Source organism: Cynocephalus volans, chromosome 12 (assembly GCF_027409185.1).
Source record: "Cynocephalus volans isolate mCynVol1 chromosome 12, mCynVol1.pri, whole genome shotgun sequence".
In the NCBI taxonomy this organism is placed as follows: domain Eukaryota; kingdom Metazoa; phylum Chordata; class Mammalia; order Dermoptera; family Cynocephalidae; genus Cynocephalus; species Cynocephalus volans.
In genome coordinates, this window is record NC_084471.1 from 44675571 (window position 1) to 44747659 (window position 72089).

The 72089-nt window shown below is 39.1% G+C and overlaps 1 protein-coding gene across 1 annotated transcript; it reads left to right on the forward strand.

The window, feature by feature from the left end:
* Positions 1 to 3409: 3409 nt before the first annotated feature.
* Positions 3410 to 38506, forward strand: E2F7 (E2F transcription factor 7). Its single transcript, XM_063076394.1, has 12 exons — positions 3410 to 3502; positions 10864 to 11139; positions 15597 to 15765; positions 19786 to 20073; positions 21282 to 21440; positions 22996 to 23130; positions 29846 to 30031; positions 30548 to 30620; positions 32794 to 33301; positions 34420 to 34675; positions 36504 to 36925; positions 38336 to 38506. Exons 1-12 carry the CDS (start codon positions 3410 to 3412, stop codon positions 38504 to 38506), a joined length of 2736 nt encoding a protein of 911 aa, XP_062932464.1.
* The last annotated feature ends 33583 nt before the right edge of the window (positions 38507 to 72089 follow it).

Here is a 72089-nt window from a genome sequence, read left to right on the forward strand (position 1 = left end):
TGCAACAATCTCCAAGGTTCTGTATTGTGCTACCCCTGTGGTTCTCAACCTTGTCTATGCTTTAGAATCACCTGGGGAGATTTTAAAAAATACCTATATCTGAACCAACCCCACACTCAGAGATTTCTGATTTACTTGATCTGGAATTGGACTTGGGTATCAAGTATTTTTCTAAATGCTTAGTGTCTTATTCCTCAGCATCATATTAGTTGTAAAACGGACTACCTAAAACAGAACACCTAAAACTGGGTAATTTATAAAGCAATAGAATTGATTTCTTACAGTTTTGGAGGATGGGAAATCCAAGGTCCAGGGGCCACATCGGATGAGGAACTTCTTGGTGCAGTCCCAAGGAGACACAGGGTATCACATAACAAGGGTTGACCGATACTACACCAACGTGCTCACTTGCTCTCCTTATAAAGCCCCTAGTGATGCCACTCCCGTAATAACCATTCATCCATTCACCCATTAATCCATGAATGAATTAATACATTCGAGAGGGCAAAGTCTTCACCATCCAATACCTCTTAAAGGCACCACCTTTCAAATACCACAGTGAGATTAAGTTCCAACATGAGTTTTGGAGCAGACAAACATTCAACCCATAGCAATTGCTGACAGCCAACAGAAGCCGGAAGAGGCAAAGGATGGATTCTCCTCCAGATCCCCAGAGTGGGGCCCTGTCAACACCTTGATTTCAGACTTCTGGAGTCCTGAACTGTGAGAAAATAAACCTCTGTTCTCTTAAGCCAATCAGTTTGTGGTAATTTGTTACAGCAGCCATAGAAAATAAATACAGCTGGAAAAAAATATTTCCCCATCTAAATTTTCTGCTTCCACATAGCTGCAAAATTTAATAAATCGCAATTCTACTCTTTATACTTCTGTCTTTATGCTTCTACTTGCAAGATAGATTTCAGTTCAAAATGTTATTTCTATTATTAAAATGTCAAACTTTTATTACTATTGTTACTTTTAAGTGTAATGTTTTATATGCTCTTTGTCTTTTTAACATATGTCCTAGAGGTGAGCTTTAGGCTGGGTTTACCAGCAATCTAGAGTACAAAGTGAAGGACTTGGTTGAGCTTTCATAATTCTGCTAAGCGTTGATTTAAAATATATAAATGTGGGGAGATTAAAATATGTATATTTGGGAGGTAAGGGTTGGAGAAAGGAGCCTTGGTACAGAAAGAATAAGAATAATACCCTTGCTGTAAAGTCTATGGTTTGTAGGGAAATGTCTGTAGACATGATTTAAAGAAGGCTGTCTCAAATTCCAGAAGAAGGATATGCTACTAAATACCTGACCAGTATTCCTCAAAACTGTCCATGTCATCAAAAACAAGGAAAGTGTGAGAAGTTGTCACAGCCACGAGGAGCCCAAGGAGACATTTAGACTAAAAGTAATGTGGTATCCTATAACAGAAAAAAGACATTAGGTAAAAATTAAGTTAATTTGAATAAAGTAATACATTTAGTTAAGAATAATATACCATTATTGGTTCATTAATTTTAACAAATGTACTGTACTAATATAGGATGTTAATAGCGGCTGAAATTGGGTGCTGGATATATGGAAATTCTTCGTAGTTTTTCAATTTTTCTGTAAATCCAAAACTGTTCTAAACAATAACGTCTATTTAAAAAAAGAAAAAAGGCGTCTCTACCAACATTCATATTTTAAACAAGAAACTAAGGTTGAAGGAAGTGAAACGTTATACAAATCAGTTATGTTGAGGAAATTTTCTCGACTGTTCCCCAGAATGCCAGTCCATATTGTAAAAAATTACTTAATAAGGTCTTTTCCCTAATTACTTGCGATGTTCCCATACGGGAACACAGAGAAACATTTCCGGACTTGCAAACAAAAATGTTTTTAAACCAAAACCCATTAGGCTTCTAGTCTAGTTCCCAGGGCTAACCGGCGTGCCATCTGCCCGCAGCCTAACGTGGTAACCATGGTTCACGTGTCGCAACAGCAGCTGCGGGTGTTAGGGCGTTTGCCCCAGCAAGTCTGGACAACTCCGCTTCCGCGCAGGTTGCTGAGGGGAGGAGGCGGAGGCCACAGCATCACAGCGTGTGTATCGTTTTTCCAAACTCCATCTGCTTTCCCCTCCCCTGGCTGTGCCCGCGGTCCCCGGGCGCGGCAAGGCGCGGGGACGTGAGCGCGTCTTTTATGCATAACAAAAGAGGCCTCCTCCGCCTCCCGCCGCCTCGCGCCGCCCCCACCTTGGTTTCCCGCGGCCCCCGGGGCCCGCGTCCCCGGCAGGAATTGGCTCCCGGGCCCGAGGTTTCCAGGTTCCCGGAAGCGGGAGGGAGCTGAGGCGGCAACAATTGGGCGGGTGAGGGCGAAACGCGCGGCCGGGACCGCCAAGACTCCGAGGGGCGGTGAGTCCGGGCCGTGCTGCCGCGCGATTGGTCGGGGCCGCCCCGCCGGCCGCCGCTGATTGGTGGATTCTCAAATTCGGTCTCAGGGCGCCAGAGGAGGTGTTTTAGCGGGGACCGCGATCCAGGCTGGAGTGGCGCTCGGTGGTCGGAGCGCTGGCGCTGCCCGGACGCCGCGCGGTCCCCGCCTGCGCAGGGCACTCGGAGCCGGGATCTTGGCGCCTCGCTTTCCGCCCCCGATGTCGCCGCCCGGCTGCTGATCGCCGCACCCCTTTCCCGCAGCGCTGTGGGGCGGTGGAAGTCCCTGCTGAGGCAGGAAGCCTCCTTCGCAAAGCTGGAGTAAGGAAGCGCGTGCCGCAGCGCCGATGGGGAGGCGGGAATGGGGGGCAAGGGGACCCCTCCCGCCCCTGCTGCCAGCCTGCCAGCCTTCTCCTCCCCTGGCTGGCGGGGACCGAGGAGTTTCTGCCGCGAAACCGGGCGCGCGGGGGCTGTGCGGTAGAGGGGACTTGTCCTCCCCGACGATGTGAGAGTTTCATTGGAAGCGTTTTATGGGGGGTCAGCTTGGAGGCCTGGGAAGGGGCTGCGCTAAGCGCTGAGTGGGTTTGGTCTAGCGATCAGGTTTCCTACCCCCCGATTGATTCAAACCCCCTCAAAGCTGAATTCCTTCCAGTTCTTTGCGCCAAAATTAACTGACCCGGGAGACCCTGTACTCTCTGACAGAATCGCCAAACACCCTCCTGACTTGGTAACTTTATTTTGCCCTGTTGCTTTTCATAAGGGATTGCTATGTTTGTCGATTTTTTTTTTTCTCTCCAGATTTTCAGTAATTACTGAGACACTAGGTGTTTGTGTTCATGTGAGTTTTGGAGAGGGTCGGAGGGTGGCTGCAGTTCTGGAAATTCCCAGGACGCGTTTAGGGAAGGGAAAGTTCATGTTCACGAACAAGTAGTAAATAAGTATTTTTGTTGGAGGAGAAAATATCCAATTGTAAAATCGTTTTCTATGTAATTGTGCATTGCAGATGGAGGTAAATTGTTTAACACTAAAAGACCTGATCAACCCCAGGCAGCCCAGACTAGATTTTGCAATAGAAGATGGGGAAAATGCACAAAAGGTAAGCACACATAAACACCTCAGTCTCTAGCATATTGAGGATGGCGATATCTAATCCAGTTAAGTGTTGCAACATGCCACTTGTATTTGTCTTGTAAACACCATAATTAATTTTGATGAACATTAAAGAAACATTTTTTTTTGAATGGCACTATCCAAACCATTACTGTTGAGATTCTACTCTCAGTCATTGTGCAGTGAGACTAGGTTAGATGTAATGTTGGAACCAATTTACAGAAATCAAATGGACACAGCAACCGAAAGTTTGTAATGCTTACAGTTGTCAAGGGTGTTTTAGCTAATGCTTTGTAGGAATGTTAAGCCTCAATTCTCAAGAAAATAGACTTTTCTAGTTATAAATGTTGGATTATTAAAGTGCTATGAAATGTTGTCTTCATACCAATGGACCAGCTCCTGGATGCTGTTCCATTCACCCAAGACTATGACCTGTGCCTACTATATGGGGAGGCAGTAACTGAGCCCACCAACCTATCTGAATATTTTACAGTTTTGCACTGAGCCATTGACTTTCTTTTTGTATCCCTTGTGATGTGTAAGGAAGTCGGTTGTGTGTTCAAGAAACATTAGCAAGTAAACTGGCCATAGCAATGTCTAAACTATCTGACCATTTTTAGGAAGAAACAAATAGATATAACAAAACTGGCTTTAGAAACTTTGAATATAAATCAGTCTGTGAGTAGCAACTTCCTTGGGCATTGAACTTCTCTGGGCTCCTGGTCTTATTTTTAGGCTTAGCATTAGGAATGAAACTGCCTGTTGTAAAGCATCTGTTATATGGGCCTTTGATGCATATACTTGATAATGGTTAGTTTTGGATCAGTGAGAAAATGTATGCTTTTCCGTAGGGTTTTTTTTTTTTTTTTTTTTTTTTTTGACAGCATTTTGATTTATTTTCATTAGAAAAAGAAGTATACCGCCTGACCCTGTGGCGCACTCGGGAGAATGCGGCGCTGGGAGCGCAGCAGCGCTTCCGCCTCAGGTTCGGATCCTATCTATATAGGGATGGCCAGTGCGCTCACTGGCTGAGCGCGGTACGGCCGGTCACAAAAAAGACAAAAAAAAAAAAAAAGTATACCAAAATATTATTGCTCTAAAGAGAACTTTTTTTTTAACTTACCTAAGCCATATGAGGGTGGAAATGCCCAGCCTTAAAAATGTGTATTAAGGGCCGACCCTGTGGCTCACTCGGGAGAGTGCGGCGCTGGGAGTGCAGCGGTGCTACCACCGCGAGTTCGGATCCTATGTAGGGATGGCTGGTGCGCTCACTGTCTGAGTGTGGTGCCGAGGACACCAAGCCAAGGGTTGTGATCCCCTTACCGGTCACAAAAAAAAAAAACGACCAAAAAAATTAAAAAATGTGTATTCAGAGTTTTGGCTTTGGGAGTTTCCAAGTAAAACTTTTTGTTTTCCTTTATAATTTGGATAGTCCAGCCTTAGAATCTGTATACATTTCTATAAAGTCTAAGTCTGTGCTTTGCTTCTATCCTTCTGGGTTATTGACTTGTATCGAGTGCATTCAACAGAGTCCCTTCTCCTACTCTGGTTACCATCAGTAAGTGCTATGTCCAGTTGATCTTTCACATTTTATCAGGCATAAAGAAAAATTTAAATGACTCAAAATAGATTAGAAAAGTGGTTAAAATATTTGAAATAGAATGTCTGAGCAGGGACTATTTCACCTCAAAGAGAAGGCAGGCAATGAGAACAGAATGCTTCTGCAGAGATACGGGGAGGGGCTTTTGTCTCTCTTTTCATGTTGCTGTGGGGTAAAGGAAGGAGGCTTTCTGGGAATGGTGGGAACGTGGGGTTTGGAGTCACAGAGTCCCGGGTTCGATTCCCTGCTTTGCCATTTATTAGCTATGTGACCTTGAACAAATGTATTTATAAGGTCTTGCAACAAATATTTATGTTCCAGATGCTGGGAATATGGTGGGTAATGAGTCTTCTAATTTCTCTAAGCCCATTTTCTTCTTCCATAAATTGGAGCTAATATATAGCACCTCCCCCCAGCAGCACATACTCTTCACATTGTACTGAATTAAACTAACAGCCCAAAAATGAATATGATGCAGACCCTCACCTTGGTTACCTGAGACACTTTTGGGGACCCAGAGGTAAAACTAGCCAACTATACTATGATTTGGTTAATGTTATAATAGTAGTGCAAACAACGTGCCAAAGCAGGACAGAGGAGGAAGAAATAAATTCATGGGGAATCCAGAGAGTTGGGTTAAGCCTTAATGGATGAGAAAGTTTAACCTACAAGAAAATAAGAGTGAGTGAGATGGACATTTTAGGTAGAAGAAACAACATGAGATATGGGCAGTCAAGAAATATTCAAGAAATCTAGAATGGCCAGAAACTGGTGGTGTTGAGTTGTTCCATCTTGAAATCCCTCTGGGGGATGTCTGGAGTGGAGTCCTGCTGGATCAGCTGTCATTTAGAGGACTTCTTTCTTGACTGCACATCGGTCAAGATCTATAAGTCCTATATTATGCATGCATCGTCTTACCACTCGTGAAGAAACTTTTCTTTAAAACATAAAGGAGTTTTCAACTCTGTTATTCGAATTTACTGTGCCCAGTTGTGAGGTTATGAACAAGACTATCTCGTATTACATTGTTTAAAATGCATTTGGAGACTACAAAAGCAGAAAACAGTTTGGAATGAAGAGGTGAAGGCTAAGCTTTGAGCTGTTGACAGGACTTTGAGCTAGGGTTGGGAGGAAGGCAAGCAGAGAGAAAGGGAGCTAGTGAAGAAATGGAAATGAGCATGGCGTATTTGGGGACAATGCCCAGACTTAGTGGGCACAGGTGTTCTTTGAAGATCATTCGTCTTTTTTGGGAGAGGTTGAGAAAGAAGGTGACTTTAGTTTGCAATATGTTTGTACTTGTGTGATTTACAGGTAAATAAATATGTGCAGGTGGCAGTGGGTTGCCTGATTTTCGAATTCATGAAAGGTCCTAGCTAGATACAAACTTGGGAATTGTCAGCATACTTGTTGATTTTAAAGCCATAAACATGAGAGTGAATGAACTATCCCAGAGAGGGCAAATAGTGAGAGAGGTGTGGAGGGCTGCATGTGGACGCCTGTGGTTTGGAGGAGTGGAAAAAGAGGAACTGATGAAGGAGACTGAGAAGGCACAGTCAGAAGAATGAAGAGAATCAGGAGAGAAAGAGTAGTATCTCAAAATCTAAGGGCTGAGGGTTTTATAGAGCAAATAGTCAGCAGTCTTAACCACCGCAGTGAGGTCAAGTAAGATATTTTGCCATTGATTTGATTTGGCAACTGAGAAGTGACCTGTGTGACAGCAGTGGATCAGGACAGACTGGTGGTCTGGGGGACCCTAGGAAGTAGAGCAAGACCCTCAGTGTGGATTACTTCTAGAAAGTGTACTCTGGAAGGAAGGTGAGTTGTTAGTCAATAGCTAGAAGGAGACACTTTCTAACATGTAGTCTTTGTGATGTGACATAAAAACAGATAGGATTTTAACAGGCAAAGCTCAGCTGATGGCATTAAAGAGAAAGAGATGGTGTGAACAACAGCTCAGACAGAATAAAGCACAGGACAGATTTGAAGAAAAGCGAGTGGACTGTTTAGGCAAAGTGTATGATGTGCATGGGAAGGAGAAAAGAGGTTGGTGAAATATTGTCAAGGGCATTAACAAGGATGATGACTGTGTATGTTGTTTGACATAACATGATGAAAGCTGTATCTGCGACAGAAGCAGGACAAGCGTCAAGATCTTTCAACTACCAAACCCTTTCTATGGCAGCATGTGGCCAGTTTGCCTATAGTCATAGCACTGGTATTAATAATAATAATGAATATTTGTATAGCACTTCACAAATGACAGAGTGCTTTCAGCTTCACTCCCTGAGGTGGTCCTCACAGCAGCTCTGTGGCAGGTGACTCAAGATGTATTGTCTCTACTTACATATGAGAACTGGAGGATCATTTCATGGAGTAGATTATACAGGCTCTCAAATTGAGGAAGTGATTTCCAGGGTGTTGCATGTTAGATTTCCTGGCCAGCAGATCTCACTCAGAATTTAGTGTGCAGGAGGTTTATTAGGGAGTCCCCTTGGGATCGGTGCCTAGGAAAGGGAAGGCACAGAATTGGACAGAGAGAGAAATGGAGCTGCAATACAGTCACAGTGGAAGTCTGACTTACCCTACAAGGAGTTCTTGGATGACCTCTTAGAGTAGTGTTGAGTTTACAGGCTTTTATATGTTGGTGCTACTTTTCCCAGCCATTGAGTACAGTATAGGCCTCCTAGTAGGGGGTGTGATCCTGGACACTTCAGCCCTCCTCAGCTAACGCAATTCCATTAAGGGCTTACTGTTGGCATTACTTCCAGCAGCTGGGGTGATGAGTCATTTATATCTGAAGAGATCAGGGTGCATCCCAGTGTCCACTATGCAGCTGGTCAGCTTTGCTAGAAAGCATTAGAGATAGATAATTACTCTGAATCCCTTATTTTATGTGTATGGAAACTTGGGCCCAGGAAGAATAAATGATTTGTCCAATATCAAAAAGATATGCATAGCTGAGATGCAAATCACATTTCCAAATCCCATTCCAATCCCTTTTCCACCACCCTATACAGTGTCAGGATAGCAGGATAGACAGATGTATGGAGCAGGTTGTGAGATTAGATTGCAGGTGACTCTCCGCCCACCTGAGAACTTAGAAAACAATTTGCTTGGCATTTTTTTCTTTTGATGTAGAGGTGTAATACAATCATAACCTACCAAGTGACCTAACTCCTCTCCTACTTTAAAGTATTACTTAAACTACTGAAAATAGGCCAAAGTATTTGAAGGAATAGTTCATTCTAAATTGCTCCCTTGCTAAGGAAAATGTACGAACTCATCATTCCTGGGAGTTCAGGTACAGCGGAAGCAGTAGTCCACTCAGTGAGCCTGGGCCACACCCTCTACCATGTGGATACCTTTTGGAATAAGTAGATGATCAAAGCACAGAGTTCTTTGGACATCTACAATGGGCAAGGCATTCGGCCAGAAATTGTGAAGAATAAGAAAAAATTGTGAAGAATAAGGGAGCACGTGGAACTTGCTCCCTGACCTCCACAAGTGCACTGTCTCATTATTTTTTTTTTTTTTTTTTTCTTTTTCGTGACCGGCACTCAGCCAGTGAGTGTACCGGCCATTCCTATATAGGATCCGAACCCGCGGCCGCTGGGAGCGTCGCCGCGCTCCCAGCGCAGCACCCTCCCGGGTGCGCCACAGGCTCGGCCCAACTGTCTCATTATTAAGACAAGACACACACCCAGGGAGTGAAACAGCAATGCAGTGTGCCATATTATGTTAGCTCTGAGTGCCAGAATGAATGGTAATAAAGAAGGAGAAAGAGGGGAAAAGACAGTAACCGAGTTTTATTGAGTGCTCACTATATGCCAGAAACTATTCTCATAACCCTTGAGGTTGGTATTTTTATGAAGCTCATTTTCAGTTGAGGGGAATAAAGTATAGTGAGGTGAAGGAACTGACCCCCACTAACACTGCTGATAAGCAGCAGAGGCAGGTGAGCTGGCCCCAGATCCTGTGTGCATAACTACCTACCCCACTGTCTCCCTAGATGCTAGCAGGGATCAGTGGCCTGCTGGATCCCTGTTGTTGGAGCTGTTAAAAAGATCACTTCCTCTCATTTTGTACCAGGACAAGCTCATTTCTAGATGCACAATGTCAGAAACTTCTGCTTCAAAGCTGTTTCTTCCATACCAATGATTTTTACATTGAATGAGGTGGTATGTGACCTCAGGCAAGTTACTTAACTTTTCTGTGCCTCAGTTTTTCCATCTGTAAGTCAGAAAAATAATAGTATCCATGTTTCAGGATTAGATGAGTTCATACATGTCAAGTACACGAAACAGGATGTGGCACATAGTAAGCACTCAATAATTTCTCTCAAGAATTCACTTGCAGAAGCCTTCATCAGAATAGTACACTAACAGGGACTCGTTAAAAGTAGTGGGTAGATGTAACGCCCTAGGCTGGGTGCTTACTGCAGCTGTGGTGTGAGAAATCATCACGCCACTCCACTCCCTTCCTTTCTGTTGTACCAGCAGAATGTTACCATGGCTAGCTGGCAGCTTCTGCTGATCGAGGGAACAAGAGTTGGCCTGCTGACATGAACTCCAGTTTCCCACACAGTCTTACTTCTTCTATGTTACTTACCCATAGGAAAGCACTTTTTTAAAACCACTGCTAAGCCAAAATCTGAGCATGCAGTAGCTATAGAGTGATATGTATATAGGAAAGGGAGTGCTGGATATTTAACTCATCCACCTTCATAATTATGTAAGACACTATTGACTGGAAGTGAATTCTATAGGAAGAGCAGGATCTCTTTTCAAATGGTAAAAACTTATTTTGGGGAAAGAAGTTTGTTTTAATTACTTAGTAGTTCCATATGTGGGTTCTATATACTTAGTCCTTTTTCATAAGAGGCCCATCATTAATCTTTTATTATAGTTATCTAAGGCAGTCTACTCAAAGCATGGTGTGGGGATAGGTGCTAGTCCACAGCCATTACCAGGCTGCAGAAAATTAAGACGAGAACTTGGGAGTTAAGCAGTTAGAAACCTCACTAACAGTTTGGTATTGCCACTGAGACCTCTAAGCCTATGATCAGTGGTCTCTTCTTGCTGAATAGGTTATATAGGTCAGTTTGAGTAACAAACTCAAACGGCAAATTATGTGTGCTTATTAGTCCTGTGAAGTCAGTTCTCGTATCAGTACGTGTGAGTTTGGGAATAAAAAACTTAGTCCTTCACCGTAGATAGTTTGAGAAGCAATGTTCTAGGAGAGAAACATTAGCTCTCTGGGTTGGCTTACGTGGTATCTTGTTGGATGCTCTTTTATTAACAGGTCCTACTACTAATTGCTGTGTTAGCACTGGTGAACATTGAACTACAAAAGCATAATTGGTCTTCATTAGTTAACGCAAACTTGTAAATAGTGTTTAAAAAAATATGGCATTTAGAAGCAATATGGCCTCAACCCACATTGGCACTCAGCATTCTTGTGACCAGCATCCACCAGTGACGGATACATTCACAACTTCTCTCACAGAGATGCCATGAAAAGTATGTTCAAACAGAATAGCAGATTATATCCATTTCTCATGAAAGCCACCCTTCAATTTCCGTGAAGGCTGCTGTCTAATTTTTATTAGTCCTATCCTGATACTTTTCAGCCCTGAACCTAAGGTCCTGTTTGTATTTTCAAGTCTTAGTGAAGGGTGGGAACAAAGTGTACTGTTAGCTGATACCTGCTGTTTCTCATCCTTGCTAAAAAGTCTCTTTTTAAAATAGGAAAATATATTTGTTGACCGATCAAGAATGGCCCCAAAAACTCCAATAAAAAATGAACCAATTGATTTATCGAAGCAAAGAATCTTCACTCCAGAACGAAATCCCATCACACCTGTTAAGCTTGTCGACAGACAGCAGGCAGAACCATGGACGCCCACAGCTAACCTGAAGATGCTCATTAGTGCTGCCAGCCCAGACATAAGGGACCGGGAGAAGAAAAAAGGGCTGTTCAGACCTATTGAAAACAAGGATGATGCATTTACAGACTCTCTGCAGGTAAACAAGCTGCACTCCTAAGGGCTTTTGTAGAACTTAAAAAATTTTACTTAATTATTTAAAAGTCATTGAATACTCAGTTTTTCAGTTCCTATTGAGCCAACAGCAGTATTGAACTTAGTATCTTTTTACTTACAGCTAAATTCTCATACTGTATCTTATATTTCTTAAGTGCATGCTTTCTTCTCTTTCTTCTCTTCTGTATGACCAGAACACATTTAAGAATGACAAATTTTTTTAAGTAGTGATATTTAATAATTTTGATATAATGAAAGAATTTGTATTTTCTAAGTGCTACTGTGAATTTTAATTTTGCTCAAACTTTAAGGATAGTGTTAATCTAAATATTTTATGTTCAGTTCATTGGTTTTGGGCTTTATCAAAGTGAAGCTATCTTTAAGTTACCTGTCCTGTGGGGAACGAGAGCTGTTGAATAAGCAGCATGTCTGTACTTTTTTAAAAACTCGGTGCTCAGTAATTTTCACTGTTCTATTATACTTTTTCCCAGACTTGATAAGAAAAGTTTCTTGCAGATTTGAGTGTTCTTAGCCATTTTTTCTCCTTTTGGTAGATTTTTTGAGATATAAAAATTGCCAAAATAAAGAAATTAGGAAGGGAGAAAAGAAAAAGATGTCCCAAATTACAACTTGAAATTCTGCTCTGTGTATCATTTCGGTGGTAGGATGAACAGATTATTACATGTAACTAAATTAAATCTCACAGTTTTGAGAGTATTTCCTATCTGCTTAAATCCAGAAGAATTTCACGATTTCTGTTTTAAGTCTAGGATGTTTTTTGGCTTCCTTTCCATTTTACATTTGATGTGGAAAGCACAGGGAGCTTAGTTTCAGAGGCATTGGGTTCAAGTCACTAGCTGAGTAACTGGAGGAAATCACTCAGGATCTGTCTCTACACTCTGTTTACTCATCCGTAAAATGGGGTTCATGGTACCTGTCCTGGTTTTACTAGGTCTTACTAGAATTCAATAAAATTAAGTGTACTTTTTGCTATCAAAGGCATATAAACATTAGGGTTGATTTTTTTGTTTTTGTTTTTTGTGTTTTTTCTGACAAAAATATAGCAAAGTGAAAATCACCCAGTAGAAATTGTTAGTCACCTATTTTTTGGTTTTCTATCCAAGCTTTATAGGGAGATTTTAACTGATCAGTCACTGAAAATGTTCAATACTGCTAGGAAGTAATATGCCTAAAATTTGAGTGGTCTAAAACAGACCTTTAAAATCTTTTTTGAATTGGTTCTTTATTACCTTTTGATAGACTATTTGATCATATAAAGTACACTTACCCTGTATGCAATACTTTTAACACTCATGAATCTACCTCCCAGCCCAAAAACCAGAACAATACTATTAATTTACATCTGCCTTTCCACAGAGTAACACTCTCCTGAATTTGTATTTATCATTTTCTTGCCATTTTTAAATGACTCTTATCACATGTGTATATTCCTATATTCCTATGTAGAGTATTGCTTAGGTTTGGTTTGATTTGGGTTTTAGGCTTTGTAAAATTGGAACTATGTATAGTATAGAGTCGTTTGGGACTTGCTTTCTTCAATCAGCATACATCTTCAAGATTCATTCATGTTTTTGCATTAGCTGTAGTTCTTTCATTTTCATTGCTGTGTGATATTCCATTGCATATATACACCATGACTTATTTATCCATTCTCCTACTTATAGCCATTTGGGTTGTTTGCGGTTTGGGGTTAATATGAACTATGCTGCTATGATATTCTTGTTCATGTCCCCTGGCCTTTATATACAAGAGTTTGCCTGGGGCAGTGGTTCTCAAGTGTGACCCAGGGGCCTCAGTGTCCCCAAAGAATCTTTCAGAGGATCAAAGAGATCAAAACTTTTTCATAATACTAATACATTTGCCATTTGAACTCTCATTGTCTTCCAACTGTACACTGAAGTCTTCCAGTAACTACATGATGTGGATATTGCAAGAGATTGAATGCAAAAGCGAAATGAGAATCCAGTTCTCTTCTATTAAGTCAGACACTAAAGAGATTTGAAAAAATATATAAAACACTGACCCTTTTCTCACTAGACATATTAACTATCTCAGTTTTAATTTCTAATATGGTATATATCAATAGATAAAACCTACATAAACAAAAAGCTCTGTGGGGTCCTCAGTAGTTTTAAAGAATTAAAGAGACCCCGTGAGCAAAAAACGTGAGAGCTGCTATTATAGAGTATATACCTGGTAGTGGAATTGATAGGTCATTGCATGTGCACGTGTTCACAAGGTAATGCCAAATGGCTTCCCGAAGTACTATTTGCGTCCACCAGTAATGTCTGAACATTTATTGATCACATTCTCTCTGACACTCGAAATTGTCAACATTAATTTCTGCCAATCTTGTGGGTGTACACTTTGTATCTTATTGTAGTATATTCATTTGCTTTTCCTTGATTACTCATGAGGTTAAGCTTCTTTCTGCGTCTTTAACCAACCACTATGTTTTTTGTTTTTTCCCCTTCTGTACAATGTCTGTTTGTATTTGTTGCCAATTTTTATTGGGTCATTTTTCTTTTTCATATCAAATAATAGGAGTTGATTTACACCTTTATCAATTATGTGTATTATGTATATATTCTTTCAATTTGGTGATTGTTTTTTCCCTTTGTGTTGTTTCTTGAAGGACAAAAGTTCTAGGTTTAACATGGCCCAGTGTATAAATCTTTTCTTTTAAGGGTAGTGCTTTTTGTGTCTGTTTAAAGAAATACCTCTTTATCTCAAGGTTAGAAAAATAGTCTCCTATATTTTCTTCATTTAAAATTTGCTTTATATATTTAAATCTGGAATCTGTCTGGAATGTGTGTGGTGTGAGCAAGAATACAACTTCTGTGTGTATAATCAATTGCCCCTGCACCGTTTGATTAAGGAAGGAGTTCTTCCTCTTCCTCCCAGTTGACTGTGCAACCCGTGTCTCATGTCAAAGTTCTATTTATGCGTGTGTCTGTTTCTGGACTCTATTCTGTCCATTGGCCAATTTGTCCATCCCTACACCAGTATCATACCATAATAAACCTTGATATCAGATAAAGTAGGACCCTCAACTTATTTTTCTTCAGAGTATGTGAGCTATTCTCAGCTCTTTGTTCTTCCATAAATACTTTGGTTGGATTTTGGAACTGCATTGAGTTTGTAGATTAATTTAAGAATTGACCTCTTTAATAGTAGTGAGGATCCTATCCTCCTATTGGTCACTATAGTATATTTCACTGAATTTTAAGTATTCTCTACTATCTGTTTTAGTATTTTATGCAAATATATTTTTGCTAAGTTTATTCCTGAAAACCTTATCATTCTTGTCGCTATTGTAAATGATGTGTTTTCAGTTCTTTTTCTGTCATTGTTGTATAGGAATGCAGCTGATTTTTTAAATATTTCATCTTATATTCAGCTACTTTGCTAAATTCTCTTATTATTTTTAATAATTTGAGATTCTTTTGAGTTTTTTATGTGAACAGTCATATCTTCTGCAGAATGAAAGTTTTGCTTATCTTTTCCAATTTCTGTCCCTCAATTTCTTTTTTACCTTGTCCTCATGCACTGATGAAGATCTCTAATACAAGGAGCAAAATATTGTTTTCCTGATTTAAGGGACTGCTTCCAGTCTTTTCCCCTTAGGGCAGATGTTTGCTGTTGGGTTTTTGTGAATACACTCCATTGAAGAAGTTCTCTCTTGTTTCCTAGTTTTCTAAGGGTATTTTGGAAAATCATCAATGAGTGCTAAATTTATCAAATGCTTTTTCTGAACCTGTTGATATAATCCTATCACTTTTCTCTTGAATATGTTCTTTGAAAAGACTTTTACTTTCTTGGGGCTTGAATGGAGCCTTTTCAAATGTGGGTTGATGAGACAAGGATGAGACAAATGCAAGTTTAGTGTACTTACAGTAAAAAAGAATAAGGAAGAATATGATTTCACTGTCCTTGTTCAGTTTCATCAACCTTTGGTTAATTGTAAAATATAAAACACTTTGGTAACACAATGCAGACCATTTCATCTCAAACTTTCATGTCAATAGGAATCACCCAGAATCTTATGTAAAGGCAGATTCTGGAGCAGCAGGTCTGGGACAAGGCCTGAGATTCTACATCTCTACTGATGCTGATTCCACAGGTCCAGTGGGCACACTAGCAGCAAGGTGGTAGCGACCTATAAGTGACTGCATGTTTTATCTTTTTAACTTTTAACCAATAAACTCAGCCTCAAATTACAAAGGAGAAAAAGATTCAGTCCAGAGATGGCAGTTGATAAAACATTAAGGAAATTAGGTTAGGAAATATATTTTAACCAGAATCTAGGATCATATGAATTGGGATGTCCCCTGCACTTGCCAATACCAGCCATTGCAGTTTCTCCATTAGGATGTTAACCGTGACATCTTCCCCCTCCCTTCTGTTTGCCCTCTGTAGCTTGATGTTGTTGGGGACAGTGCTGTGGACGAATTTGAAAAGCAAAGGCCAAGCAGAAAACAGAAAAGTTTAGGACTCCTGTGCCAGAAGTTTCTAGCTCGCTATCCAAGTTATCCCTTGTCAACTGAGAAAACTACCATCTCCCTAGATGAAGTTGCGGTCAGTCTTGGTATGTATCATCAGATTATCTGGAGACCTATCTCCAGTTACAGTGGAAACTGGTTTCCTAACTAAACAGTGGGCCCCCCAAAGGATGAGGACAGAGGAGCAGCCAGAACTTCCTTTGTCATTGTCAAATTCATTATGCACAGAATTTCAGGGAGCCCTTTTGACCTGAGGGCCAAACAGAAATTCAAGTTTTTTAACCTCAAAAAATATTTTTATAAGAAGCAATATTTTTATAAGACTTACGTTGCAAATTAATATCCCATATTTTAAATTCATCTTATTTCAGACAGACTCAAAAAATATTTAGGAGTATCCTGCTTTCTATTTTTAAAAATACTTCTAGGAGTTCAGAACTGGTGTTATTTCATTTATGAAGTAAGATTTGAGAGCAAAAGCATTATGTTTTGAAGTTCTACACCACAATGTTCACAGCAAGCCTGTCCAAGCTTGCATATATGGAAACATATCTGGATATAACTCAAACAGCTAAACTTTATAACAAAGAGGAATATATGTGTTCAGGTGGCATGAGTGTGTATAATGTGTAATGGGGTTTATGGCCTGAAAGGTGTATTCAGATGCTTCAGAATAGAGACCCCTAGTGGACATGGGTTGCAGTTGGTTTCAGGATGAACATATTTTGACAATCATTAAGTAAGCAGAAACCAGTGATTTGGAGGTGTCAGGGTATCTCCTTAAAAAATAGGAAGGTTTTACATATAGAAAAAAGTTTTGAAGAAATCAACTAAAGAAATAAATGATAGATTATATTTTTAGTTTGTTTCTTAGTTCTGTTTCTTCCATAGCCCAGAGAAATGTGTCCCAGCAGATGACTGTCAATCTGAACTATACAAGCTGATAGCTAAGAAGAAGATTTTGGATGCTGGAAACTGAGATGAGGAAGAGGCAGTGGGTTGTGATGGGAAGATCATGGGCTGGGCTTTGGGTCAGGGCTGGATTTGAAGCCCAGCTCTCTAATTTACAGGCTTTAAGAACTTTGAAAAGTTTATTAACCTTTTCTTGTCTGTAGCATGGGGACTATAGCACTTACCTTGCAGAAACATAACAAAGTTGGTGATAATGACAGTAACATGCCTAACTCAGTGCCTGGCATGGGTAGCTTTTGTTAGTATGTGGAACAGTTTCTACTCAGTTCTTACTAGAATGTCTCCACCCACCCTACCCCATCTGTCCTGTCAGCCTCTATAGCTAGGAAGAGGAAGTAGAGTCCTGAGGTTGGGGAGGCTTTTTGGAACCCAGAAGTAACAGTGTTTTAGGACTAGTGACATTCAAAGAAGAAAGGGAAAGTGAGCCAGCTGGACAGAGGCATGGTGAAGAGACAGTTGAGGTACAGGGTGCTGGACACTAGTGTTACAGAAGATAAGGGTAAAATGATAGATTGTCCAGTGTCCTCGTTGGTCATTGGGGTTCGTGAAGCCCACTTCTTTCATATACCCACTTCCAGCAAGAGCTCTTGCACTGATGCCACTGCAGAAGACAAAAGAGTGGATGTTGGAGGGCTATGTTACACATCATAGTGAGGACAGAAGAGCATTCTGGAGGTCCCCGTGTTATGGCTGCCTACTGCTGAACTCCAGAGATTTTTACAGCAGCTTCCCTGTGCCTCATGATCACCCAGCCTGCCAAATGGGCATGACATGTCTCTTCATGTGAGGTTGGAAAATGGGGTCCCTTTCTGGAAACTATTTCAGTGGTGACAGTCTCTTGGCGTTGAATCTAAACTTCCTGCCACATCCCAGGTTATAAGCTGCAAGACCATATTTAACCAAGGATGTGCAGAGCATCCAAGTTGCATTGTTTCCCAGATTCTGGTGCCATGTAGACTTGACATTGATATTCTGGGTAAGAAATTTAAAGAACTGGGAGTGACTAAGTAAATGGAAAATAGCATAGCCTAGGAAACTATCTTACTGGGCTGAGAGTTGTTCTTGATAAGTTTCATCGGGGACTATGGGAAACATGGCAACAATTGGTAAATGTTTGACTGTATAACTAATGCCATGACTTGGATTAATAGGACTTCCTCAATACAAAAGAAAAAGAAGGCTGAATGTCAGGGAAAACCTTTCTAACAGAGCAAGCCCCTAGAGCAGCCTACAGGTCTTGAGACCTGTGAAGTGGAACTTTTTAGTGCACAAGCCAGTGGACAGTTAAACTCAGTCCAAATTGAGAACGTGAGTGATTAAGCAGGCGAGCAGCTGCCGCATTGGTTTTTGCCAAAACCACTTATTAAACACCCATTGTGCATATTAAGCATCATCTTACTCTCCAAGTGGTCAGAATTTTCTTTTATTTTCCTTTCTTGGGAGCCACTAGATGGAGACTTAACAGCTTGTTATCAAATACAAAATAACAGAACAGCCAGGCACACGGCTGGCCCTGGGATTTCTCAGTTGCGTTCACATGACATTTCTAATGGGAAGGTTTAGAGAATGTGACACTCTAAACAGGATGTGTTAATATATGAAAACAGACTTGAATAAAGAGCCAGGCAGTTCTGGACAAGGGACTGCTGATTCTTCCTCCCAGCACCTTCTAGAAAGCATCTGGCACCAAAGCCTGAGCTTCCGAGGGTGACGAGCCTGTCAGGGTCTTGGGCCCAAATGTTCTGATGAACTATGAAATACCTCTTCATGCATGTGATAGAACTTCCTCTTCACTCCAAAGTTTGTAATGTGGTATATTTCTCATGTTAAATCTTTGAAAGGCCAAAAACTACATTCACTGAGTCTGCCCTGATTATATAACAGCTCCTGGCAAGCAAAAGGAAAGAGGGCGTCTTTGTAGCTGGGCCTGGAGGCTCTTGTTATGGATACTTAGATAAGAGCAAAGGCAGCTTAAAGGCCTGTTGTAGAACAGGATGAGTCAGAGAGATGTAAGATTTTTAAAAGCTGTTTCTACTGTGACCTCTTATGTTAGCAGGGACTTTGGTTCTCTCCAATGCCGTGCAAAAAGTATTTGCAAAATAATACACAAATAGTAGATAAATGTAACACCTGTCAGAGACACAGACCCTTTACGTTTATGGTCGCATCTAATTCTCATCATCCTATGAGACAAATACTAAGGCACAGAAAGGTTAAGTAACTTCCCAAAATTACCCAACTAGTAAGGGATAGGTCAGGGATTCAAATCTAGGCAGTCTGACCCCAGAGCCCCCTATTCTTAATCACTGTAAATATTTTTGGTTAAGTTGATGACAACTTATAATCCTACCATTTCGGAAGTGTTGGGAAAGTGGGCAGGAAACTGATGAGCTTCATGGTCAGTCTGTACTAGAGTCTGTGTGTGTCACTGTTGTGCTGTCTGGCAGGATATGGTGAATGAGAACACAGGGAGAGTTGTCAGTGGCCATGAAGGACACAAGGAGACTCCCATGTTGTTCCAGCCCTGGCTATAGTTTCCTCCAGCAACTGGAGAATGGTACCCAAACCCTTGACTCCTGAGCTTCCAGTTCAGAACAGGAAACATAATATTTGCCATCCATTTTCTTTACTCGGCCATTAAGAAAGGTATCAAGGTAATTTTTTTATATCATTCTAACTCCAGGGAGAGGATAGTATTGTCCAATAATGAAGCATCGGTTATTGAACACAGTTTATTTTATAGTCCACATAATTAGCAATAGAAGGCAAGATCAACCATCCATTCATCAAATGTCCATTTGGCATTCTATTACGTGCATTCCTCAATACCACCAATTTTAACATGCTGAAATGTTCGTGTGGTATGCCTATGAGGTCTAAAGAACAGGTACTATACTGTTTATGCCCTAGAGATGGAGATCTCTAGATGAATGTTTTATCCCACACTTTTTTGAGGGTTGGATCCCAAGAAGAAAAAAGAAAAATGATTTCTGTTGTTTGCGTCCTTACAGGTTGAACTTACTGAGCCTCCAGTAAGTACAAACTAGTACATAGACATGGTCCAGGCCCTCAAGGAATTTATACTCAAAAATGTTTGTTGGCATGATGTCTGTTGGCTTCTGTTTTTCAAACAGGTGTTGAAAGGAGACGCATCTATGACATTGTAAATGTGTTAGAGTCACTGCATCTGGTCAGCCGGGTGGCCAAGAATCAGTATGGCTGGCATGGCCGGCACAGCCTGCCAAAAACCCTGAGGAACCTCCAGAGACTAGGAGAGGAGCAAAAATATGAAGAGCAGATGGCGTACCTCCAACAGAAAGAGCTGGACCTGATGGATTACAAATTTGGAGAACGTAAAAACGGCTATCCAGATTCCCAAGATCAACAGCTCTTGGATTTCTCTGAGCCCGACTGTCCCTCTTGTGAGTCCATTGTAACCTCATGAGTGATGGCAGAGAGTGAGTGTGACGGTCTCTTCTGAAGAGATTCACTGCTGAGATGGGTAGTGCCAGATTGACAAACCTGGAGGGAGATGTCTTCTTACTCTCTCTACTGAGGAATGGGGGACAGATGGCTCCCCAACTGCGCTGCCCACCAACCCAACTTAAACCTGTCTAGTGGCAGTTCACTTGGCATTTGGCACGTTTGCACCGTAGATCACCAACAGTGCTCTGGCTTTAGATTGACAGCCCCATGCTGTTTGCTTTTTGTGAAACTCTAAGTAAAATTTACTTTGAAGAAGTTATCTTTTCAAACAGTTTTGTTTAATAGGATGTTGGAATACATTACTTAGAACTCCACGAACAGAAAATATTGATAAGAAAGATTGACAACCCCTGCTTTCATTTGGTGCAGAAATTTTATTTATATCTGCATTGTTCTTCCCCCGCAACTCATATTTATCCTCTTGCTGTTTTAGCTGTTGATCTTCATCATTCTCACCCTCCTCCCTGTTGCTAAGATGACAAAATACTTGTAAATATAAGAAATAGAAGTGGATAGAGAGGGGGCCTGGTTTGCAGTAGATTCACTGCCTCATGGCTTTTAGTTCCACCCCATGAGCCAGTGCTTGTCCTAATAACCAGAGAAGACAGCCATCTGTCGGGGATGCTTTGCCTGCCATCCACAGGAGAACACATCTAATTGGTCTATTTATGTATAGTTAGTCACCTGTCTCTAGAAAGAAATGGAAGAGGTGGGTACCTCCTATTGTTACTGTATATTCTAGATATTGTGGGCACAGAGAAATAAAAACAGAGTTCTTGCCTCTGAGAGAAGAGTTGATGTTCCAAAAACAATTCCTGATCCCTACCCTTCCTTTTTTATCCTTCTACATTAATCTTTCTAAAAAGTTGCTTCAGGAAAACTACTACATGGAATCTATTATATGAATATAAGAATAAAGTGTTAAGAGCAATTTAAAATAGGCATTTCAGAGTTTATGCCTACTGTAGAGTAGTTTTGCAAGCCACAAGAAAATTTGTCTCATTTCTTTTGAGATGACTTTTGTGATGTGTGTCCAATAGGCTTCTGCCTACAACAAGGGTGATCTTTGCATCTGCTGGTAATTAGATAGTTTTTCTTGTGGTAAATCAAATATTTTGATGCTTTTGTTTCATTTTCTTTGTAGCATCTGTAAACAGTAGAAAAGACAAGTCTCTGAGAATTATGAGCCAGAAGTTTGTCATGCTGTTCCTTGTCTCCAAAACCAAGATTGTTACTCTAGATGTGGCTGCCAAGATACTAATAGAAGAGAGCCAAGATACCCCAGACCACAGTAAATTTAAAAGTAAGCATCTTCACCTAAATTTGCACTTATAAGCACAAAAAAGGGTGGGATTTCATATTTTGTTATTTTCTGCCTCTGACATAATATATATATATATATATATACACAAGGGGTCTTCAAAAAATTCATGGAAAGATTTGTATTATCTTTCAGTTCTGTTTTTCCGGGAACTTTTTGAAGTACCCTTGTATTTTTTTTTTGATAAATGTACTCCTTCCAGCACTCACAAAGGTTCTTAGTCCTGTGAGAGGTAAGTTAGTCACATGCTAGAATTCCCATTAAAGTCCTGTCAGATGCCTTTTTCTCAGCGGTTACAGTGGACAGAAGCAGAATGCCGTCCATGAATGCCAGTCAGGGACAGTGTGAATTACTTTGCGTTTCTTGTTAGTATCGCTGCATCCAAGACAGAATGTCTGAGTTTTCTTTCCCCTTTTTTCCCCTCCCCCTGCATACTCTTCTGAAGGGTGGAGATGAAAGTTATCTGCAGGTAAGAACCAGAGGAATGGCCAGGGGAGGGGTGGTGGGCAGGGCTGCTGGACAGGGAGAGAGTTTCTGAGTTTCACGCTCCATGCATCTTCCTTCTGTGTCGAGCTGGGATCCTGAGCCAAATGCCCTGGGCTGCCATTAGCCTTTTCAAGCCCTGGAAAGCCACGAGCTCAACATTCTCTAGGTTTTTTTGTTTCCAGTTGGAAGTATAGCCACCCTGTGGGTAAAAAGGCCAGATAAAAATCCAGCCCTGTCAGGGAAGAAAGCTGCATCAGGGGGTGAATGCTTGATGTTTCTGGATGATAATCAAAACTCTTTTGCTTGATCTGAGCCCTGAGGTCAAGGGAGTTTCCTGCCCATGAATCAATTTCTTGAGCAGAAAATAACTTTGTGGTCATCATCCTGCCCGTTTAATGTTTTATTGCCCCTTCTGGGTTTTTTTTCTAGTACATGCATTTTCAAATGTCTCTCCCAAAACTTCTTAAGATTCAGGGAATACCCATCCCAGCCCTCCCCCACTGGGTGGCCAGAATGCCAGGATTTCAGGTGAGGAGGTGCCTATCTTTAGCACAGTTGTACCTCGTGCATGACCTTGAGTCCTGGGCATCCTGTGCCCAGGAGTGCAGCCTGGCAGGAAGCTCTGGGGAATCCCTGTCATTTTCACAGTCCAGCTGCCTGGCAGAGCTGGTGCTACAATCTCCTGCTGGGAGAAACTCAGGACAGGGTCTTGACATGCCACACATCAGAATTACATTTACTAAGCCTTTAATTATAGCTAGTTTCCTCCCTTGGTGGTTTTGAAATCACAATGCTCTCTGCTCGTCTCCAGGTGCCTCTTATCAGAGGTGTGAAGTTGTGGAAATGGAAGGACAGACTGACCTTCCTTTAGGATGCCTTCAGATACATAAATCCTGGCTGATTTCATGACAGTGCTATTGGTCTCCCCATTGTACCCCACTGCCTTCCATTTGGGGTTTATATGGTGTCCAAGAAAACTTACCTGTCATGTAAATTAAAATGTAATGGTGTCACAGAAGGCATGACCATAATTGTGTTTTATATCTTCAAGCAAAGGTACGACGCCTGTATGACATAGCCAATGTTCTGACCAGCTTGGCTCTGATAAAGAAAGTGCATGTAACAGAAGAGCGAGGCCGTAAACCAGCCTTTAAGTGGATCGGGCCTGTGGACTTCAGCTCCAATGGTAAGGTGGCATGGTTTTGCTGGGGACCTGTTTTATTCATAATTCCCAGTTCTGATTCCAAACCATACATCTACTACACAAGGAGAACTGTCTTCTTTTCCCGTAACCCACATCACATACAAAATTAGGCTAGTGACTTCACTCTTGGATCAATGAGCATTAGCCTACAAATGGTATGTGCTGGTTGTCTCACACACAGTAGGAAGGGAAATACTGAAAGCTTATAACATAGGAATTAATGTAACTATTACATTACAGCTCTTTAGAATTTTTTATTTTGTTCCAAGTCTTTTCCTGGAAGTTTGGGTCTGAGAATTAAAAATGACAGTCCTTTTGAACTCTGATTGTTTCTATATTAGCAGAATAAAATACTATTTTTCTTTGAAATTTGGATAATGTAAAAATTACATCAGTTACCATCACAAAACTAATATGTGGTAAGATTGGTTCTAAATACAGTTTGGATGTAATGAACACTTTTTTGGTGCAAATGTCATAATTTTACTGACTGTAGAGAGTATTATCTTCTACTTATTTCACAGATAATATCTGAGCAATCAGGGACCATATCGTACTGCACCAGCTACTTTACATATAGCTGTGCTGCCAGGGAAAAGCCATTAAAGTTATTTTTAAATTACCCTTTCAATTTCGGTGTTAGTGGTATAAATTTAAGCCACTTAACCCAGGCTTATAAAAGATACAGCTCTCTGCCTCACTTGTAACACATTGTAACACTAAGGATCTAGATGAAACCACTTAAAATCAAGTATAACTAATTCAACCCAGCAAGTACTTACGGAGTGTGGACTATGTGCCGATTTCTATGCTAAATGCCATAAGAGATTTAAGATGTGTGTGACACAGTCCCTGCCTGCACTCAGTGTACAGCTTTGCCATTTTCTGCTTCTGTGCCTTTGGCTTCTCTTCTTTTCAGCTGTGAAGCCTCTTCTCTTTTTTGACATTAAAAATGCTCTATTCAACCTTCAAGATCTGCCTCAAATGTCAGCTCCTCTGTGAAGTTTTCCCTGATCACCCAGAGCAAAGAGTGTCTCATAGGAAGGACTGCAATTTATATTGTGCTGTTGCACTCGGTGAAGTGGTATTGTGGTGTCACCCCTCGCCTACACATTTGAGGCCAGACATTATCTGTATTCAGATGTGATTATTCCATAGTACTCAGAACAGTGCCATACTCACTTGAGTTGGTTAATGAACTTCTGCTGAAGGTGTATAGTTAGCACACGTTTGAAAGTTAGAGAACAATACAGCACCAGGAGGGTGGTACTAGCTCTGTGGGAATTCAGAGAGGATGCAGGTTAAGTTCTGATGGACTTAGGTTTGGGAGGGGTGAAGGAAAGCATACATAAGGACAAATCTAGTCTATGCTGGACAGATCAGCCACCCTGATTTAAGTAGAGAGCACAGGATGGAGACTAGTGAGATGAAATGTGATCAGTTGGGACCACATTTTTGGAAGGCCTCTGAAGCTGAGCCAAGAAATCTGGGCTACATATAGTAGGCATCAGTGACAAAGAGTCTTTGGACACGGATATTAAAAGAGGAGTCAAAGGTGGTAGTCCCACTGAGGAAAATAAGATAGCTGGGGAGATGAACTGGCATTGGGAAGGCGAGGAGTTTGTGTATGTGCATAACCAGTGGGACCACAACTGGGAGAATGCTGCGATCTGACATGGGAAAGAGTTTGGAGCCAGGTCAGGAACCTCAAATTGAGCTTATTTTCTCTCCTCTTCAGAAACCTCATCCTCTTTCTGTATTCCCTGGATCCGTTACTGATAACATCATCATCAAGCCAGCTGGCAACCAAATTTGGAACATCAAGTCACCTTTGATTCCTTGGTTCACTCTCTTTCACTCCTTGAGTAGCAATTCCTCTCAGTTAAATTTCACAAACGTCTCTCCTTTCCCACCAACATGGCACAGTCTATTATATGTGGGTGTTTTCTTCTTAACAGCGTTATTGAAGCATTGTTGACATACAGTAAAAGGCAAGAAGTTAAATTGAAATAATCAGCACAATCACAATATGAACATATCTGTCCCCCTCAGAAGTCTCCTCCTGCCCTTTCGGAATTCCGCCCTCCTGGCCTGCCCTCCCATCCCCGGGCAACTACTGATCAGCTTTCTGTCACTCTAGATTTATTTGAGTTTTCTAGAATTTTTAATAAGTGAATCTTATATACTCAATCCTCATTATTCACAGATTCCATATTTGCAAATCTGTCTACTCACTAAAATTTATTTGTAACTCCAAAATCAGTACTGGTGGCATTTTCACGTTCATTTGAGGAAATGCATGGAGTGGTGAAAAATTCGAGTCGCCTGATGAGGTAGAACAAGGTGACCCTCTGCCTTCTCGTTTCTGTTCTCCTGCCATAAACAAGTGTCCTTTTTGCGGTCTTTGTGGTGCCATGTTTTCACATTTTTGTGCTTTTTGATGGTGATTTTGCTATTTGAAATGTCTCCCAAGTATCGCTATCTAGTGTTTCTAAGCACGAGAAAGCTGTGATGTGACTTAAGGAGAAAATACATGTGTTAGATAAGCTTTGTTCAGGTGTGGGTTATAGTGCTGTTGGCCATGAGTTCAGTGTTAATGAATCAACAATGTTTATTGAATAATATGTCTCTAATAAAAAGAAACAGAATAACAAGTTTATGTACTGATCAGCTAACGACCAGAGTCTCACAGGAACCTGACCCTGTATGTCCCCTAGGAGCAATGGTTTAGTGTTTGCTAATTTAGTGTTTGCAGTGATTTTATAGAACATAACTACTATGAATCAACCATAATGTTGTACTCTGTTAGGTTTCTTTCTCTCAGCATAATTATTTTGAGATTTATTCATGTTGTAGTGAGTATCAATAGATAATTCCTCTTTATTGATGAAGAGTATTCCATTGTATGGGTATACAATTATCGTACTTTATCCTTTCACCTGTTGATGGATTTGGGGGTTGTTTCCAGTTTGGTGCTATTATAAATAAAGCTGCTGTGAATATTCATGTACATTTCTTTGTATGGACATATGCTTTCATTTCTCTTGGGTAAATACCTAGGAATTGAATAGCCTCATCATATAGTATGTGGATGTTTTAAATTTCTGAGACACTTCCAAACTATTTTCCAAAGTAGTTATAACATTTTACATTCCCTCCATCTGTATATGAGAGTTCTAGTTCAACTATATCCTTGACAAAACTTGTTATGGTTAGTCTTTTTAAATTTCAGTCATTCTAATAGGTGTGTAATGGTTTCTCATTTTGTTTTATTTCCCTAGTGCTTAATGATGTTGAGCATTTTGTTCATGTCCTTATTTTGCCATTCATATATCTTCCTTGCTGAAGCATCTGTTGAGGTTTTTTCCCTTTTTTTTTTTTTTTGCTGTTTGGTTGTTTGCTTTCTTATTATTGAATTGTGAGGGTTCTGTATACATTCTGCATATAAATCCCTTATTAGATATGTGACTTTCAAATATTTCCTCAGTCTGTGGCTTTGTCTTTTCATTTTCTTAACAGTGCCTTTGGGAAATGAAAAGGTCTTAATTTTGAAGAAGTCCAGTTTATTAACTTTTTTCTTTAGTAGGTCATGGTTTTGGTTTGTATCTAAGAAACTTTTGCTTAATACAAAGTCACAAATATGGCATGTGGTATGGATTGATGGGTGCTTTTTGTTTTTGGTGTTTTTAGATGTGGATATCCAGTTGTGCCAGCACCATTTGTTGAAAAGACCATCCTCTCTCTACTAAATTTCCTTTGCATCCTTATTGAAAATAAATTGACCATCTATGTATGGTGCTATTTCTGGACTCTCCAAACTGTTTTGTTGATCTTTTTGTCTATTTGGTAGCATGGTGGTACCAGCTTCTTAGAATGAGTAGAGAAATAATCGCTCCTCTTCAATTTTCTGGAAGAGTTTGTGTAGAACTGGTGTTTTTTCCTTAAATGTTTGGATGAATTCATCAGTGAAGCCATCTGGGTCTGGAATTTTCTATGTAGGAAGGGTTTTAACTACAGTTTACAATTTCTTTAATAGCTGTAGGATTATTTAGGTTATCTCTTTATAAGTGTTTTTATTCTACTTTGAGTTCAATGTGTTCTTATTCTAGTTTCTTAAGATAGACATTGGAGTTATTAATTTGAGACCTTCTTTTCTAATAGACATTTAGTACTATTAGAAAATTTTCCTCTCAGTACTGCTTTAGCTATATCCTACACATTTTGATGAGTGTTTTCATTATCATCCAATTCAAAATATTTTTATTTTCTCTTTTGGGTAAAGAATTCTAGTTTGAAAGGCTTCTTTTTCAGTACTTTAAAGAAGTTGCTCCACTGTCTTCTAGTGTGCATTGTTTCTGACAAGAAATCTGAAATGTCTGTCCTTCTGGATGTTACGCATTGTTTTTCCCCGGTTGCTTTTAAGTTTATCTCTAAGACTGGTTTTAAGCAATCTGATGCTGTATGACTTGGTGTTCTTTTCTTCATGTTTCTTGTAGTTAGGTTTGTAGAGCTTCTTGGATCTCTGGATTTAAAGTTTCCATCCCATTTGGCAAATTTTCAGCCATTATTTCTTTAAATATTTTTCTGTCCCCTCATCTTCCATCCTTTGGAGATTCCAGTTATACTTACATTTGACTGCGTGAAGTTGTCCCCCAGTTCAGTGATGCTTTGTTCATTTCTTGTAGTCTCTCTCTGTTTCATTTTGGACAGTTTCTATTGCTATGTCTTCAAGTTCACAGCGTTTTTCCACAATATCTAATCTGCCATTAACTCCATACTCTGTATCTCTAATGTTGTAGTTTATATCTCTAGAAGTTTGATTTCAGGTTTTATATTTTTGGTGTCTCTACTTAACATAGTCTTTTCCCTCTAGCTTCCTGAGTGTATGGAATACAATCCTAACAACTATTTTTAATGTGCTGGTCTACTAATGCATCATCTGTTACTTCTGGGTCATTTCAAGGGTTTTTCTCCTATCTGTGGGTTATATTTTCCTGCTTCTTTGTGCACCTAGCAATTCTTAATTGTGTGACAGACACTGAGAATTATACATGTTAGGTGCTAGACATTTCTGTATTCATAAAGATGTTTTTGAGCTTTGTTCTGAGATACAGCAAAGTTACTTGGAAACAGTGATCCTTTTAGGTCCTGCTTTTAAGCCATGGTGGGCAGGACACTATCAGCATTTGTCTTCAGTACATTTTCTCACTACTGAGGCAGCACCCTTTTTCGTACTCCAACCAGTGCCCGCTGAACTATGAGTTTTTTCCACTCGAGCTATTGGCAACTGAAGCTATCCCCCAGCCCTGCATGAGCTGCAGACATGGCTCCCTCTACTCCTTTTGAGCGGTTCTTTTCCTGGGCTGGGGTAGCTTTCTCACATGTGTTAGTACTCCACTGAATACTCAAGGGGGACCCTCAGCAGACCCCCAGCATTCCGTCTCTGTGTAGATCTCCTCTGCAGTATTCTGTCCTGCAAGCTCTAGCCGCATTGGCTTTCCAAGACTCCCAGCTCCATTCTCAACTTAGGGAGACCCCCAGCCTCTGTGTAGGTCCTCTTCCCTGGACCCTGACCTAGAAATATTCTCTAGGCAGTAAGCTAGGACAGTCATAGAGCTCACCTTATATGATTCCTGTCTCTCAAGGATCACTATTCTTCATGTCCTGACGTTCAGTGTCTTGAGAGCCATTGTTTTATACGTTTTGTCCAATATTATGTTTCAGGAAAGAGAGTAAGTATGATCCCTGTTACTGGCTTGACCTATTTTTTTCTTCTTGGTTTTGTAATTTCTGATTTTTCCAAAAGGAACATTTATTGGGCTTTTGTTATAAGAAAAAGAAAACCATAAAGGTGATTTATTTTGTGTTTCAATTTTAAAGTTGCATTAATGGGAAAGTATGTTTAGTATTTTAGAAAATGTATGTTTAGTTGGGCCTTTCAGTTTATGAAATTAGTTTTATAATTAGAATGTACATGCTTCAAGCTTAGGAAAAATTAGCACAAGTAAACAAGGTAGGAATGACCATCTGGACAGCAGGGATGGCTGCCTGAGTCTATGTAGAAAGTTTTGTCTTGACTTCACACAGTCTCCTTTAAGCACAAAATGTGCCTCCAAAGCCCAATTGTCTGTTATCCTCACTGTTCTGCAGCATTTCAACCGTGAAGTTTCTGCTGACTTTATTCTTTTGGTCACTTAGTGACTGAGCTTCCTACTGAGTAAGAAAGAAATAATAAAACATAATAGAAAATAGAGATTCTTATATTCATTGCCCTAGATCTGTGGCATCAGGAGCTGATCTCAATTAATCTTGAAAGTGAATCTCAAAATATGCATGTTGGGCTGAGCATGGTCAAGTTTTCCTTTGATACTCTCTGCCCAAATAGAGCATCTGAAATGTCAGGCCCATTCTAATTCTGGTTGGAAGAATATCTTGCTCTACTTTTGTTGCAGTTTAGATAATTTTAGAATATATATGGATCCAATCTCACTTTATAGTCATTCACTAACTTTAAAGAAAAATGAATACGTAGAACTTGGGGCTTGAGATATGGCTTGTAAAATTCCTTTGATTGTCTTAGTTTTTTACTTATAAGGAAGCTCCATTACAATTATAGGTTCAAAGCTGTCTCTTAAAAAGACTAAAATTATCCTGAATTATAGCTGTATAACAACCCTACCAACTCTCATTTATTTAGATGAAGAACTAGTGGATGTTTCTGCATCTGTCTTACCAGAATTGAAAAGAGAAGCATATGGCCAGATTCCGGTCTGTGCAAAACAGAAGCTGGCTCGTCATGGTTCTTTTAACACCGTTCATGCTCCTGAGAGGGTCCAGAGGAAAGTGAACTCGGAACCCAGCAGCCCGTACAGAGAAGAGCAAGGTATCTGCCCTTGTTTAGTCTTTGGAGTCTGTCAGTTGCCATACTGTCGTAGCCTGACCTGTGAGCTAGCATTTGAAAGTGAGCTGACACCCTACACCCTACCTGCGTTTTCTGGAAGTGTCCTTTTCGCAAGCCTGAAGTGGAACAGTTTGGGGGCAAAGAAGATGTTGACTTCACAGTGTATGAGCACCGCCCCATGCCTAAAATTGATACTGGTCAGCTGTGAAGATCAATTGGTTTGCCATGATTGGCTTGTTTGATATGTCTCAGAAATTTATCAGACTTCCAAAGCAACATTTGTTTTGTTTTGTTTTCTTCTGTTTTGTTACTAATCCTTGATGAGATCTGAATTCATCATTAACAGCTAGTTGCTGGAAACTTCTCTCCAAATCAAAACCAGAAGGGATTTGAGATAGTCTTATAATCCCTGAGCTGTGACTAATGAATTCTGCTGTATGTAACTGTTGTTTATAAGTCTCTTACTATCTTTGTTAAACCAATCATTTTCCTTTTCAGAATCAGGGAGCTACTCCTTAGACATTGGAAGTCTAACAGCTGTCTATAGACAGAAAGTAGAAAATAATTCACAGTAAGTGGTCTTTAAAAACTCAGAGTATATATTTATTTCTGTTTCTTAGTGTAAACTTTTACTAAATCGAAATGCCACGCATCAAAAGATAAAATTTAAGACATTTGTTTATTAAGAATTGGTATGTTTCTCCTTTGTGCCCAACACTGTGCAGGAAATAGCATCAGGAACACAAAAGAGTGAATAATTTATCCCGTAAGCTATGATAGTTTATAGGGAACAAAATAAAAAGACAATTACACTGAAAAAAGACAATTTACTGCTAACATGACACTTAGAAATGATGCATCATATTCCCATGAGTCACTTTGTCATCATCACAGCTAACTTTGTGTACTGACTATTCCAAGAGCTTTAATGCATGTGAACCCATCCGATCATAACAACAGTCTTTTGAGGTTGGTACTGTTATCCAACGGTTGGTACTGTTATTTTACAGAGGATACTGAAACCCAAAGAAGTTAAGTAGCTTGCCCAAGGTCACATTGCTAATAAGTGACAGAGCTGGGATTCCAACTCAAGCCATCTGACTTAAATTTTGGGTCTGATTTTCAAGGAAATCATGTATTATCTGGGGAAGCAGAAGAAATGCTGAGGAAGAAATGAGAGGTTTTTAATGACATTTATAGGAAGAAACAGGTTGTGAGGCCGGGTCATGGAGCAGAAGGACAAAAAGTTGATCAGTGTCTCTGTAATGATTTGCCCAAGTAGTATAGTAAAAGAAATATCATTTATAAGAAAAGATTAGGTGTTGGAGGTAAGTAGGTCAAGTTGGTAAAATGCTTTGAGAGCCAGGTAGAGAGCCAGGTAGAAAAGTTTGGATTCATCAGACAGTAAAGAGCTATTTAAAGTTCACTGAGGAGATCATTCTGGCTTCTTTAAGCAGGTTGGTTGGGAAGTGCAGAAGGGTTCCAGATGAGCAGATCACAGAACAGCACTTGCTGTCATTCTGGTCTGCTGTGGGGCAGATCTGAGCCATGCCAGTGGGAGAGGGAAAGAAAGGGAAATCAGTGAGAGACAGTGAGTCAGGAAGACTTGCCAAAGTGGACAGAAGCATCAGGAAGCACATCTGACTGTCAGATGATAGCGACTTTCTTGGTGGAGATGGAGAGGTTGGAGGGGGTGATGTACTCAATGTGGGTGAATTGAGTACCACAGAGCTGAGTAATGGATGACATGTTCACAGGGGGCAGCCCAGGCCACTCCATTTTATTCCCCACGGCATCACAGACAACAGGTTGGTAGGCAAAGTAGGTCTCAGTAGGTCCCATCAAAAAGGCTAAAAGAAATCCCTGTCCTCTGTTTTCCATTTCTTAAAGGATTTTCCTCATCTATTTCTGAAAACATACTGAAAACGTAAATATGTTTTTGAATACTTGGAAATTTTTCTATATACTTGTAAAAGGCCCAGGCATTGTTTATAATCTCATGGGACTTAATTTTGAATGTGTGCTGCCTAAAAATTCTTTAGTAATACTGAGCAGAATAGGACAAGAATGACAGAAAATAATAATTTAGAATGTAAGTTTGTTTTCCCACTCACTGCACATTTTATTTCACACTGGATTTTAGACAAACTAGATTAGTTTTTCTTTAAGTCAAAGTCTGGTCCAGTCTCTGTTACGCACCCAGGATCTCTCACAGTGAGTGAGAACATGGGTTCTGCCACCAAACAGACGTGGGTGTGAGACACAGCTTCACTTTTAGAGCTGAATCCTCTTTGGCAGGTTGATTAAACTCCGAGCTTCAGTCTTCCTCATTAGTAAACTGGAGGGAAATAAGAGTAGCTATTATTATAATAATTTTATGAAATTACAATATTTCACTAATCATATTAGTATCTAAATGCTGGTAAAGGAGTAAGTGTCAGTAATTGATAACTATTAGATGTGAACGAGATGGAGGAGAAACCAGTGTCAGCTCTCACCTGGGAACCCCTGACAGCTCTTCCCACATCAGCTCCCAACCCCATCCCTAACCATCCATCCAGGTTATACCTGGTCATCTGCCTCTGACGTTAGCTAATATGTGCTCAGGGAGTGCACCTGAATATCAGCCTGAGCAGTGGTGTCTCTCTGCTGACTTGGTGGGGCTCTCTTTAGGAAAGCCAGGAGCGAGGAGTTGGTAGAATATGGTAGCTTGATGGTACTCATTATGTTTCTCTTTACCTCAGGGGAAAAGCCTTTGCCAGTAAGAAAGTGGTGCCTCCAGCGAGCAGCTTGGACCCTGCTGCTCCTTTGCCTGTCTTCTCTGTTGACTCAGAATATTGTGTTAATCCTTTAGCTCACCAAGTATTTTCTGTTGCTCAAACGGACTTGCAGACATCGTCTGTGCAGAATGGTCTGAATGGACAAATAGGTGTCTCGCTCCCTTCTGCAGCCTCTGACGGGGAGAGCCTAAAGCCACCTCTGCTTGCCAGCCAGCCCTTGGTGTACGTGCCCTCCACCTCCCTGTTCATGCTGTATGGGAGCTTGCAGGACGGACCGTCCCCAGGGTCAGGGTTAGGGTCAGGGAAGGAGGGCAGAAGCTCAGAAGTCCCAGCCACAGCAGAGCTATCGTCCACATCCTCAGCCCAGAAGCGCCTCTGTGAGGAGAGGAAGCCTCAGGAGGAGGATGAGCCGGCCACTAAAAGACAGAGTAGGGAATATGATGACAGCCCCCTGTCCCTCGTCATGCCCAAGGTAAGCGAGTGCAGGTGGATGTGTCTGATGACATTCATTAGCCCTGAGCTGCTTCCTAATGAAGACATGCAAATATTAATAAGCAACGGAGTCTAGAATATGAGAATATTTCATGTGTCCCTTGCTGAATTAAGCAAGCACTGGACTGGTTCTCCCCAAAATCTTTCCATAAAATAGTATTAAAAGAAGAGTGATTTTTATAAAAGTCGCTCTGTATAAAATGCTAAAAAGCATAAAGTAGAAAAAAATGTATCCACCACATAGAGGCAGTCTTTGTGTTTTGTTTCTTAACATGTTTGTAGATTTCCTCCCAGTCTTTTTTGTACACTTTTTTCCTTAAACAAGTTGGAATCACTGAAATAATCATATTAATCCAGGATGCAGCTGAGCACCAGTCAGGAACATGGGTGCTGTCTAGCTAGCCATCAGTGTCTGTGCTTGGCCAGTTCTCTTCACTACTCGGTGATCCCGTTTCTCCAGCTACAAAATGAGAAGAACAAAAATATGAGCTGTCTACATCTCCCGCTTAGTAGCCATTCAGAGGTCAATGAGATAGGACCAGTAAAACTCTCAGAAAGCAGAAGCACTGTCATTACTGCAATTTGCAGTGGGTCAGCTGGACACCCTGCATGGAAATCATTCCATTTATGAAGACCTTTCTCCTCAATTCTTCTCTCTTGCCAGAATGAAATTTTTCAATATTGTGTATAGCCTGGGGTTGCAGATCAGAAGTGAAAGACTGGCTGGCATATGTCTTAGATAACCAAGATGGCTTTGGGCCAGCCCATAGTTCTTATAAGGCCCCAAAAGACTCAGCATCAACACTATTGGCTACCAACTCAGAAATTTATGTTACAGTCTAACACCATGGTCAGTTTTCCATTACAAAAATCTCTATCATTTCTATACTCAGGAATCATAAGCCTGAATCAGATGCACATGATGTGACACTTCTTTTCAGGCCATTCCTATAAATAGGGTTAAAATGACTGATATACACACATGGATGTGTGTTTTGCCTTTTTGTTTATGTGTTAGCTATTTTGAGAAAGCTGTTATTAAGATTTACTACTGGAATTTTGACTTGCTTTTCTGCTTTCTGGTTTGGTTTTGCTTAGAAACCCTCAGGCTCCACAGACCTTGCCTCTCCCAAGACTGTGGGTAACAGGGGATCGATGCCCCTGGAAGACATTCACATGAATGGCCAAGTCTCTGCTGCAAAGGAGGTTACAGAAAAGGCTACAGCAGACTACTTCGTTTCTTCTGAATGGGAAAATCCTTCCAGAAATACAGATAATGAAAAGCCTTCAAAAGAAAATGAAAGCACCAAAGAGCCCTCTTTGCTGCAGTATCTTTATGTGCAGTCTCCAGCTGGTAAGGGATGTTGTCATATCTTAAAGTCCCTTGTGATAGTCAGATCATAAACTGGGTTTTTAAATTTTTGTCTGTGGCACCTGACCAAAGCGGTTCATTGTGTGTTGCTGACTACTGCCTCTGGGTCATGTTACTCTCAGCCTCCCATTTTTTCCATCTGTAAAATAGAGGGAGAGGCTGCTTCCACTTTCACTAACTTCAGGGTTAATGGGAAAATAATAAGGGCAGGTGATTTTTTAAAAAAATGCATTAAACTTTATTGGATGGTAAAGCACAAAAATTCAAAAGATGATTCTATTCTTATAGTTCAGCTGACTCCGGCATTGGTTTAGTATGACAGTATGAACCTATTGGCTATGTGTGCAGCTAGTATTCAGATCTCTTGAGTGTCCATAAATACTGAGTATATCATTGTAGTCAAGTACCAGATCTGGAGTAAGAGGTCTTGATGTTTAAAACCACCTATTACCTGTGCATACTTAAGACAAGTATTCAGCCATCCTCATTGGTAAAACAGCAATAATAATAACACCTGCTTCACAGGGATGCTGTGATAATTGAATTAAATTTAATAAGATAATACATTTAAAGCACTTAGAATGATAATAGCTGGCATGTAGTAAGACTCAATAAATGCTGACTGTTACTATTTTGAATTAAAGCTGAAATACAATAGATACCTAATTTTTAAGGTATGCACTGTGTACATAAAGCTGCTCTTGATGCAAAGATATTTAAATCGATTTTCCTCAATTCCTTGTTGGCTTAAAACTAACCTACCAGAACAGATTATTAGATAGATGTTCATTATTATTCACTAATCTAGAAAACATTATTTATTCCTTTAGCAAATATTTTTTGAGTGTTTATTGTAAGCACAATCCTTAGTGTCAGGGATACACTGATGTGAAAAAAAACAGACTCAGCTTCTGCTGAATGAAAATCACAGCCCAACACAGGGATCTTTTTTGTTTTGTTTTGTTTTGTTTGTTTGTTGTTGTGACCAGTAAGGGGATCACAACCGTTGGCTTGGTGTCATCCGCACCGCGCTCAGCTAGTGAGCGCACCGGCCATCCCCAGTGGCCTCGGCACTCCCTGCGCCGCTGCGCTCCCAGCACCACACTCTCCCAAGTGAGCCACGGGGGCCGGCCCCAACACAGGGATCTTTAACTTTTCTGTGCTGTGGACCTTTGGACAGTCTGTTAAAACGTCTGTGGATAGCTCCACAGAATGTTTACAAATGCATAGAATTCAATATGTAGGATTACAAAGGAAGGCAATTACATTGAAATACAATTAGAAAAACAATTTTTAAGATTATTTAGAGTAATAAAAAGATCTGGCAGCAAGTTCAATACTGATAATTTCAAAGTTGTGATGAGTTTAACAGTATATTAAGAAATTTGCAATAACTATAATGTAATATGAACATATCTGTACTTTTTACTGGTGAGAAAGGCAAGGTACTTTTCACTGTTGTGATTTGTTGCCTGTGATTATAATTGAGGGAAACAAACTTTTAGTTAGAAATTTATAAAAATAAAGATGTAATTTTTCCCATCCGAGTTTCATGTTCCTCCTCAATTTGGGTTCAGTGGAACTCCTAGTGAGAACCCTTCGCAGGCATTGGCCACGTGCTCACACAGGTAAGTGTGGACTTAGCACCTTGGCCACTGCTGTGAAGGAGAATATGGGGCTGGTCAGGTGGGGTTAGGCTTCACCCCCACTGATTTACTGTGGACTCCCATTTGAAAGGGCCATGGAGTTGTGAGTGCCAGTGCTATCCTCACATTCTGATGATTTTCACCTTTTTCTGCTTCTGTTTCAGGGTTAAATGGTTTCAATGTGCTCTTATCTGGCAGTCAAGCCCCCCATCCCGCAGGACCATCTTCAGGTCAGCTGCCATCCTTCAGTGTTCCTTGCATGGTCTTGCCATCTCCAACGCTGGGCCCTTTTCCTGTTCTCTATTCTCCCGCAATGCCCGGGCCACTTTCTTCTGCTCCTGGTGCTCTCCCAAACACAGGACCTGTGAATTTCGGCTTGTCTGGCCTTGGATCGACAGCTCAGCTTCTCGTCGGCCCTGCAGCCCTGGTCAATCCGAAGTCGACCACACTACCTTCTGCAGACCCTCCACTTCAGGGTCAGCCCCCACTTAACCTGAGTCCGGTGATCTCAAGGTCACACAACGTCATCCAACCTGAGTCTCCCATTTACATGGGACATCCAGTCCCAGCAGTAAAATTACAACAGGTGAGGCAAGAAATTTTCTGAAGCCTTCATCACTATGTGATGGTATGTCTGTGTTTAATTAGCTTTCATTTTAGTCACATGACTGTAGGACAGGCAGTAGGTGAGGCTCTGCTTCCATTGTAGATGCAGTTACCTGCTTATTTTATAAAGCATTGAGACAAAAGGTGAGAAAGCCTGTGCTTGAAAGACAAAATGTTTTTTAGTTGTCATTGTGTTTCTTAGAATTAGAGGAGACCTATTTTAGGCATAGGTCAGAGGCATTTTTGAGGAATGCTGAATATTTAGATGATTTCAGTGATCTCCAAACTTTTATTTGATCTAAATTTTAATTACACAGCCATAGAAACAATCAAGGGAAATGAAAGTCTTGATATTAACTCGAAGATTCTTAGCATCAGTCATTCTTAAAATGTGATGTTTAGGAGACAGTGGATATTTAAGGGTACTTGAAAAAGTTTGTGGAAAAATAGAATTAAAAGCTAATACAAATCTTTCTATGAACATTTTGAAGTACACTCAAATATATACACACATAAACACACACACACACTCACAAAAGATATAAAAAGTACATACATAAAGGTATATAATCAATATAACTTAATCAGTACTGCATTCGTCCCCCAAACTCCATCTATAGTTCTGTCAATAAATGTTTGTTGAATTCTGGTGATACATTAGGCATTGTTTAGTGTGATTACTTACTGTCCCAGAGAAAGAATTATGTTTGGCCAAAAACATTTTAGACAAGTTATTCAGAGGCTCAAAAGTTCACTAGACATTGAAATAAAAATGTTAGTTTTTAAACAAGATGATTACAGCTTAAGGTACGCTTTTTGATCACTAGTTATGTGCCATGCAGTGAAGATATAGCAGTAAACAGGATAATGGTTCCTGTCAATTTAGAGCACCTAAGGGGATAAATATTTAACATTTAACATGAGGGGATAAACATTAGCAAGTAAACAAAAAGAGCCAACACACATACACTTACTATTTGCCTCACATGCTCTGAAGCGTTTTACAAATATTGTCTCGTTTAATTCTCACCACCCTGTGAAGTCAGTACTTTTCTCCTCCCCATTGCATGGAGGAAGAAACTGATGGACAGATTGGTTAAGTAATTTGCCCAAAGTCACACAGCTAGTGATGACAGAGCCCAGAAACTGGCTTCAGGTGCCACTCTTGTAAACTCTTTGGTAGGCTGCCTTTCTGCACCCAGAATAAATATGAATTTACTTTGCAGTTGGGATAGAGTTGTGAAAGGGGTCATCGGGATGAGTGTGGTAGAAAAGCTAAGAGGCGGGAACACCTGCATAGGGATCATAGTGACACAGGTCAGGAAAGGGCTTCCAGTTCAGAGATTGCAAACAATTTGACTTCACTCGTTTTTCTTTTTTTTTTTTTCAGTCACCAGTTCCAGTGACCCCCAAGAGCATCCGATGCGCACATCGTGAAACATTTTTCAAGACACCTGGCAGTGTCAGAGACCCTGTCCTTAGAAGAAGAGAAAGGAATCAGTCACGAAACACCAGCTCAGCCCAGAGGAGGCTAGAAATCCCCAGCAGTGGGGCTGACTAACCTGATGCTTTGCCAGGTGGGGGTGGGATCAAGCCTCCTGAATTCCCCTGTGTTGCAGGCCATGTTCTAAGTAGAATGCAAACCATCTGGTCGTCAGCACGCGTCCTTCCTCTCTCTTTCATCCACTGGTTCTGTTAACTTCCCACCATCATGAATATCTATTCTCCTAAAGTAGTTATTATTAATTATGTATTTAATACCAGGTAGAGTTCAGACTCTGCATGGTGTCTCAGTGAAAGCACCGACTGACTTTCGTGGTTTTGATTCAAGAATCATCTTATTGCTGGAAGTAGATCTGAACAGGCTGCTGGAGCCTGGTGGTTTTTCTAAAGGAGGGGGCTGTCTAGCACTTAACTAGGGTAAGCATTCCTGACACGTATTTCCACTTGCCCTGTGTAAATCTGTGGTGAGAGAAACTTCCTTTCTGCAGTTTAAAAAAGCTACTGCTTCCTTAGGCTTCATTGGGAAGCCACCTTCAGTTGTGAATCCTATGGTCTTATTTATTTTGTTCCTGAAATGGGATTTAGTGCAAAAAGTTTACAGCTACAGCCTAACACATATTTTTCAGGGTATGACGACTTGAATGTTTGTACTTTTTTTTTTTTTTATAATTTGCCCTGCACTTATTCTACAACCTAGTAATAATGTGGATAAATGTATATACATGGCAAATGTCAAGACCAAAATAACTGTGAATGACACACCTTGCTATAAATGAACTGTGCTAACCTTATCTGTGGGCATGAGAACTAAGAAGAACTCTAGCAGCTTATTAGCTGCTTCTCAAATAACAGTGTAAACAATGAGGTTTTACTGTTTGTTTATAAAAATCCTACTGAGTTGTTTCTTTCACTACATGCCCTGTGTTTTTTATTTAAATGTTAACTATAGGGTACCAGGTATGGATGCCTTCTAACAATTGCTATTTATAAAATAAAACAGGATGGTAGAAATTATATGGAAATTTGGAACCTGGATGAGACCTTTTGGTTGAATTCTGAAGAGTAATGGTGTAGAAATTGACATCAGGCAATAGGTGATTCTTTTATTTTTATTTTACTTCTTCATGTTTGGAAGGGTAAGAGGGAAAATGGACACATTGTGTTCCATATCCAAGAGTATTCAAACCAGACTTATATGGTACTTCTGAAAAATAAGAAAGGTAAGTACAGGGGTTCATTTTTCTAGCAGATACAATTCTAGAAACTATCATGCAATATCCCTTTGTTACTTTTAGGGATACCTTAAATAGCAAACTAGTTCTTTGTATTCCTAGATTTATTGATATTTACCTCTTGTCTGTTCAGAGTAAGTGACTTTCTTCCTTCCTATTTCCGTCTTCCTTTTCTTCTCTCTCTCTCTCTCTCTCTCTCTCTCTCTCTCTCTCAACTTCTATCTTAGATTTAGAATTTTGACATAGTGTTTTATTTTATTTTTATTTTTGGACCCAGTAAAATATTATATGAAAAGATAAAAATAATAATTTAAGAGACTCTGGGAGTCTGAGTAAAGTAGCTTTATATTAACTACAGGATAATATTAGCCTTATTACCCCCACAAGATTTTGAAAACTTGAGGTAGGTAGTCAGATTAAATAAATTTGCTACTTACGTAAAATTTTATCAACACTAAACTTTTAAAGTTTATAACATGGTATTTTTTCCCTTTTTTACAAGCTAGAGTTAGATTAAAAATGTTGTTTTGGTCGTCAACAATTGCATGATAATGACTACCCTGAACTAAGACTGATGTGTTCCCAATAGAAATATGCCTTTTTCAGGTAGATTGCAGGATACTCAGCATATAAATCTATTCAGGGTATGTGCATTTTAAATCTACCATGCTTAAGAATTTCCACCAGATATTTTCACAGAGACATCTTCATTTAGATGGAAACACAAACTGGTTTCCCCTGACTGTTCCTGGATATTCTTCATTTATTTTAACTTTTTTGCTATCCTTTTTTATTACTGTTATTATTATGCTGTTTGTGATGTGACCATATTCACTTCAGTGAATTCATGGTTCTTGAGGGGTGTTAAGAAGCAATCCCATAAATGAGAATATTATGACTTTATGACCATACTTAGCAATAGAAAACTAAGGAAAAATTACCTTTGTATTCAGTACCCACTTCTCAACATGGCTTTATGATATGTAAAAGTAAAATAATAACGCAGTGGTTGTGTCTGTCAGGAAAATGAATCTTTCTTACAGAACAGCTGATGTTAGTAAAGTTGCTGAGCTACACTTGGATATTTTGGGTAGTGAAGAAGCAATGGCAATCTTGAGTCTATCATTGTATAATTTAGTAAAAGAAAAAAATAATTGTTGGTGATCCTGGTAAGGAAATGCATCTTTGAGTTGGCACTGAGGGCGTGTGTGCCCTACACTGTCCAGGGTTTATGAAACCTTTTCATTCTGGTACAAGAGTTGGGGGTATAACTTTTATACTTGAATCTACCTACCAAGTTTACATTTCTCAATTCTTTTTTATAAGGTGCTATTTCTGTATTTAAATAACTTTTTTTTAATGTAAAGCTGCTTTCTGCTTATCTTATTGCACTGCTAGTTTGATGTAGGTATTAATTTTATTGTGGCTTCCTGCTTTTGTTTTCATATTATTTAGCTCCATTCTTTTTCCTAACGGCTATATTATCTATAGCTATCTACTTGTAACTTTACTACATGTAAACTGATTTTTTTTTTTAGAAAAATATTAAGCTTTATAAAATAGCAATAAAAATTAATTCATTTGGTAAGAAATACGGGTTGTATTTTGTGGTAGGCTTTCTTCGCATACTGTTCAGTAAAACCATGAACAGTTGCAATATGGCCAACCAGGCCCTCAGAAACCCAAGTCAGATATTTGTGCTGAGCCCTTCCAGTGGTTCCCAAATGCCAGAACTTCCTGCATCAGAGTTACATTGGAGCTTGGGAGGGTTGTCGGACCATGCTATTGAGCTTCTGATTTCTACTAAGTCCGAATCACTGGAACTTCCAGATGATTCTGATGCTTATCCAATATAGGAATCACAGGTGAATGCAGACCACCTCCCTGACTTCTCACGGTATCCTAAAGGTTAAATGCATCTCAATCTAGCAAGTACTCACTTTTAATTCAAAGCCAAATTCTCTTGTTAACCCTCACTTTTAAAATTAACCTCCAAGCAGACTTAATCTGACTTCCCCCAGCTCTTTAAAGCTCCAGAGAGTCATCAGTGTTGTGTTGTCAGTCTCGACTACTAAATTGTGAGGTGGGACTGGCAGATGTTTGAGCTGATTTACACAGACAATTCTTCAGAGGCCTCGTCTTTGGAACATTTACCTGAACTTCCTGTGATGTGATGCGGGCAGTACACTTTCCTCCAGCTGCTGCTCTCCCCCAGCCTCTGGTTTTCCTGCCGTCCACTTCACATAGACTCTTAGGCAGGATTTGAATGGTGCCAGGCTCACTCTATCTCCCATTAGCCCATATCCAGGGCCCTTTGCCCTGATTCTAGGAGAGAAGACAGGGCCAAACTCACAGGAGCCTCTCCCTCCTTCCACTGCCAAAGCTGCTGGCCACACATCTCCCATAGATCCCCCAGGCGAGCCAGAAACTGGAACACAAACCTCTGCAGGAAAGGTGAGGCCAGCAACACCCTAAATGCCTCCCCTTGGTGGCTCTTGCGTGGCAGAGGTAAGGAATCACAGCGTAACTCAACAAAGAAATCCTCACTAAATCCATTTCTATTTCCATTCCCTCAACATTTCATGGCCTTCTTGGGTGAAGGGATTCAATAGTTGTGAACTAGTTTTGCAAAAAACCTCTAACAATTTTGCAGAGCCCAGCACCTTTAGAATACAGCTATTCCCATAACAGTGCTGCAGCCAAGATCACCATTTAACATCCTGTTACAATAGTTATAAAGCTCCTACTGTCCAGGATTTGCATTTTTCTAGATGACTGTTACGACACTTAATATTTCATACTTAGCAATGAAATTTGTGATAGCTACTAATTTGTTTTTAGTGTTGAGATCCGTCTGATTAATGTCCTTTCTGACCTGAAAATGCCTCTGAAATTTAGAAATCATACCTAAAGCTAGAATGGTTTTCTTCTTTTTATTCTCTCACATCTGGGGGCTTTTTTTATAGATAGCCCACTGGTAGTTTCAGTCTGATCAGCTCTTCTGTACAAGCATCCACCCAGCTGTGCTCTGAAAGACGGCTGTCAATGAACATTGAGTGCAAAAAAAGTGGGCAACACTGGTAAAGCAAAACTAAACATTTTTTGTTTTGTTTTTACTACAGGATTTATTAGAGACTTAAATTCAACAAGAAGAAATATTGTATATGAGTATGTATTTTTATAAAACTGGTTGGATTGTTGTTTTAAAAACGGGACTTTTTTTTTTTTTTTTTCTTTTTAAATCTTCAGTTTCTTTAAAAGTTTTAAACAAACTCTTGTGTCTGTGTCGAGGGCTGACTTTCAATAGATCGCAGCGAGGGAACTGCTCTGCTACCTATGAAACCTTGACCCAGAAGCAGGTCATCTATGAATGGCTTAGCACCAGATTCCCCACGAACACGTGCATTGCATGATAGGCAGTAGGGAACATTTTTTTTTTTAGAGTATCTTACAAGACTAGCAGAAGCTACTTGGGAAAGCTATATAAATTAACCCTCCAAACAGTCCTCTTCAACGTTCTTACTCTTAAGTGAAAAGAAAAAGGATTAGTTGAGATTAGCTTCTTAAAGACAGAAGCCATAGTTGATTTCTGTCTATTCACAGCACTCACCACAAAATGTGCACCCAACCAAAAATTGGGGGTGGAATATTGGATGGGTGAGTTACCACACAGTTTTTTAAAAAACAAAAAGCCTTAGAGGGCTTTTTTATTGCCTGGTTCCAGGTACATAATAACTATCTGGTAAATAATTGTGGTATAGCTTGTTTTATTTTTTTAATTTTTTAATTTTTTTTTTAGTTTAGAAGAATGGCCTCTATGGTGCCACCCATGTTTATAAAACAAATGAAATCATGATAATCCTGCATTTAGACTTTTCAGTGGCATCCCATGCCACATTTTCCTGACTCTTCTGCATGCTTTTCCAGTCCCTCAGTCTGGTTCCAACTCGCCTTGCCCACTGTGCAAGGTGTTGTCTATTGACCCTCGACAATCATTTCCACTCCCCTTCTAAGTTCTCTTTATCATAGAGGCTGGAAGCCTGGACACTACATTTCCCAGATTCCCTTGCTACCAGGTTCTAAATGTGATTTTGTCAGTCAGATACACTCATGCAAGATTTAGTAGATAGAAAGGAAGCTGAGGCTGTTCTTCCTGTTACAGTAAAAGCAATCCATGCACAGACTGCAGCAGACTCGGTTTTTGCAGCAGCCATACTTTACTATCTACTGTAGTCCAGGACTGTGCACCAGCTGGCATATTGACAGTGGTCTCATACTTCCTGCTAGAAATACCTAGACTGTTTTCTAATTTCCACATGGAACCCAGCAGTCCTATCTCCCACCTCTCCTTCCTCCTCCTCCACCCATCCTCTGTCAGTCACTTCCCCCTCAGTGCTCACTTTCTTCATATTCCTGATGCAACCATGTCATTGCCCCAGCCATTCTCTCTTCCTAAGAGGTCCTCCTCCCACTCCTATTTCTCTTTCTCTATCAGGCTATCTCATAGGCATCTTCCAAAACCCGGTTCAAATTTGCCTCTCAGAAAGTTGTTTCCCCACCATACTGTGAGAACCTCCAAGGCAAGAATTGAGTTTTTTCACCTAGGGCCATATTATTGTGCTCAGTGAGTATATGAACAAATGATCGACCAAGCTGAAGAAGGATCCATAGCAGTGCACCCTGAGTTATCAGGGTAGCTGTAGCCTAATAAACAATGGCCCCACGAAAACAGTGAGCATAATGAACAGCAGCTTCTCACCGGAATCAAATATTTCATGCACAGCCCTATCCCACCAAAGTCATGCTAACCATTTACTCAGTAAACTTTTACTGTCCTATGCAAACAGAAGTAGTGTGGCGTGCGGGGGGCATTCCACCCGCTTTTTCTCCCTTTAATAATAGTAGAGAATTATAGAAATTCATTGCCCGAAAGAACCTTGAAAATTACCTTATTTGTGCACCAATTTTACAGAGAAGGAAATAGAAACAAGGAGTTTAGTGATTTGTTCTGAACTGCACAGTAATTTATCCACAGAGCTGAGACCAGAACACATGACTCCCAATATCCCAGCCCAACACATTCTATGCCACATCACTTATAAAACCTAAGGCAAATTGTTTTCACAAAATGTTGAAGGCATAGTCCATACAAACCTATCTAATACTTTACCTACACAATTTTCCAGTTCTATGAATTGTATAGAACACAAACTTGGGTGCACAGAAAGTTGTAACTTTAATTTGCCAGCAGTCCTCTCCACACAATAATGCAAAACTATAAAAATGACCATGCAAACTGAAAGTGTGCAAAGCAATCTTAACACTTGAACTGGGTTTTGGAAGATGCATGTGAGATCACCAGGTAGAGAACGAGAAATGGGGTGAGAGAAGGATATTTTAGGCTAAGGGAGTGATCAGTGCAAAGGCATGGATGTACAACCACAATTGTTCTGTGACCTTTAAATATTTTTATTGAAACATTAGAAACTCTCTTAACATTGGCTATAAATATTTAGGGAAATGAAAAAACATCAATACTAGTATTTATTTAGTATATAATTTAAAATATTAGAAACATTGGAATTAAAGTGTTTCATTTCTTTGTAAAACACATACCAAGGGTAGTCTGAAGAGTACTTGTCTTCTCATTGTGTAACTCACAATAGGTACTGAGCATCTTTTCTGTGTCTTGGTGAATTATACTCCTTTCTAAGTTTGGATCAGCTTCCAACATTTTATTCTTTGTACTTTTGATTCCATAAGATATCTCCAAGAATTCATTTAATGTGTAGTTTCTGCAGGCATCACTTCCTCTGGGCTGTCTTCATCTGTTTCTTTGTAACCCTTTCTTCACTCAGGTTGGTAAGTTCACCTTCAGTAAGTTCCTCTGCCCGTGTATCTAGAGCCTCTCAGATGGTAGCAGTGTCAATATCCCCACTCTCAGTGATTTCTTCTCTACCTACATTTATGCTCCATTCCAATTTCACTTCCAACATCATCACTTTCTGTTTTTTTGCTTCACATTCATCTTTCTTGGTCAATTCTCTCTTTAGATTGCTCATCCTATTAAAATATCATGTCTCTTTATCACTGGGAGATGTGATAAAGGCAACGTGACTCCATGCTTTGCTGCCTGCGTGAACGCTCAGACTTTGGGCATGAACAACAGACTTTGAAAGAAGTGACGTGATTGGTCATTGGTTATGATGGGTATCTGATACTTACGTAGTGACTTGTGGACAGAAGCAGCAGAGTTTGGACTTTATGCAATTACTCACAGTAACTGAAATTTGAACCATGTTATTGGAGGACCAGTGTTATCTAACTAAACCACAATAACCGACATGCATGTGTATCAGAACCAGCAAAGCACAGGCTGCCTGTATATATTCTGTGATTGAAATTAATTTCTATTTTAAGTCTTCATTCTACCTGTGGCAGAAGTTAAACTCAGTCAAATCAGATTAACATCAGTCAGTTCAGTTCCCACTCCACACACACACACACACACACACACACACACACACACACACACTCCCTGTTACTCTCTAGAAGCAGCTGGAGTACTTTTAGTGGCAAGTATTTAAAAACATAATTCAAACAGGCTTAAACAATCAAGGGCCTTGTTGACTCACATCACTAAAAGCACAGAGGTAGGATAAGGACTCCAGCTCATTTTCGCTCCAATTCCTTTGGTTTTGTCTTACTCTGTATGTCCGTTTTATCCACAGGCTGCAGCAATTACAGTCCCACACAAGTCAAGTTCAATGGGAGAGAAAAAACAACTCTTTGGAAGTCCTTCCAGAAGAGTAAGAAAGAACTTTCTCAGAATCCCCCAGAAAATCTCTCCTCAGTTCTCATTGGCCCAAATTGGGTTACATGTCCATTTCTAGACCAGTTAGATCTAGATAGATCTTTATGGAATAAAGATAATCCTAAAGATAAAGATAATTAAAGACCTATCCTTGGACCTGACTCACGTGAGGTCTGGGGGGGTGGGGGACTTGACACCCGAAAAACGTTTAGGTTCTGTTAGAATGGAAAAAGCAGGACGTGGATGCTGGCTGCAACAGCAGTTTCAATACAGCCCTACCTCCTTCCTGCACTCACACAACATCGAGCCAGGGGGAAGGACTAACTGGTTCTCGGTCCTTATCTGTTCAATTGTCATCAGCTGAGATGTACAATTTCCCTTCGGGTCTTTGGTTCCTATTATCCCTTTTGACATCACTGTGACTTCCTCAGACTCCAAGTCCACCCCCCGGAACCCCCTGCTGGGCGCTCCTGATCCAAACACGAGGCTTCTCCGGATCTGCTGGCTCTCAGTCCCACATTCACCATGCGACCCAAAGCCCCTAGAAAAACTTTCTACTGCTTTATGAGGGTCCAACGCAAGTCTCAGGAAGCTGTCTCTGGTTCTCTCTACAAAGAAAATTGTTTCAGGTAAGACTGGACCACAGTCTCAGTTCCTGTGATTATCTGGCCCTTTGGAGCCTCCATTTATAAAGTGTCACCTTAGTGTGTAAAAGCAATTAGGTTTTTCAACCTGGCAAGGCCACTCTGGTGAAGCATTTCAATAATTTTGAGAGCATAAATGTTAAAGAAACTCCTGTACACAAAGAGACATATATATATGTGTTTATTATACTATTGTTTGTAACAGTAAAAAGCTATAAACAACCTAAAGTTTCAACAAAATGGATAAATAAGTTGTTATCTATTCATTTAGTATTCTACGATGGCATAGTTGAAATGAAATAACTAGATCTATATGCAGCAACGTGGATATGTCTAAAATATAGAATGTTGAGTAGAAAAAGTAAGTTGTAAAAAGATATGTGACACGAACAATACACACTAGCATCAGAATAGGGTTACTTTTAGAAAGGAGGGGGTTTAAAAAGGGAATGGGATGGGGTTAATGAGGGGGCTTCAACTGTATCTACAATATTTTGAGAATATAATATAATTCTTTTTTAACAAAAGGGTCTGAACTTTGGAATATAAATCCTTGTGTCTTTGTTATATTAATCTCTGTACTTTTTTGTATGTTGAAAATATTTTGTAAAATTAAAATAAATATTTTTAACATAACTTTAGAAAATTATAACCATCTGTTTACTATAAATCAATGGTTCCTAGATTTGGGGTTTCCACAGGTATAGTAGGTTATAATAGTGGACTGAATATCTGCTGCTTCTCCTTGGGGGAAGTTTGTATATCCTCACCATGTTGAACTCAGCAAAGGCCAAAAACTTGATTTTTCTAAAGAGATGTAGACAGAAGTGATGTGTATCCCCTTAAAGCAGAAGCTGTGAGAGACCACTTATAGCATTCTATGTCTGTCCCAGCTGGGGCCTGCTCTGTCACTGTCTTGGGCAAGGAGCAGAGGCATAGCCAACCTGCAATGAACATGTAGCGTGAGCGGAAATAAAACTTGCTTTCAAGTCACTGAGATTTGGGGTTGTTTGCTACCACAGCCTAATTTAGGCTATCCTGATTGGCACAATTTAAAAAGCATAATAATGGAACCAATATAGCATAGCCAACATGTGATAAAAGAAAATCGAGGCTTTCAGAATCACTATTAACATCTCCTAGCACCATCATTTGGGGTGGGGGGTACAAAAGACATGATAGCAAAATAAGGAAGTTATTTAAACAGTAAATCCAATACTGAAAACTTAACTAGGACCCCTACCACCACAACCCCATTTGGCATCAGACTTATGGAAAGCTTCCTCATAGAAAGGCTTTCAGGATAAACCAGTGATTTCAATCTAGGGTATGCAAAAACCTTTCAAAGGCTAGATACATTAAAACAATTTTAAGGGAATCTGTTTTCATTATATCTTCAAATTCCATTTATATTTATTTCTAAAATTTATTTGCCCAGGTAATCTCTGCTCAACTGTTAAACTAGTTCTATGTTCCCAGCTCCCCTTTCTCTAAGTTCTTTCTTCCACTACAAAAGAAGAGCTTACCTCCCTTGCAATTGAAGGTTACAAAGGTGCATTCTCTGGGGTGTAAAATCTCTGAAACATTCATCACAGGGATGATATGAAATATTGGTATCTGTGCTGAGAGAGTAAATAAATGATTCTAATGACTAGGTACCAAACACTTTTGCAGGTCCAATGGTTTCCAATTCTTTTGCTGTCAACAACCTTAAGGCAAAACTTAGTCCAGATGTCCAGTGATTATTAAAAAAGGAAAATTATTAAAAATATACAAAGTCATTTTGGGCAAGTGACTCTGAAATTGTTCAAAAAATTGAGTTAACATTGCCTAGTAAAACTTCTTGTATTCCCAGTCCTTATTTCTGTGAATAAAATTTCTTGAGGTTTACAACCAAACAAAATGATAAATATAAATGGTATTGATGATGACCCTTGTCTCATTCTACAATAATTAATATTCATCTTGGATATGTAAACTAATTTTTTAAAAGCTTCATCAGTCTAAGGGATAGATTTCCAAATAAAGCAAGCATAACTTTTTAATGTTTAATAATTATTGATCAACATTTTTAAAATATGTTTTTGATCAATTGTGTACTAAAAAATATGTAGGTAACTAAAGGCTTATAGTCACATAAAAATTTTATAATTTAAATTTATAATTTATTTTTGTTACAAAGAAATATATATAATATGTTATAGATACCTCGTATTATACAGTATATATAAGATTATATATTAAGAACATATATGTGTGTGTATAAAACATTATAGTATAAGTCTGTTGGGGAAGTGGAATTCAAATACAAGTTTAAGGAGGAAAGGGAATTATGTGACAATTACTCATTGAAAATAGCCATGTCATTGTAAAATAGCTGATGGTGTATATCAAATCCCTATGGTATTTAGGTTTCATTGTATACATTTAAAAGTGATATAGCAGTTTTATTTTTAAATGCCAACATTCACAAACCACAAGAGATTATATTTCTTACATCCATTTAAACTCATAATTAAAATTTTTACATACCAACATAAAATGTGCCAGAATTTTTCAAAATTAGTCTCAGGGGTACACGAGCAAAAAACCGTTTGAAGATTCCTACCTTATTCCTCAGAGATGGAGCCTCTCATGCCCGCCCTCATCCTTCAGCTCCCTGTAGGCTCCCAGCATTGTCCACATGGTGGCAATAGTGTCTCTGCAGCATGACGGATTTCTAACCCATTCCTGTATTTCATTTGCAATCAACTTGTTAAATAAACAGTTTACATTTCCCTCACATTACAACAAATGTCCACTATGACTTACCACTGCTGAATTTCAAAATATTTCATTTCATTTTCCAGTCATGTAACCAATAAGCTATAGCTATAAATCAGAGCTATATAAGTTTCTTTTCACCCACCTGGGAATGACCTAGACATTAAATTCATTTTTTACACTCTGCTGCTTTTCTCCTCCGCACTGCTTACAAAGTCTCTGTCCATCCCACCCCCAGCTTCAGTTGCTAAGCAACTAAAAGAACTTTGTTGCTTCTGTACTCTAATCATTAACCACCCTCATTTTCTCTAATGAGAACATGGCTGTAGCCAAAATTACGTCCTTTTCTTGAAAAACAGAGCAGGATGCTTATGACTTATGCTAATAGTAAAGTAAATCTCATCCCAATAGAAAATGCAAGAGGAGGAAAACCAGAATGCTTGAGCAACTCTGAACATAGTACACAAACACTGTACTAATAATGACCCGTTATGATTTATTTTAAAAATTATAATTTTATTGAGCACCTATTATATGCTAGGCACTGTGACAGGTGCTTAACATTTATTATTTCTTTTAATCATCAAAAAAAATTTTTAATACTCAACCCTACTTTTTGAAGGCTTTTACACCCCCAGAACAGGACTTTATAAGATTCAGTTTGAATAAAGGTGTGTTGGTTTTGTGTGTGTGTGTGTATTTGTTTTTTGTTGTATTTTTTGTTGTTTTGTTTTGTTTTGTTTTAGAAAGAGGAAATGGAAACACAAAACTAGCATAACCATTCACCAGTCATTCTTAGGCATATCTGGTTTTTTTGTTTTTTGTTTTTTAAATTTTTACTTCAGTTTTCCAGGTTGGAAAGCCAAGGCCTAAAGAAGTTAAAAGATTTGCCCGAGTCATAGAACCAGTAAATGGCAGAATCTAGATAACACCATTATGACACCTTGCCTCTTTCTCATATTGGGTTCAGAATTGTTGTAGGAATTACTGTCCTCCTATGTCTTTGTCCAACATATAAAAGTATGGTGAGAATTTCTACACTAAAACACTGACAGGCTCTTCTCCATTCATGAAAGGAATGTTTGTGGTCTCTGTATGAGTGGATAAAGTATATTTGGGAAGATTTTTAAAGTCACCCCTGGAGCCGGGACACATGATCTCCACTCACATTCTATTGCTTGGAACTCAGCACATAGACACAGCCATCTGCAAGAGGCTGAGAGATGTAAACTGCCTGAGTGCCCAAGAAGAAGAGGACCCAGAATTTGGAGCACACCTGTCAATCTCTGCCAAGGGTCATGTTTCTGAAATCATTTCTTACCATGCACACAGTAAGAGTTCAGAAGTGTTAACTTCCTCCCTTCCTCTCTCAGTCCTTTCTCACTTTTTTCTTTATCATTCATTCCTCTGTATGGATAATGTTTCTCACATAAGATGTCACCATTGTTCATAGTACAATAACTCTTCCATTGACATCAGAACAGTAAAATAGCAATGAGATGATTTTTCTAAAAAACAACTTTTTGTCAAGCAGGAACCTAACCCCAATCAGTACACATTAGCTATTTTAATTATAATTACCTCTTTTCAAAGTCATCATTGACTACAGAATACTTGTTTTACTAAACCACAAGATAAAAAAATATCCGAAATAATACTAGATTTTCCATGTTTCACTTTGTAAATTTTCTAGAATATTGTAAGTTCTCAGAATTAGAGGGGCCTCTCAACGTTAATTTAGAAATGAGAAAAATAAAGTATAACGTGAGGTGATGTGCCTAAAATCACAAAGCCAATGGCAGGGCTGGGGCCCTTGACTTCTCCTCAAGATGATGAGAGAAAATGTATCTAAAGCCCTCATCGGTGCTCAAGAAGTGTCTGTAATTACTGCAGAGGCGCATGCAAAGTGCTTTGAGATGCAGGGGAGCTTGACAGCAGTGTGGAAGTAGTCCTGATTTCCTCAGAAGGCTGATACTAAAATGCCCCTTTTGTCTAGAAATAATATCAGTTTTGGTTGAAATTGTTTATGATATTAGCTGGATAATTTTATGGCAAGAAAAAAGAAATTACACGAGTTCATGTTTGATGGGGGAATAAAGTTAGAACTGGGGAATGTCTGGGTCAGGGTGAGAGGAGGGATTCGAGGAGGCAAACTGAAGTGGAGCAGAAGATAACTGCGTGGGATGGGCACTCAGTGGTGCTGATGGAGGGGCTTCGGCAGCCAAGAACCAGCATAAGGACTTTGAAGATCTAAGAGGGAGGATCTTTTTAACCTTACTTATTAAACACATGGGAGTTTATATAGCAAAAAAACTCAGAAGGCGGGTGGACAAATGTCATCACACCATTTTAAAGACAAAGTAATGCTTAGCAAAATGACTTGCCAAGGAAACAGCAGAGCTGGAACTTGAACCTAGATTCTTGACTCCAAATCCACCAAGCTTTCGACTAACAAATGCTATAGGAAAGGGAGCAGTGAGTTACCAAAGACAAGCTCCAGTCACTTCATAATTTCTCAGGTGCACGGCATGGTAGACTGTTTGTATATATAGCTCCAATTCTCCACCCACCCCCATTTACCCATACTCATTGCAATGTGACTTTGCAGTCCTTCCCATCAGCTGATCAAGCCCATTTCCCCACCCCTTATATTTGGCTGGCCTTGTGACTTGCTCTGGCTAATAGAAGACTGCAGAAATGCTGACATATTAGTTTGAAGACAGACCACAAAAGAATTCTTGTGCTTCAGCTTTCTCTACTTTGGACTCCTGCCTTCACCATGAGAAAAAGTCTGGGATAGCCCACTGGAAGATGAGAGACTACTTGGAGTAGAGTGGATTCATGACAGCAGCTACCTTCCTAAACCAGCAGCTCCCAACCAACCCACCAACTAACAAAATCATATGAACAATCCCAGCTACATCAGTCAAGCCCAGCCCTGATCAGTAGACCTGCCAGTAGTCCAACAAAGTAATGAGTGGTAATAAATGGTCATTGTTTTAAGCTGCTACATTTTAGGGTGGTTTGTTATTCAGCAACTGCTTACTGATACAAGGGAAATCTCGCATTCAGAGCTAGATTGAGGAGCAGGCTAGCCCCACAATCCATGAAGATTCACCCAAACATCACAGGAATACATATACTGGAAATATATGCCAAGTACCTCTGGTTTCTGTGGCTTTCTTAATGTAACTGGCAAAATGTGTATTGCTCCTGCTTCTGCCAAAATAGAAAATATACTTGAGTGAAAAAACAAAAATTACCCCTCTCAGTCACAACCACATCCTTAATACATGAATGTTAAACAAATGCCTGAAAAATATTAATCCAGAGGGCACCAAATAATCAGACTGCCCAAGGAGCCCTATGTTTTCACTCAATTGCCTGTTTTGTACATAGATCATGGCATTAAAAAGCTCTGAAAGCAGTGTACTAATCATCCTCATTCCCTTGGAAAACGTCAAAAGCAAATGACAAGAGGAATAATACTTTCCTAGACCAGAAATAGAAAAGTTGTTAGGGCTTCGACAGATAAAATCAGGTCAAAACTGATGGCTGAAAAAAATGTCCCATTCCTCCTAATCTGTAAGTTTCCCTTTCTTCCTGAAGAGCTCGTCCTGTGTAACAGGCTGGCCTTTAGAATATCAGTTCCAGACACCAACTCATCTTCAGACTTTGCTGAGTTTGGAGGGTCAAGTTTCAAGAAAACCAGGCAAAGTCATTTATGAGCTATGTGAGAGTGGAAATTCCATATGGTTTCTGACTTACAAAAAGTAAAATAATATTTTTGAAAAACTCTATCTTCTCTACTCAAACTTGTTTTCCTAAAGTATAACCTTGTCTTGTGGTTTCTTTCTAAAGAGAAGTATTTTAAAAGGTCTTCTTGGGAAATAAAAAAGTTAAGTTTAAACTTTTGGTCTGTGTCAGCAAATATTTGCATATTCTGTTCGCCAGCAGGCTGTTGGTGCGATTTTTACTGCCTTTCTTCAGACCTAGGCTGGATGGAAAATGGAGATCAATGTTGACAGTCAAATTTTAGATGTAGTTAATATCGAAAGCATTTAAATAGCATGCAAGGAACTCAGTTCTCTTATGCCAGAGACCAATTATTCTCTCACTTAACTTATAAAAACAGGTATTGTTCAGTGGTTAGGGGCATGGGTTTGAGATTCCAGTCCTAGCTCTGCCATTTACTTGCTGTGTAACCTCAGTTTCCTCCTCTGTAAAATGGGAAAATGCATATGTCACGGAATGGTTTTTAAGAAAGTGTGTCAGCTATGAAATTATATATAAATAGCTAATATTTATTGAGCTGGGCACTGCACTAAATATGTGACATCTTCTACTGTGTTTGAGCCATTACATTTTGAAGTCTATTTGTTATAGCAGCTTAGTCTACCCCAACCAACAGTGTTGACAAGTACAGAATTAAAAACCAGTTGAATTAAAGCTAGTTGAATGATGTTAAGTGCTGGTGGGGTCAGTCTGTGATGGCCTAATATCCCCATGTCCAGGAGGGAAAGATACATGAGAGGCAATAGAGGAAGGAGTTAACAGCATGGTCATCCATTTCAGACAGACTTGGCTCAAGCCCCAGTTCTGCCACTAATTAGGTGGCAGATAGCAGGTAAGTCATCTAACCTCTCTGAGCCTTGGTGAACCCAGGTAGAAAGTGGGGATAATAATAATCACCTACAAGTTTGTCAGAATTGAATAATGTTATGACATAAAGCATTCAGCACAATTAACAGACTCTGAATCAATAATGCTATATCAGTATACCAGCCTGCTGGGTGGGAATGCTCCTACCAGCTGGTCAGTGCACCCTTATGAATCTGCCAAGATGGCAACACCCGAACAATCCTTACTCTTCAGGCTGTCCTTCTTGTCTCTGGCTTACCTCCCTCATCCTTCTTGTTCTCAGAGTAGTCCTTTAGGTATATAAGTAACAACAATCAGGATACCACTTTTTCTCACATTCCATCTGGATTTGATTAGATTTCCAGTCCTTGATATATTTCCTTTTGACCTATGACATCTCTGTGCTTTTTAAAAGGTATTCATTCATCATGTGTCATTTTACTAATTTAACCCTAAGAGAGCAACACCATTTCCCTTTTTCCATGTCTTCCAAATAATTACACAAGTAATGACTTCACTCTCAGCCCCAAGAACCAATCACAGTTACTAAATTCAAGACTCCCATTGCACCCTTATCAGTGGAAGCAAGGTCAGCTTGGGTATTCCATGAAGTGAGAAGAACTCTCAGATCCACTTACAACTGACAGGTAGTGTCTGTCACTGCAGAATAGCACCATTCAAATTTTCTAAATCAGCCCAGGCAGTGATGTCATCTCTATGGCTCTGCAACACTTCGAAGTGAGGAAGTACATAAAGTTGCCATCTGCCTTCATTTACTTTGAGGAGATGAGAGCCTCAGGATCGGCCAGACAACCAGGGAGTCAGCCTCAAAGGTGCATGTGTCCCCTCCCTGAAGTGGCTGCTGCCATGAAGAGAATGTCCCTGGATCTTGAAGATGTCCTTTCTCTTAAATCGCCCTTTTTGGTAGACTCTTGGGGTACAGCAGTTGTACAACAGTCTGCGCAGTAGACAAGGAGGGTTAAATCATTTTTTTTATCCCCTTTCCATTGCCTTTTCCCCCTACACATATCCCACTAGCGCCATACCACTTCAGGGTGTTCAGCTGTGTGTCATTCTCCAAAGGTAAACGTCACCTCTCTAAGTATCACCCTTGCTGTTTAAGTATGTCTGCTTCATTTTAATATTTCTTGTAATGGACTAGGTAGTACAATAAATAGGAGTGCTGATTATTTACTAAGGCTTTTGTGCTCTTATTCCATATTTTCAAGTGTCAAGTAAAACCCCTTTGGCTTCTCTTGGGTCTAGTCAGCCTGGTCATAACCAGACTTCCAAGTTCATGAAAATCTTCCATACCACATTAAGTTACACTCCAGTGCACCTATTTTTTTCTGACTAAATTGGAACTACTTGGTTACAGCTGTACGACTGTTACAGTATTTCCTGTAATAACTTCAACATTTATTTTTTTGCAAAATACTACAAACCACTTTGTGTTCACAGTGATATTCAGCTAGCACTCTAACTCCAACATGCCTGTCACACCTAAACTTTTTCCTCCTTTCCTTCTATTCCAGCGCTCTTCAATATCTGAAGTAGAAGGGAAGGAAGATAGGAGTTATTCAAAGCAGTGGATATAATTCCTTAGAAAACGTTATTAATCTCATTTTTTCTGAACCACAATTAAGCCAAAGTTTCATTGGAATCTCTACCAAAGTTCAAAGAAATTTAGGTAGTTGTATATATTTCTCTTGTTTTAGCAATTTGTCAGTGCTATATATTGAGAGTTGACAAACATATTAGTTCATTTTCTGTCATTCATAACAGAATATGTGAAACTGGGTAATTTATAAGGAAAGAGGTTTACTTCTTACAGTTTGGGAGCCTGGGAAGTCCAAGGTCCAGGGAGCACAACTGGCAAGGCCATCTTCTTGGTGGGAACTCTCTGCAGAGTGCTAAGGTGGTGCAGAATATCACATGGTGAGGGCTGAGCAAGAGTTTCTTTTTTAATGTGCTCACTTGCTCTCCTTAGAAAGCCACCAGTCCTCACCCATTTTAACCCACTAAGCCATTAACCCCTTACTTCATGAATGGATTAATCCATTCATGAGAGCATAGTCCTCACAATCCAATCACCTCTTAAAGGCCTCACCTTTCAACATTGCCACATTGGGGATCAATCTTCCACTGAAATCTGGAGGGGACAAACATTCAACCCATATCAGCAAAGCACAGTCCAAAGGCAAATCGAGCCTGCAGCTTGTCTTGATAAATGAAGTTTTTTGGAATAGAGCCTTGCGTGTGTGTCCAAATCCAGCCTGCAGCTTGTTTTGGTAAATAAAGTTGTTTTGGAATAGAGCCTTGACCATGTATTTATGTGTTGTCTGTGGCTGCTTTCACACTACCACAGCAAAGTAGATGTCCCCCAAAGCCTAAGGTATTTACTCTCTGGTCCTTTACAGAAAAAGTTGGTGACCCCTGGTATAGATGAAAAATTTTTAAGTGAATCCCACTTGCATTTGTGATGGTGCGGATAGGATAGAAGAGATGATTCCCACGTGATTGAAAGGCTGTTTATATGGGTATCTCCCCCTCTGCATTGGGCTGAATAGTTTCTCCCCCATTCATGTCTACCCAGAATGTGTAAATGTGACCTTATTTTAAAATAGGGTATTTTCAGGTGTAATCAAGTTATGATGACGTCATATTAGACTAAGGTGGGTCTTAAATCCAATGACCAGTATCCTTATAAGAAAAGAGATCTGGAGACCCAGAGGAGACACACATAAAAGAAACCCAGGCAGTGACAGAGGCAGATATTGGGGCGATACTATAATGGCCAAAGAATGCCAGAATTGGCACCAGAAGTTAGGAAGAGGCAAGGAAGGATTTTTTCCCTAGAACCGTCAGGGGTAACACGGCCCTGCTGACACTTTGACTTCAGAGTTTTGGCCTCCATAACCATTGTTTTAAGCCAAGCAGTGGGCAATCATTCGTTATAGCAGCTCGAGGAAACTAATAGACATACTCTTCGAGGTTAGGCTGTGAAGTTCTTAGACTACTTTTCTGTTTTACCATGAAAGGAAGACGAGGTAACTAATGCAGTTGCAGAGGTAACTGATGCCCAGAAAATCTTAGATACGTGTCAAGATGACATAAAACACTCTTTTGATTTTGTAAGCTAGGCTTGTGTTAGAGTAGAGATAAGAAAGCAAGAGGGAAAGAATTCTAAAATTAAGAGGAGGGTGGTGAATCAGACAACTAAGAAAGTGTATTCTTTTATAGTGCTCACATTTTTTACCTTAGCAAGTAGAAAAAGATTTTACTTCTATCAAACCTCAGAACCACACGGTGAGCATTTTCTCCCCTCTGGGTACTCCCTCTACGTGGAGCTCTCTTGTCCTGACAGGCGTATTGCTCACCCCTCAGTTCCTTTGGGTCTCTGCTCAAGTGATACTTTATCAGGGAAGCCTTCTCCTGCCACCTCATATAAAGCACACCCACACCCACATACACACTTCATATAAAACACACACACACAGTCTTTGCCCAGTACCTTTGCAGCCTCTTCACCATGATTCAAGTTCTTCCTAGCACTTACATTTATTTGTTTATTGTCATCTCCCCCAACTAGAATGTAAAATGTAAGAGCTGCATGGTCAGGAAATTTGTTCTGCTTTATGTATTTATATATCTCCAGTGTTTAAGTTTAGAAAGCAGGAACATGAAGAGACAGTGTTAATGTTCTGGATTTGAATTTTGGAACTAGCCTGCAGCTGTGTGACCTTAAGTGAATTTCTCATCTCTCTGAGCCTAATTGGCCTCGCCTGTAAAGCAGAAATCAGAAGAACAGTAATAATATATGCCCAACACACTGTAGTTTCCAATACGATAGGATTGTGGATGTGCGGATATGAGCCTTTAAAGTAGCATAATTCCAGTGTTTATTTTCCAGTTTCTGGAGTGTTTAGAGGCAGCAGTGACTTTGCAATTGATATACATAAAACTGGCCATTAAAAATAACTTTTCACACTCAGAACTATGCAATATAATTAAAATGTCTTCATCAGATTCCTAAGAATTCCGACAATTCCTAAGAATTGATTCACCATTTTATCTTTGGCAAAGAGAAGATAAAGAAAACTACTTGAGTTAGCTTAAAATAAAAGGGGATTTTGAAAACTGGGTAAGAAGCAATATCTCAGGTCATGGAGCATAGTCAGGACTCAGAAAGGTCTACCAGAGAACAAGAGCTATTAAGAACAAAGGCATGTTCTCTCTGCCTTCTCTCTTCCTTTCTTCCCTCTCCCCCATCCCTCTGCCTCTTGTCTCCACTTCTCCCTCATGTCATCTTCTCCAAACATGCAGACTCATTTTTCTCTGCTTCTGCTCCATATGATCTCTCCTGGCTCCATGTGATCTCTCAGTTGAAATGTCCAACAACAATCTACAGCCATGTCTCTTAAAGTGTGATCTACATCAGAACATCATGGAAGTGTTTGTTGAAAATAGACATTTCTGTGCAGCCTTATAACTCCAAGGTCATGGGTTCAGATCCCTGTACAGTCCAGCCACAAAAAAAAAAAAAAAAAAAAAAAGTAAATGGACATTTCTGAAACCAACTAGAAGTGGAGCACTGGATTCTCCATTTATTGACGCTCTTTTCATGATCCTTAAGCACCAGAAACTTGAGGACCATGGAACTAGAATCTGTGTTCTAATTCTAAATCACGGAAGAGAGAGACTCTGATTGGTCTAGCTAAATATATGCACTGGTCTCCAGTCATCAATGGCCAGAAAGGAGCTGAGTCAGAGAGTATGTGTGGCCATAGGGATCCATATCTGGAGTTGGACACCATGCTCAGAAATAGGAATGACCTTTGCTAAAGTTACAACTGCCCCTAAACACTCAGGATGTTAGAGATCGGACCCTGAATACTGCTATGAGAAAGGCTCACACTTCTAGAAACTTACATGTCAGCAGCAACAGCCAAGAATCACAGGAGGATGTCTTCTACCTAACTTTCAACTTTCGAACCTCTCCTGAGTTCATGAATTGTCAAAATTAAACTCATGTCCAGAACCCTAGCTATAACGGAGTCTTGGAAATGTATTTTTAACTTTTTCAACCTCCTGAAATGGAGGTCATGTGAACTAATGTACAATATCTACCACGTATGGCATTCTTTATGGTTTGTATGCTTAAATAACATGATTCCCCCCCCCAAAATTCACCATTTTATCTTTGGGTTTTCCTCCATGAAGAAGAGGAAAAATAAAACATGTTTAAAAGCATTCTGATGTCTTAGTGGTAAATATATGCTGTTAGGATTTAGCCAATTTGCTGTAAAATCATAGAATTAAAGACACATGATCCAAATATCAGCCAGAAGCATTCCAACTCCAAATATCCAAGTAAAATTTGTTCAAATCCCAACCCTACATACCACAACCTATGCAAGCCCAAATAGAGCTCATCCAAAAATTTCTGTTACTTCCATGTGGACTTAGTTTCTAAAGTCAACTTGAACTTGAAACTGCTATTTCCACATAAGCGCTCTCTGTTATGCACCTTTTTGACCCAAATGAGAAATTCGACCTTCCTCTAATTTCTAAAAGATTTAATTTACAAAATATTAATAAGGCAATGCAACATTGCAAACAAAATTGAACAATAGGTATTGTAGTTCTTAAAAGATCCTCTGGCCGCTCTACCCCAGTGAGTTTTGATGACCCCAGTTTCTACTTACTTTCAGCCACACTTCATTATGTCAACTGAGTCATTTGTTTTACAGAGCAGAAGGTGAGGTGTGACTCTTCTTATCTCATCCAGAATTATTTAGCTTTTATTAATTAACCAGAGTGCATTTGTCTGCAAGTAACAGAAATCAAATTATAGTGACTTAAACAAATAGGGGTTTAAGTACAGAGATAGGCAGTCTACAGCTAATACAATTACTCAATGATTCCATCAGGGTCTCAGGTTCTCCCAGTCTTTCTGTTCCACTATTATTAGATGTTATCATTTGTTCTCATGGTTACAAGATACTGGCTGCACTTTCAAGCATCAGGCCATTTTCTAGGTGACTGTAAGGCTGAGAATAAGATAAGCACTGACTATGACATTCACTATATATTTTTAAATATCAAGAACCATACACACAAAATTTTAGAAGCTAAGAGTTCAATTTTTTAATATATAATAATTCCCTGAGCATATACCAAGCTAATACAGAGAAAGGTAAACATCTAGGAAATTGTAATAAAAGCTGCTACATCTTGAATGTGTCTGTGTTATGTACCAGACACTGTAATAGGCATTTTACGTGCATTATTTTACTTACTTCTCATGACTCTTTATTTTACAGATGAAGAGACTGAGGTTCAGAAATGTTAAGTGATTTGCAAAAGGTCACACAAATCCTATGCCTGGTAAGCCTAATTCCAAACTGCATGCTGTACTTCCAGGGACATAGAGCCTTCCTTTTGTTTTCTAACAGAATCCAAGCTACAGTCCCTGAACACTTCCAGTGTATGTTCATACACTGTGATTTCTAGCATATAGGAAACTGGAATACAGTTTATAAATTTTCTACTTTAAGATAATTTGTTGGTAGTATAAAAATTGTTACATCAGTCTTTAAATACATCCACCACATTTAGTTATAATATAGACTGTGAATCTATTATAAGACTAGATACCTGTGGCCTAGACATGACACCACAATATAGTGCTGGATCCATTGAAAACTAAATTAAAGGAACTTGGGAAAAAAATGAGTTTAAGGAAAGGTCATAGGTTATTTGAAAGAGCTGCCTGTGTCTGTGACAAATCTACCATTCCTTAGGGCTCCAAAGGGCACCAGCCCAGCAGAAAGAACAAAGTCACTCAAAGCTAGGCACAGCTTACTACTCCATCTTCAGTAGTCTTTCTGCATCTTATCCTGCTTCCCTCTCCTCACAGATTTTTTTCCCTTATTTTAGGTATGGTAAGACCTCCAGTTTCCTTCACTACTTTGCCCTATCAAAGCAAGGAAGGATTTATTAGGTGTATGCATTTGTTGAACAGCTAACTAATGACACCTTGCTGAAACATATTCAAACTAAACATTACCTCATCTTGACGATGTTGTTTTTACACTGAATTGCAGATTGAAAGATTATTCCCAGTAAAGGTAATCGGCATATGCAAGCAAGCAAGGAAATACGTGGAGAGAATGAGCAGAGGGACCATTAAAATTAGAGCAGATCTCTTTTGTTAAACCTGAAGAGAAAGCTAATTAAGTCCTTTTAAGGAGATTTGGGGATGAGAACAGAGGAAATGGTAATCTCCCCTTTCTTCTCCTCCTTATGATACCTATTCCAAAATAGAGGGTACAAGAGTATTGATCATCTTCATCATCATCTTGGTTGTTGTCACCATCACTGTTCTAGCATACGGTGTCCATTCATCTGGGGTATCATCTGAGATCTGAGGTCCCTCCCGTCCTGACTTAGGTCTGTCTCTGTAACTCTGAAATAGACAAGAGCTGACACTTCTGCCCACCAATCATGTGCCAGGTCTGTGCCCAGTGTGTCACAGGCATGATCTCATCTCTCATATGAGATACAACTCACTATTTCCCAAAAGGGGGCCTAGGACAGATTGTACCAGTATTATTTGTGGTGTTTATTTAAAATGCAGATTCCATAGTTGTTTGAGAAGCCTCCGTACTGTTTTCTGTAATAGCTGTACTAATTTACAGTCCCAACAACAGTGTAGCAGGGTCCCCCTTTCTTTGCATCCTGATCAGCATTTGTTATTCTCTGCCTTTTTGATAATAGCCAGTCTAACTGGAGTGAGATGATACCTTGATGCGGTTTTGATTTGCATTTTCCTAATGATTAGTGATATTGAACATTTTTTTCATATACTTGTTGGCCATTTGTGTGTCTTCTTTTGAGAAATGTCTATTCAGCTCCTTTGCTCATTTTTAAATTGGATTTTTTTTTAACTGTTAAGCTTTTTTAATTACTTGTATATTCTAGATATTAATCCCTTATCGAATGTATAGTTTGCAAATGTTTTCTCTCATTCTGTAGGTTGTCTTTTCACTTTATCGATTGTTTCCTTTTCTGTGTAGAAGCTTTTTAGTTTGATATAATCCCATTTATTTAGTTTTTCTTTTCTTGTCTGTGCTTTTGGGGTCTTATTCATAAAGTCTTTGTCCAGTCCTACATCCTGAACTGTTTCCCCTATGTTTTCTTCTAGAAATTTTATAATTTCAGGTCTTACATTTAAGACTATAATACATTTGGAGTTGACTTTGGTATATGGTGAGATGTATGGGTCTAGTTTCATTGTTCTACACATGGATATCCAGTTTTCCCAGAACCATTTGCTGAAGAGGCTGTCCTTTCCCCAATGTATGTTCTTGGTGTCTTTGTAGAAGATCTGTTGACTACAGTCCTGCTACTGGGTATATACCCAAGAAAGGAAATCATCTTGTCAAAGAGATACCTGCACTACCATGTTTATCACAGCTCTATTTACAATAGCTAAGATATGGAACCAACCTAGATGCCCATCGACAGATGACTGGATGAGGAAGATGTGAGATATATACACAACGGACTACTACTCAGCCATAAAAAGAATGAAATTAGGCCATTTGCAGCAGCATAGATGAAACTGAAGAAAATCATAAGTGAAACAAGCCAGGCACAGAAGGAGAAATACTGCATGTCATCACTCATAAGTGGGAGCAAAGAAAGAAAGAAGGAGGGAAGGAAGGAAAGAAAGAAAGAGAAAGAAAGAAAAAGGTAAGCAAGCAATTACAATCATATGTTGAACTTTCAGAAGGAGAGATCGGAACTGTGTTTACTAGAGGTGGGAAAGGGGAGGGGGAGGGTTAGTGAGAATTGGGTAGGGGACACAAAGAATAATTACATTTTATTTATTTATTTATTTATTTATTTTTGTCTTCTTATTGGTAATTTTATTTTTTTTTATTTTTTTTATTATTTTTTTTTTAATTTTATTTTTATTTTTTTATTATTTTTTTTTTTAATTTTATTTTGTCGATATACATTGTAGCTGATTATTGCTCCCAGAATAATTACATTTTATAATGATGAACATGCTCGTTATCCTGATTTGATCATCACTGATTGTACACAGGTGTTGCTATTCAACTATGCGTCCCACAAATATGTATAATCAGTTATGTTTCAATAATAGATAAAACAAAATGCAGATAACTGGGCCGTGCCACAGTTTTAACCTTCTAGGGATCTTATGCACACTAAATTTTGGCAACAGCTAGACACAATTATTAGCTCAGTATTACTGGTGAGGAAACAGAGGTATAGAGAAAAGATAAGTAACCTACCCACAGTCACATGGCAACCAAATGGCAGGGGCTGGTCCTTAACCTCTGCCCTTAACCTCTAAGCAGTCTTGTATCTAGCACTGCATTACTGAAGATCCTGAATGTAGCAGGAGCTGATCTCAGGTAGCTTAGTCCCCACTTCTGGGATCAAATTATATAGTGGTTGAGTATATGAGCACTAGTGTCAAACTGCCTGGGTTCAATTTTGGCCCCAACATTCATCAGCTAGATGATCCTGTGCTCACCACTTAACTTTGCTGTGTCTCAGTTCTTCTATCTACAAAATGGGGATAATAGTACCTACTTTATAGGGTTGTTGAAAGTCTGAAACGAATTACTGTGCAGAAATTGCTTAGAACAATGCCTGGTGTATTTTTAGTACTCAGTGCCTTAGGAGTAAGTACTTCCTGCTTAAGCTTAACCGCAAACTTAACTAATTAAACCCTGGCCAGACAGCACCTCTAAGTCAAGTCATATTTTATACTTCTTGGTACACTTGACTTTTTTACTTTATATTCAGTCTTTTTAAAAAAAAATCTGCATTTCTGATTACTGGAAGTTGTTGCTCTCACATTACTTCTATCATGGTGCTTCTGATTAAGGAGATTAATTTAGTATTTATAAACTTGGAAAATCAGCCATTTTAGTGTTATTTTAGAAGATGGCATATATTAAAATTGATGGCTAAATGTCATTCAAAAATAATTATCGCCCTGAAAAGCTTGACCTTTATGCTATTGTATTCTAGAAATTTTGGAAGAGCTTTTAAAACATCAAAATACACAAGATAGCACATTTATCATTTGCTACCAGTTCCTTCAAAGCATGTCCAAAAAGAAAAAATAAAATAAAGCCCTCTGATGGAATATTTAGATGATGGATATTCTCTTCTTGTTGCCTTCACTTTAACTTTTCTTCCACTGAACTCTTCAGCTGAATAAATTGCTGTAAACAAGATTAAAGAGATCACTACACTTTCTGGTTGAAGTCTTGTTTTTATTGCAGTAAAAACATTCAGCATGGGATCTACCCTTTTATCAAAACTTTAGGTGTGCAATACAGTATTTTTAACTACAGGCATGATGTACAGCAGATCTCTAGAACTTATTCATCTTGCATAACTGACACTTTGAACAGCAACTCCCCATTTGCCCCTCCCCCAGCCCCTGGCAACCACCATTTTACACGCTTCTTCTATGAGTTTGACAAATTTTGACCTCATTTAAGTGAAATTATGCAGCATTATTCCTTCTATAACTGGCTTATTTCACTTAGCATAATGTCCTCCAGGTTCATCCATGCTGTAACATATTACAGAATTATCTTCTCTTTTAAGGCTGAATAATATTCTATAATATGTATATATACCACATTATCTTTATCCATTCATCCATCCATGTGCATTTAGGTTGGTTCTCCATCTTGGCTATTGTGAATAATGCTGCAATGAACATGGGAATGCAAATGTCCCTTTGAGATCCTCATTTCAATTCTCTTGGATAAATATCCAGAAATGAGATTGCTGGATCATATGGCAGTTCTATTTTTAATTTTTTTGAGGAACTTCCATAGTGTTTTCCATAGCAGTTGCAAGATTTCACATTCTTACCAACACTGTACCGGGTTCCAATTTCTTCAAATCATCACCAAAAATTCTCTTTTTTTTTTATAATAGGCATCTTAACAGGTGTGAGGTGATACCTCATTGTGATTTTGATTTGCATTTTTCTGATGATTAGTGATGTTAAGCATCTTTTTATACACTTTTGACCTATTGTATGTCTTATTTGAAGAGATGTCTATCTGAGTCCTTTGCCCATTTTTTTAATCGTGTTATTTGGGTTTTGGTTTTTTTATTTTTGGTTTGTGTTTTGTTGTTGTTTGGTTTGGTTTGGTTTGCTATTGAGTTATAGGAGTTCCTTATATATTTTGGATATTAACCCCTTATCAGATATATGATTTCCAGATATTTTTCACCCATTCCATGGGTTGCTTTTTCACTCTGATAATCATTTCCTATGCTGTGCAAAGCTTTTTACTTTGCTATAGTCTCATTTGATTATTTTTGCTTTTGTTGCCAGTGCTTTTGGTGTCATACCCAAGAAATAATTGTCAAGCTCAATGTCATGAAGTTCTCCCCCTACTCTTTCTTCTAGGAGTTTTACAATTCCAAGTCTTACATTTCAGTCTTCAATCTATTTTGAGTTGAGTTTTTTGTATGGTTTAAGATAAAGGTTCAATTTCATTCTTTTGCATGTGGATATTCAGTTTTTCCAGCACAGTTTGTTGAAAAGACTATCTTTTTTCACTGTGTATTCTTAGCACCTTTGTCAAAGATCAGTTGACTACATATACATAGGTTTATTTTGGGTCTCTATTCTGTTCCAATGGTCTATATATCTGTCTTTATGCCAGTACATACTGTTTTACTTACTATAGCTTTGTAATATATTATGAAATCTGGAGGTGTGATGCCTCTAGTTTTGTTTTTCTTTCTCAAGATTCTTTTGGCTATTTGGGATCCTTTGTGGTTCCATATGAACTTTAGAATTGTTTTTTCTATTTCTGCAAAAAAAATCTTTGGGATTTTGATAGAGATTGTATTGAATATGTAGATCACTTTAGGCACTATGGGCATTTTAACAATATTAATTATTTCTGTTAATGAGCATGGGATGTCTTTCCATTTGTTTATGTCTTCTTTAATTTCTTTCATCAATGTTTTATAGTTTTCAGTGTACAAGTCTTTCACCTGCTTAGTTAAGTTTATTCCTAAGTATTTTATTCTTTTTGATGCTGTCCTAAATGGGGTTGTTTTCTTAATTCCCTTTCAGATAGTTCATTATTAGCATGTAGAAACACAACTAATTTTTGCATGTTGATTTTGTATCCTATGACTTTATTGAATTTTTAAATTAGATCTACCATTGTCTTTAGGGTTTTCTATACATAAGATCATGTTATCTGCAAACCGAGATAATGTTACTTCTTCCTTTCCAATTTGGATGTTTTACTTCTTTTTCTTGCCTAATTGCTCTGGCTAGGACTTCAAGTACTATGTTGAAGTGGTGAGAGTGGGCATCCTTCCTTTGCCTCTAATCTTAAAGGAAAAGCTTTTAAGTTTTCACTGTTGAGTATGATATTAGCTGTGGGCTTTTCATACATGGTCTTTATTATGTTGAGGTAATTTCCTTTCATTCCTAGTTTGTTAAGAGCTTTTGATCATGAAAGAATTTGAAGCATTTGACAAAATTCAACACTATTTCATATTCAGTTTAAGTTTCAGCATGAGAAAATACTCTTTACATTAAAGGTAAGTGCATTAATGTTTTTAGTCAGAAGTACTTGAAATTAAAAACATTTTTTTTTAAAGTTTTGAAGTTTGATTTCTATTAAAAATTATCTTTGCCAGCTCCTAAAGCTACCTGATCTTTCCACTTTAGTAAAAGTACTTTCCTGGAGTCATTCCTTTTACTTTTACAATTTTCCTATAATTACTTAGAGTAAAATGCTTTCAAGATTATGCCAACTAAGCAACAGCTGGTGGACCTTCCAACTTTGTAACTAAAATATAATTTTCTCTTCCTAACTGACTCATTTTCTTAAAATTTTGCTGTGATCAATTTAAAATAGACTGAGAATAAAGGCAAGCTTTCAAGTCGGTTAAATCTAACTCAATTAATAAACATCAGTTTAACCAAGAGCCACAGTCTCCCTGCTCAGGATAGGAGTGTCACAGGATAGAATGGTCATTAATTCCACAGCAACCCAGAATTGTCCACATAAAGGTTCCACAGTGGGAGGGAGGTCTCCAAGGCCAAGCACTGCAATTTTTTGTAGATCTCTTTTACTCTTTAAGGTGTCACCTAACACCCCTTCATCAACCACCAAAATGACACTAATAACTGTTTCATACAAAGCAAAATAACACGCACAGCTCCCGCTTACTTTATATCTTAAAAAGTCTACTTTTTTCTTTTGGTAGTCACAGTAATTGACTCCCCAACATCTATTTACCTCACATGATCAGCATAAGCCAGTCAGATAACCCATCTCCTGGTTTAAGAACAGGCATTTAACTTTAGCCAGTGAGAGAATCTGTGCTAGGCAATGGCAAGAGGGACTTCTGGTAAAGATTTATCTACTCCAAAAAAAAAAAAGAGAATGGGATGAGATTATTCCTCTTTTTCCAGATGCTGTCAAGTCATGACAGTGTGAAGATGAAGCTAACAGAATCAGGCAGAGCCCAAAAAAATCACAGAGAAGCAGAGGCACAGCCAAGGAACTGGTATAATGTACCTGGAACACACCCTCCCTCTGGACAGGTGTGTATTACAAATGCATTATATATGTATTATATAAAATAATGCATTTACTGTTTTTCTAGCTACTTTGACTAAGGATTTACCATTACTTGAAGGTGAAGTCATCTTAATTACAAACTTCTCAGGTTCATGAATTGTTCCAGCTTTGGCTTGTTTATTGTCACCCCCTAACTCTTTCCTCTTTCATATATAAATCTCTCTTGCTGCTGTTCAACCAGGCTTAGCTAGTTTTCCAAGTATATTGTATTTTGTTGCCTATAGCCACTTGCAAACTCTCAAGCTCATAAATTTTCTGCCTATTTTCCCTTTCTATTGTTCAGCCTAGAAGTATGGGAACTTAGCCAAGTTTTGTGAGTGGATGAGTATAGAGGAAAGGAAAAAAAGAAAAAAGGAAATAGAAGTCACTCAATGAGAGAATATTTCAATCTGAAATTGCATAATGATTCTGTAAAGTTTTCTAGTGAGTCTGTCTACTTTAAATTGTTGATAGCAGCTTCCTTTTACTGAGAACTTAAGATGGGCAGAGTACTTGACACATTATCTCATTTAACCTTTATCACACTATAAATTATTGAATATTATCCTCATTTACTAATGACAAAAGTGAAGTTTGGATGGATTAAGCAACTTGTCCAGGTTACAGAGCCAAATAGTGGCTGAAGCTACAGAATTGCCTTCTGCTATACACAACTAGAAAACTGAAAAATATATAAAACAATTATCTTTAAACATTAAGTATTAGGCAGCACAAAACTGTGATCCGTGAGAGAAGAGAAACACATACTGTGGATTGCAATATGGAGGCAAACAGCAAACAGACATTGGAAATTTTGCTGAGTTAAAAAGACAGAGCTTGAAGTGTAAGGAGGAACTGGAGGCTAATATTTATGGGCCATAGTAGTGGAGAGGAGGGAGTTATTTTTTAAAATGGTTCTGGGAATCTGTTAGGGAATCTCCTTGAGATTTTGGGAGAATGCCAGTCTGCACTTGGGTAGGGAGACATTCCATGAGGCCAGGCAAAGAATAAGTGCCAGGGAATGAACAATTGCCAAGGAGCTATAATTCAAACAATTCTCAGGGCTCACAAATTACTCACATACGGCCCAGGTGGAGACTTTGTTAAATACATAGGTCATTCAGTAGAAATCTGGGGAAGGTCACACCTTAGTAGTGAGGCTAAATTGCCTCACAAAAAGGCTACTCTAGACTTGCCCTTAGAAAGCTTACAAAGACGTTAAAAAATCAAGTTAATTGCAAAGTAACTTAACTGCTTAACAGAACAAAGTCCAACATTCTTTAAATGAATACAACACCCAGCACTCAACAATCCAAAATTTGCAAGTGAAGTATCTAATAAAAAAACTAACAGACATATGAATAAGCAGGAAAATGTGACACATAAACAGGAGAAATATTAGTCAATAGAAAGAGACCCAGAAATGACACAGATGACAGAAGTAGCAGATAGAGACTTTAAACAACTATTACAAATATGTTCAATATGCTCAAGGATTTAAAAGAAAACATAAACACAATGAGGAGAGAAAAGGAAAACATAAAAAGGAAACAATGAAGCTTCTAGAGCTGAAAAACATTATAAATAAAAAACTCAGTGATAGGATTAACAGATTAGACACCACATAAAGGAAAGAGCTTGAAGATATGTACTATCTAAAATTAAACACAGAGAGGGCCGAGCCCATGGCACACTCGGGAGAGTGCGGCGCTGGGAGCGCAGTGACGCTCCCGCCGCGGGTTCGGATCCTAAATAGGAGTGGCCAATGCACTCACTGGCTGAGTACCAGTCACAAAAAAGACAAATAAATAAATAAATAAATAAAATAAATAAATAAAATTAAACACAGAGAAAACAGACTGAACAAAAGAATGAATAGAGCACCACTGACAATATCAAGCAGTCTAACACATGTAATTGGAGTTCCATAAGGAGAGGGACGATTAGAGAAAATATCTGAAGAATCAATGACAAAATATTTTCCCAATTTGATGGACACTGTAAATGCAGATTCAAGAGTTTTAGTCAATGAAAGCAGGATAAACATAAAGAAAATAAAATTATCGAAAACAAGTGATGAAGAGAAAATCTTGAAAGCAATCAGAGAAAAAGGACACATTACTACAGAAGAATAAAGAACAGAATATTCACAGATTTTTATAAGAAACTATGCAAACCAGCAGCCCCCTCTGCCTGGAAGCAGGCAAGGAGCATGCCTGGAATCCTAGGCAGGAGCTAAGGGCAGCATCCCCTGCTCAGAAGCAGACTAAGAACACTCCCAAAACACCACTTCTGTGTGGGTGGCCCGCCACAGCCACCTTGTGGTCAGCCCACCAAACACTCAACTGTATTGACACAAGGAGAGTCACCAGCAGAGACTGGACAAAGAAGAGGACATCTCTCCTCAAAGCACACTCCAGAGTAATAGAAGAAGCAACTTCTCTACCTGATGACCACACATCAACGCATAGATACTAGGGAGCCCCTATCACACTAACAGCAGACTTCTCCGCAGAAACTGTACAGGCCAGAAGAAAATGAGATGATATATTCAAAATACTAAAAAAACCTGCCAGCCAAGAATATTATACCCAGCAAGGCTACCTTTCAGAAATGAGGGAGAAATAGTGTATTTTCCAGAATAAAACTAAGGGAGTTCACTACCACATGATAAGCTATGCAAGAAATCCTTAAGGGAGTCCTGCACCTGGAATCCAAAAAATGATAATCACTACAATGAATACCCAAGAAAGAACAAAACCCACTGGCAGAACAAAAATGCAAATGAGAAAGAGAAAGAAACTAAATCACACCACCTCAAAAAAAAAAAAAAACATAATGACATTGAAACAAAAGCAAACAAACAGTCTCTTTGGAAAAGGATAGGGAAACAATCCATTTTTCTCAAACTAGGAAGTAAAAGGGAAGAATCAAGCATTTATCCTGTCTTTCCTATATGAATTTTTCCTCAGGATAACCATAAATAGCTGAGGAGGGAACATATATGTACAGTAAAGTATCCCAGCTGGTAAATAAAGAGGGAATAAAATAATTAGAATATGGTATTCTATTGAATACCTATTGGTACTCCTATTGAAATGATGGATCTAGCAAATGATCATCAATGTCTGCTAATGTCACAGAGAGATGATCAGACAATATGGGCCTCCTGCAGTAAGAACATATACTTCTGATGCCAAATCTAACCTGAGTGAGACCAAGCCTCAGGGTCCAGCAACCAATCCTCAAGAAACACAGGGGATGGCAGAACATGTTAAATGACACTACTGGGATGGAGCCAGCAATTCCAGACCTTGGGAAACTTTACAGGGTAAAGTGGGAAAAATTAGATGAAGGGGGAACCTATAGATTAAAAGAAATTTAAGAGACAGCAGACATAGTAACCAATGCAACAAGCAGAACTTGTTTGGATCCTGATGTAAACAAATGAATTGTAAGAAAGAAAGGGGGGTGGAGAGAATTGGAGAAATTTAAACATGTTTGATGTTTGATTGTGTTAAGGAATTATTATTGATTTTTAAAATGTGAAAATAATTTTGAGTAATTGGCATCTTACTAGCTATAGTTTTGTTAAAACTCTGTTTTTTCATAATTCAGTCTTGGTGGGTGGTGTGTTTCAAGGAATTTATTCATTTCATCTAGATGATCTAATTTGATGACCAACAATTATTCACAGTATTCTGTTGTAATTCTTTTGATTTCTGTAAATTTGCTTGTAATGACCCTTCTTTCATTTCTGATTTTAGTTATTTGAGTCTTCTCTTTTTTCTTAGTCCATCTAGGTAAAGATTTGTCAATTTTATGGATCTTTTCAAAGTACCAACTTTTGGTTTCATTGACTTTCCCTATTTTTTTC

Excerpts from the sequence above, each read along its gene's own strand:
- E2F7 (XM_063076394.1), top strand. The coding sequence starts at position 3,410 with ATGGAGGTAAATTGTTTAACACTAAAAGACCTGATCAACCCCAGGCAG. Across the intron at positions 11,140-15,596 it reads CATTTACAGACTCTCTGCAG|CTTGATGTTGTTGGGGACAG; the intron begins GTAAACAAGCTG and ends TGCCCTCTGTAG. Across the intron at positions 20,074-21,281 it reads TGAGCCCGACTGTCCCTCTT|CATCTGTAAACAGTAGAAAA; the intron begins GTGAGTCCATTG and ends TTTTCTTTGTAG.